The sequence below is a fragment of the Scleropages formosus genome, chromosome 19 (assembly GCF_900964775.1).
Source record: "Scleropages formosus chromosome 19, fSclFor1.1, whole genome shotgun sequence".
Taxonomy (NCBI): domain Eukaryota; kingdom Metazoa; phylum Chordata; class Actinopteri; order Osteoglossiformes; family Osteoglossidae; genus Scleropages; species Scleropages formosus.
The window spans coordinates 6,170,211-6,242,299 of NC_041824.1; the positions used below are offsets into that span (position 1 = coordinate 6,170,211).

General features: G+C 42.1%; 3 protein-coding genes across 3 annotated transcripts in view; 2 read left to right on the forward strand and 1 right to left on the reverse strand.

Moving 5' to 3' along the window:
* The first annotated feature begins 5,313 nt into the window (after window positions 1-5,313).
* Window positions 5,314-7,581, forward strand: LOC108927656 (carbohydrate sulfotransferase 2-like). The gene has a single exon (XM_018741067.2). It carries the CDS (start codon window positions 5,405-5,407, stop codon window positions 6,779-6,781), a length of 1,377 nt encoding a protein of 458 aa, XP_018596583.1. The 5' UTR covers window positions 5,314-5,404; the 3' UTR covers window positions 6,782-7,581.
* A 65-nt stretch (window positions 7,582-7,646) lies between these two features.
* On the reverse strand, window positions 7,647-58,141 carry LOC108927778 (sodium/hydrogen exchanger 9-like). The gene is made up of 16 exons (XM_029246296.1): window positions 57,896-58,141; window positions 56,487-56,689; window positions 52,122-52,199; window positions 51,886-51,962; window positions 48,889-49,004; window positions 44,648-44,753; window positions 42,347-42,473; window positions 40,986-41,091; window positions 38,247-38,335; window positions 36,114-36,227; window positions 34,082-34,193; window positions 33,239-33,392; window positions 16,929-16,983; window positions 15,670-15,758; window positions 9,183-9,288; window positions 7,647-8,730 (listed from the first exon to the last, which is right to left on the reverse strand). Exons 1-16 carry the CDS (start codon window positions 58,071-58,073, stop codon window positions 8,554-8,556), a joined length of 1,887 nt encoding a protein of 628 aa, XP_029102129.1. The 5' UTR covers window positions 58,074-58,141; the 3' UTR covers window positions 7,647-8,553.
* Window positions 58,142-65,672: 7,531 nt separating this feature from the next.
* Window positions 65,673-72,089, forward strand: part of dipk2ab (divergent protein kinase domain 2Ab) — a 20,091-nt gene continuing 13,674 nt past the window's right edge. Inside the window, exons 1-2 of the mRNA XM_018740981.2 lie at window positions 65,673-66,122; window positions 70,682-71,583. Coding sequence (XP_018596497.1) covers window positions 70,930-71,583 — 654 coding nt within the window. The 5' untranslated portion in view covers window positions 65,673-66,122; window positions 70,682-70,929. The remainder of the gene's footprint in view (window positions 66,123-70,681; window positions 71,584-72,089) is intronic.

Consider the following 72,089-nt stretch of genomic DNA (forward strand, 5'->3'; position numbering starts at 1 on the left):
TAAAAAATAACTGTTTTTGAACATCAAAGCTGATAACACACACACACATTTTCAGAACCGCTTGTCCCAGGGAACCGGAGCCAGACCCGGCAACACAGGGCATAAGGCCAGAGAGGGAGGGGACACACCCAGGACGGGACGCCAGTCCATTGCAAGGCACCCCAAGCAGGACTCGAACCCCAGACCAACCCACTGCGCCACCGCACCCCCCTGCAAGCTGATAACAAAAAAGTGCAAAAGGATTCATGTTTGAAAAGGTGTTTTATTTTAGCCTCGCGGTCATTGCAATTTCAGAGTGGTGTAGAGTTTGGAAATGTGAGAAGTGGGAAGACGTTCTGTGTCGTAAGAAAAGTTGCTCTAAAAGCAGTTTCTATGATTACACAACTCTGTACGTGTGTGAGCACTTTGGTGAGGGTGTGAAACTTTCTGAGAAGAGTGCAGTTGTAGTTTTGGCCCTTAATTTTTTGCTTGGCTGCATCTTTTTTACTTTAGTGATATCTATGTTGTCACACAAGCAATTGCAGAAAAACAATAACTAGTAGGCGCCACTGTGCTGGATCATAACCAGTAAGGAAATGATGCAATTTCTTAATTGAATACTTTGAAGTATTTGTGGCATTAGGATGGATTCTGCTGGAGGGCTCACAGCTGCTCTCAGGTGAGGTTTTGGAGCTCTGCCCACAGAGACATCAGGGGAAAGACGAAAGGAGGCAATGGGAGGAGGTGCTAGTGGAGCTCTGAGCTGCACATGGAAAACCAGGTAGGATTGTGGGAGCTTGTGGCCAGGCGGCTGCTGCGGCAAGAACACAGATTAATAATAGTTTCACAGTGAAATTATATTTTAAACTTACAAAACGTGAATGAGAACATCCACGGTAGGACTGGTTTACTGTACGCAAGCACCAGCACTGGTTTTACACTGTTAGTATAACTGGTTTACTATACACTGGAAGTAAGACTGGTTTACTCTAGACTAGTATTAGGACTGGTTTGCTGTATATTAACCCTTAAATATTTCTCAAAGCAGAAACACGGTGTTTCTCTACAGTTTCTTTACAGTCCCACCAGATGTCATCTCTAGAAACTGCTAATGTGTCCAATAACCAGAAAATGGCTAAATACATGCACGAAAAGTCACCCGAACAGGAAAGTGCCAACAGTTTTGTCTGCGTAGGTCCAACGGAGGAGGACATTAGGTTATTTACTATAATTTTGTGAGCAAAATCAAAAGAAGTGACTCATGCCCATGTGGGGACAGTAAGCCTTGAGGGGAATATAGGAGCATTTGGAAAATAGCAGCTTTATCATGCTACAAGCTCCATCTGATGCAGCCCAGAGCGGTGAGTGTAAACAAGGGAGTAAGAGGTAAGAAAACCAGGGAGAAGTGTCCCTCATCGGCCTCTCAGGGGGGACAAAGCAGGACAGTGGTTCACGCAGAGCTCTATGACGAAATACTACCTCACGATCTAGTTTTCTTTGTTACTGCACATTTTCATTTGAAATTTGGACAGATGTTCAACCAGAACCTAGGAGAAGATGAAAAGGACCTTGAAAGGACGAATAACATGAAACTGTAAGACTTATGTCATTACATTTTAAAGAAAGTAAAGAAAAGACGCACACCATCTATGAAAAACTAATCAGTCCTTCGGATTTATTGAGGGAAACCAGGGGGTTTATGGTGTTTTGGTCTGGAGTTCCTTATTTTACATTTCCTTCTCTGCACACAGTCTCCTGTAGATTTTCTTGCATTTTTCAGATCATTGCTACATTGCTCCATTAGCTGTAGCAGATGTTGCTGCTCCTACATCAGCTTATTAGGATTTAGTGACAATGTTATAAATAGCTGCTTAAACTGACTCATTTTTTTTTTAAAATATACAATTCCCAGAAGGGGTGGGGAGACATTGGCACTTAGACCCCACAGAGATTTTTTTTTTACCTCCTTTTGGTTGGGAGTTTTTTTTGTTCCTTTCCTCTGTGGCCAGTTGGCTTACTTCATATATTTAATACCTAACATAGTTATTGTAGTAATTTAATATATAGCCAACTTTTTATTTGTTTTATGCCTCTGATCCTTTGTTCAGAACTCTATGTCACTGTGTGAGAAGAATGGTCTAGAAAAATAAATTGCTTTGAACTGAATTGATTTAACAGCAAAGTGTCCTCAGACAAGGGCACCACTATTCTTCATGGAGGGTCCTGGGAACCCTGAAAATACAAAAATATTATTTTATTTGTGGGAGGGGGTGCGGGGGTGCGGTGGGTTGGACCACAGTCCTGCTCTCCAGTGGGTCTGGGGTTCGAATCCCGCTTGGGGTGCCTTGCGGTGGTCTGGCGTCCCATCCTGGGTGTGTCCCCTTCCCCCTCCGGCCTTACGCCCTGTGTTGCCGGGTAGGCTCCGTGACCCCGTATGGGACAAGCAGTTCTGAAAATTATTTCATTTGTAACTTATAATTTATCTGCACAAGCCATGTTCAGTGTCATTGACCTGACGTAAGCATGACAGATGACTTATTTAAAGGTAAGGTTTTGTAAAAGTATTCGAGATCTCTACAATAAATAAAAAATACTTTGTAACAGTAAAATTTTTATTGGCAACCTACTGCCAGCTGTAAGAACTGTTGGTCCTTCACGTTTCGCAATCTTCTAAGCGCGTTTTGCTGCCAACTACCGGCGGGACGCGGAAATACAGGTAATTTTTGATAATTTCGGGAAACAGAATGGAATTGAAATGCATTTGAGGCTTTGGGTAAACACGTATACATGAATGCAGCTATAAGTTATTGTAAAGGTCATTAGTACAGGACCCTTAGAATTGCAGGAAGTATAGATGTTGGGCCGATGTGGAGGAAGTAACAAGCCGTACCTGCTCGAGTCCCTTAGCGCATGCAGCGTCTTACCTGCAGTAACAGGTTTAGTCCAGCAGGGGCCGCGCCAGCTCCGTTAAGAGTCATTAAAAGACAAGTTGCCACATAAAAACATGGAAACTCCGCGAGGCATTTTAGATGTTCAGTAAAGTCCTCCTCCTTGGAGAATTTCATGCACGTTTAAAACATAACAAAATAAATGAATCCCATTTTTGTTCGTCTTGGTTGGTTGACGACTGTAATTAATGCAAACTGAATTTACAGTGAGAAACACTCCCATTTGGGGATAATAAGGAATATTTAGGGCATATTAAACCTCAGCAACAAACAATGGCCTCATAAAGCATTTATTATATGCAATTAATATTATCATAACTACATTTCTTAATCAAATGTTACTGGCAATGTGTAAAACACCACGTTTATGTGTATATATACAAAAATACTTTTAAATGCCCTAATGTTAAATACCCCTTTTTTTGATCTTTTAACATTTTCTTATTATGAATTCAAAGATATGAATTACAGTGCTCTTAAAGCTTTAAACAATTACTGCAATACATTCCTTTCTGCATCTAGAAGATGATGCTCTTTTGAAAAGCGAGGATTAGATTTCCATGTTAATATAGTACAATATGTTTTGGATTTATTACAGTTTCCCTAGAGCAGAGAATGTAGTATGCATTTTGGTTATACTGGCTGTTGACTTGTAAGAAAAACCATTTTTGCTTCATCTATACATTTGTTTCAGAATGCACTTTGAATTGCAAGGTAAAAGTCAACATTCTTAACATGCCGTGATTAATTTACCTATATGGATATTTCCAGTATCATATGAAGCACTGACGGCAGTAACGCTATTGAATTGTTTAGTCTTTTCAGTGTTTTTCATAATGCGAGCTTTCATATTTTCATGTGTCATTCACTCAAAGCGCTGAAAGTGCACACCTTTATTAACGCCACTGATTCTGAACAGTTTTCACTTCACCCAACAGGTGGTTAGTGCGACAGGTGTGCAGTACAGCAGTGTCCCTTCCGCATACACACTGCGCAAGCACATAACAAAGTAATATTTTTTGAGGAGGACAATATAGGTTTTCCCTTAGGAGCACAGTAAAAAAATGTTTACTATTGACTAGAGGCTTAGCAGATAATACAATATCCATATAAAGGGTAGGTTCTACATCAAAGCAAAGGGAGCAGCAAAGAGGAGGCAAGAGAGCATTTGCTGGGGGTAGTTCATACTGTTTGAAGTTGGGAAAAAATAGAGCCGAAAAGCCTCTCAAAAGTAATAGTGCATCGTGCCTCTGAAGTTCATGGCAGATATCAAATTTGCATAATTGACTTAATGACTGAAGACAGCAGCAGTGATTTTTCTTTTTTTAGTTATTTGGCTGCCTTGTACTCAGTCCCTTAAATTTTGATTGACTTAAATTCACATAGACAGAATATGACAACAGTTTCAAAAGCCACATTTCTGTAACACACACGTACTCAATGTAGTTTGTGTATCCACGATAGTTGGTTTATTACATCATGCATAACAGACCTTCAGGATGAGCAAACAGGTGCAGAGTGATCACATGGTAGATCAGGATTCCAGCAGATGCAACGAATGCACTGTGTACACATGGACCTTTCGTATTTAAGTAATCTTTAAAAATGAACATGCCTTCATAGGTACTACTTCTGCATCTTCATATGGGTTAAGTCGAGTTAAGACTGTGAACTTGCAATTTCAGCGGAAAGATAGAAAGAGCGAGCGAATCGCGTAAAACAGCACAGTTGCACAAACATGTGGTTCCAGCAGTTTCATATCTGATGATGAAACGTCCCTCCCCGCTCCACGAAGTCTTGTACTGGAGGCGTCGCGCACGGAGCCTTAACGCAACCGGACGTACAGCGGACTCATCCAATCAGGTGGCGGAGTGAGACAACGTTGACCAATGGCAGCAAAGCGTGGGCGGGGCTTTTCCCCTTAGACGACGGTCGAACGAGTGCCGTCTCAATTAGCTGCGTTCGGCGACAAGAAGAGCCACAGCGAGCGGTGTGGGGCGCGGACGCGCGGACGCTGCGCGTGCCGGGGAGCGCGTGCAGTGAGTGAACAGCCTCAGCTCGGTGAGCGCGGGCGCGCGGCGGGGGACTGAAATTGGCGACTCTGTGATTTCGCTCGGTGGCGATCGGCTGTGGGGGGAGCGGCAGTGCGAGCGACAGTCCGAGCGACACACAGGGCGCAGACATGTGCGCGCTGGGTGCGCGTGAAAGGGGCGCGAGCCGCGCCGACGGACGGCGCGTCCGTGCGTTTTCACGCCGGTGAGGGAGCTCCGTCTGCGCTGGATGGATGGGCGGACGGACGGATGCCTCCTTCTCCTCCTCCTCGTCCGACTGAAGAGCGTTGCGCACTGCAGCAAACCGGCCGGACTCACGCCCTCCGCGTCTGAACCGCGCTCTCTGTGGACGTAGCCCCCCGACTCGAGCCGAGCGGGCGGGATTGGGGTCGAATCCCGGCGTGCCAGCCTGGCCTTGGCGCCCCCATGAAAAGCAAGCAGCTCGCGCTCACTCTGCCCTGGGACAAGGATGCCAGGAAGTTCAAAACGTACAGGAGCCACACCAAGATAATGGCCCAGCCCGGCATCGTGATGAAGGTGCTGCGCAGGAAGAGGATGGTCCTGTTCGCCGCCTACGTGCTGCTGCTGGTGCTGACCATGCTCAACCTGGCCAACTACAGGTGGGCCAAGGAGCCGCAGCAGTGCAACCACCAGATGCGCAGCGCCGTGTACCAGAGCCGGTCCGACATCCGCTTCCTGTACAAAGCGCCCGTGGCCAAGAAGAGGCAGCTGGTCTACGTCCTCACCACGTGGAGGTCCGGCTCCTCTTTCTTCGGGGAGCTCTTCAACCAGAACCCGGACGTGTTCTTCCTCTACGAGCCCATGTGGCACATCTGGCAGAAGCTGTACCCCGGGGACGCCGTCTCCCTCCAGGGGGCGGCCCGGGACATGCTGAGCTCGCTGTACCGCTGCGACTTCTCCGTGTTCCAGCTGTACAACAGCCCCGGGGGCAAGAACTTCACCTCGTTGGGGCTCTTCGGGGCCACGCTGAACAAGGTGATCTGCTCGTATCCCCTGTGCTCCGCCTACAGGAAGGACGTGGTGGGAATGGTGGACGACAAGGTGTGCAAAAAGTGTCCCCCGCAGAGCCTGCGGCTGCTCGAGGACGAGTGCCTCAAGTATGGCACGGTGGTCATCAAAGGCGTGCGCATCCTGGACGTCAACGTCTTGGCTCCTCTGATGGAGGACCCTTCGCTGGACCTGAAGGTGATCCACCTTGTGAGAGACCCCCGGGCTGTCGCCAATTCCAGGATAAAGTCCCGACACGGCTTGATACGGGAGAATCTGCAGGTGGTGAGAAGCCGGGACCCCAAGCTGCGGCGCATACCCTTTGTAGACCCCAACCATAAGGCGAATAAAAAGGACAGTTCGGACTACCACTCTATCGGGGCCATGGAGGTGATCTGCGACAGGACCTCCAAGACCCTGAGGACGGCCCTCAACCCACCCAGCTGGCTCAAGGGAAAGTACTTGGCGGTGCGGTACGAAGACCTGGTGGAGAACCCCATCAGGACTTTGCGGCACGTTTACAAGTTCGTCAACCTGACCGCGAACCACGACATCGAATCTTTCGCCTTGAACATGACCAGCGGGACGGGGTCCTCGTCGAAGCCCTTCATCGTTTCGTCCAGGAACGCCACGCAGGCCGCCAGCGCATGGAGGACCGTACTGAGCATCCAACAGATCAAGCAGGTGGAGGACTACTGCCACCATGCCATGTCTCTACTCGGCTACGAACGGGTCCGAACCCCAGCGGAGGCCAAAGACCTCAGCAAGTCCCTGCTGTCGGCCCCCAAACTCTGACCACGTGTTTCCATTCTGCATCAATTACAGTTAATTTGTCCCATTTTCAGCATTAAAACATTATTTAAGTCAGTGCTTTGGGAAATAAAATTCCAGTGTCATGTTGGAATGTATGAGATATTATTTTAATTTCTTTTAAAACGCGACGGTGGCGCTCAGCAGGACCGCTGGCTGTATTGCACAGCGCAGTGCCTATAAACAATAACTTGAATAACAAAAGGTGAAAAAATTTAGATGTCTTGTGTAGTTTACATAATTTAGAGGTGTAGTGTTACTGTTGGGTTCTGTTGACGAGTCACCCGAGTTACGATTCGGTGTCGGATAGACAGTACCGGCAGTACCAGTACCAGTAGACGGTGCCAGAATGGACAGTACCATTGTGTGAAAGTCAGGAGGAGGAAGTTGCGTGGGTTTGTATTAGAGGAAAACTGTGACTGTGGAAGTGAGACAGTGGGGAAGCACCTTCTGATGAGGAAGCCTTTTGCTGTTTGTTAATACTGGAGAAATTCTCTGAGAGACAATCAATTAAACTCGTTTGCATCGATTACGCTGTGTGGTGACTGCGCTCAGTGCAATATTTGCCCCAGGGGTGGCTGCTTCTGCAGCCAGAGGCTTCACACTGAAATCGGTATGTTCTCCCTTTCATCTGAGGCCATTCTTTTATTTTTCTCTAGGTTGTTATATGGAGTAAAAATGCGTTTTTTTCCCCCCCAGTGAAGAGTGTGTCTCAAAGCGCAGGTCATGAAATGAGTATCGCAGATATTTTTATAGATCAAATGGCTTTTGTCATAAAATTTAAGAACTGGCTTTCATATATCCCAATAGAGAATTGTTTTTTAAAAAAATAAAAATACTGTCATATTTTCAGAATTTAAAATGTTCTATAAATAAATCAATGGAAATGTGTACCAGCATAGAAAAGGGAAGTATAACTACGATATTCATGAAGTCAAGTATTTTTTGGCCTTGCAATATCCAGAAAGCTGTGAACTGAAAATGTACTTTGCTGATACAGCAAATTATATATTTGCATAGAGGCAGTTTATTGTTATGCTTCAATTACCAACTTAGCTTAAAATGTCTGGTGTTCCCATTTAGTAGTGCAAGATACACTGTATGAGAAAACTGTACACTGTGTTGCTTATGCCAACAGGCAGGGAATGGAAAAATAAAGTTATTTTAACAAATATATAAGAGAGTTTGCACAGAGCGGGAAGTCCAGTGACTTGCCAGTGGAGAAGCTGTCTACAGCTGGTCAAAGTGCTTTAGGAAGTAATTAGGTGTGATTCAAACCTGGGTCCTTCAAGTGCAAGGCAGCAGTTCTTAATCACCAGGCCACCTGCTGCTTCTTCAGAATTGTGAATGACAAGTACAGTTTTGTTCTTGTCTGGCGTGACCAGTTATGTATTTTATATACACATGTACTGTATATGTATCGTAACTGTACCTGGTGTCTGGTGGGGTGTACTGCAACGATTAAGACCCATCAGTAGTGTGTTAAGAAATCTGCTTTTCACTGAGAACCTTCATAGTAAAAGACCTGAGTTGTTTATTTGTACTTAATGAAAGAATATAAGTAAATTCATTTTAAAATGGAGTTAAATTGGAAGAAAGGGCAACACAAGTAGAATAAAACTCTTTCTCAGTAAAAAATATTCAGTGTACAGTATCTGACATTTTAAAACAAAAAAATACAGCACTTTGTGACACTGTGCTCAGCAGCAGGCTTCTCGTGAAAAAGATTCTGGAAACTTCTCACGTGGACAAAGTGGTCACTCTGTCCAGGCAGGAGGTGCACACTGTCCAAGACCCAGGTCTCCTTCCAGAAGATCGTCCTGCTGCTGTGTGGCCACCTCAGCTTTGTCTCCTGTAGACCCCTGTTTATCCTCCGTCACGTCCGTCTTCAATGAGCTGCAGTTGTCTTCCGTGTCCTTCAGCTGTTCCTGATTCTGAAGGCAGACAGCAGTTGGGTTTTGTGTCATGTTTATATATCGATAAAAGCGCCCCTTTTAATATTTACATCTATTCATATAGCGGATTCTTTACTCCAAAGCAACTTCCATTGATTTACCCATTTATACAGCTGGGTAATTTTTACTATATCAGAGTAAGTAGCATGGTCAGGACTACTGCAGCAGGAGGTGAGATTTGAACCTGAGTCCAAAGGTGGCAACTCTAATCACTACGCCACCTGCAGGTATGTAAACCTCACACATATCTAGTATAACTCATTAACAGGCCGTTTCCCTGCTTGTCATGTGAAATCTGTTGTCCACATTCCCTTAGTTTTCTCAGATGTTACTGTCAGTCATTTCTAGTGAAGCAATCCCAGTGGTGTACAGTGGTAAAGGATACAACTTCACAGCTCCTGCAGGCATGTGAAATGGCAACAGGCATGTACCTCGTACGCGTGCGGACTCGTCAGCAGTTTGGCCACAGGTGTGCACCACAGCGGCAGTGTGGACGTCAGTGGGGGCCCACTATGAGTCAGCGCTGGTCTGAGGTATCTGCTCTCCCGTCAAGGTGAATCAGAGAGGAAGATCGAGTACACACCTAGAAAGCTTCTACTGCACTCCAAGAATAAGGGGTGGAGCAATGCAGGCGTGGTGTCAAAGCTTGCCGGTATTGTAGGTGAACGAAGAGTAAACAGCTCAGCAGATCATAGGTGCAGCAGCCTGCCATCACTAAGGGATAATTTTCCTAGAAACACCAAAGGGTGCAAAAATAAATCCCTGAAGGGATTCCAGGTGTGCATGCACACACAGACACACATACTGTACATACACTCTAATGGCAATTTAGTATTGGTAATCCATGTACCTTAGATGCGTTTGCACTGCAAAAGGACACTTGAGTACCCAGGGCAAACCAATTTAAACATGGGAATAACATACAGCTGGGAGTGGAAAGATGGTACGATTCTTGTTGTATCGCCATGTCACACACTCACTCACTATCATTAACCGATTATCCCTATCAGGGTCTCGGTGGAGCCTATCCTCCTAGGCTTGGAGTGGTAAACCCTGGAAAAGATGCCAAGTCCATCACACCATGTAACCCTGCTTCTTTTAAATTGTTACTGGAGTTGTTTTCGGCAAAAAACAGATGGATTTTAAGTGGATGGTTATGGTGCAATATTCAAATGAGGGTGGCACCTCAACAGCAGGCTTTTCTAGATCTCAACCTTAGATGTGTATGACTCCGAGCTGTATATAGGACTATGAAAAAACTTAATTGTATTCAACGTGGTTTTGTGCGCATATGTGTCACCATCTGTTTAAACAATGTTTGTTTAATTTCTTCACTTAAGTCTTTTTATATCTTTGTCACTGTGCTCTTATTAGCCGCAGCACTTTAAGGGGAGAGAGAATGCACATGGTGACCTTTGAAGAATCCGGAAGAAGGTGGTGCTGATCAAGGGCAAGAGACTTACTAATCTGCATGTTGCATCATGTGACTGCATACAATGAAAGGTACAGAGAGAAGGGTCCGACCACAACTGAGGTAGAGGAAGGCATGCTAACTGCGATGATAGAAAAGAAGAAAAGTAACACTTTAGATTTTGCACATGAACATAAGCAAAGTCTGTTTCCTTAGATATGATCTTCAACGACCTCCAGGACGTTCTCCATGGAAAGTGGGGTAAATGATGTCACAAGCACAAAGGGAAGTAACACATCTTAAATATACTCCATAGCACTCTACTGAAGCAACACTTGGTGTCCTGAGAAACATCTCAGCGGCAGACGGAAAATAAATAAAGAAATAAAGCTAGCTAATTCACCAACTGTTGTAATGCCACGAGGTGAAACTTTCCTAAGGTAAGATGTGGAACAATGAACGGGGGTGGCTGAATGAAAAAGAGAAATGAAAATTTCACTGGCTGACAACCATTTTCTCAACAGCTGAAGTGTACTGAGTTTTTCCAATCATTTTGATCCATCATTAAAATTTTGTTTTTTTCTAGCATGATGAATAAAATTCCCTAGATGCTTGTTGCACAGTATAAATAATGATCTTACTTAATTTAAATAGTGTGCAGTGAGGTTAGACCTTTTTTTTTTTTAAGGATTACAAGTGATACGTTCCAAATCAGGTTGCAAAAAGAAGTGCCCTAGTAACTAATAATTTAATAATACACCAGATATCATAATTGAAACAATGGAATAAGTGTCTCACATCCATAGTGGTGAATTCAATGGGAAACAAAGAAAACAAAGAAGGCTTTTGTGTCAGGGTTTGCTAGAACATTTTTCCTGAATTTTAGCTTGTGTCAGAAAAGTGGAATTCCTCTGATCTTATGGGCTCCACATGCCAAGGAATGTGAGCTATTTTTTCATGAACTCATTTGGCTGTACGAATAGGTCTCATGTGATGGTAAAAGACAGTGCCTCGCAGCCGTGCAGATTATTTTAAATTACCAGTGCACTTTTACTTTTTAAAAATTATTTATGTTTAGGAACATGCTTTGAAACTGCACTAAAACTGTGCACTAGTGTTGGAACACTTCTAAAGAAGAGAGGGTATTGGAACAGCATGAGTCTACTATGCCACTGCGATAATAAGTGTTTACATTAAAACGGAAAACACAACTGGTGTGAGGTGTAATACAGAAATAGGGTTGCAATGGAGACTTACTAAGTCAACAGTATAAAGTACATGAAAAATGCTGTGATACCAGTATATTTTAAGATATTTAAGATATTTTAAAGTGTTGTAATCAGCACACCGACTGTTTTCCTCTTATTGTGTTGCTATTGTAGCTGTTGGTGTGTCTGCAGTTTTTGGTTTTTATTATAATCTCAAAGCAACAAGGAGAGGAGTACTGCAAAACACTAACAGGATTTACTGGTGAGGCCCAGAGGACTAAGAAGAGCCTGAGCTAAGCATATCACACCTTTTTGATGTACTGAAATTGGGGTGTAAGAGTGCAGTGGTCTGATCACCACATTAATGTCTGAAAAGGTGAGAGAGGCCGGCGTTTATTCAGATAGTCTTTCCCAGTGCTCTCTGCTCCACAAATAGCAGTGGCAGTAGGACAGAGTTAATATAAACAGTAACCCCCCTGCACTCTGGGGGGTAGGGAGTGTGCATGAACAGGAAAAGCTAAAGTCTGTAGTGTGGAGCTAATATGCTGGGCAGATAGGAATGCCCAGCACTTCTTAGAAACAGCTCCACCAACAGCACTGCTTTCAACTTGTCCCTGGGCCCTATAAAACCTTTCTAACACTCTCCCTTCATGTATACATTGATTTCACGTAAATGAAAAACCAGATTTTTTTTTTTTACTTTTTCATCTACTTGAATCCACTGTCTATTTTTGAACTATTTATTTATTCCAGTGGTATTCCAGTGTCATCTGTCACTACCTGTTGTACGAATGTTGCTGTAGCCTCATGCAATTTTGAGGTTAATAAAGTTTCTATCCATCTATCTTTATGTCTATCTGCCTGTAACACCAACTGGTAACAGGTATCTTGGCAAAGTGTATAGCTGACAGTCCTCTACTGAGTCAAGATAACATACAGTCTGAAATACCCTCCGGTATTGAGCATCCACTGCAACTGACTACAAGGTGTATTCCAAAACTGCAGTGCAACAAGACAAAGCAGTTAGAATTTTTTCATGGACTGAAAAATATAAAAGCCCCAGTGTTCTTTTAACAGGTTCACTGACCATAAAAAGCACACAATCAATATAACCTGTTGTTTCTACCCAAAACAGAAAATACCATGATAACACATTATGCTCACATCACAATGGGCAGCACTGATACATATCTAGGGTACTTGTGCAAGTTACAGAATTAGCATACATTAAGCATATTCGTTACTTTGTCCTTGAATTAAATTCAGTGTTCCAATGCTTGCCATGGTTGCCATGGTTACTGTTAGAAAAATGCCCTGGTATATGAATGGGCCTGAGCAGCAGTCAATAGGAGCAGATGGCACAAATGCAAACCTTTGGGGAGCACCATGTGAAGGAGGAGTGGGGAGAGTCAGACACCCCCGACACTGAAGAAAGATAAAGGGAAGCATAGAGCTACTCGGTCTTTGTCCACAGATCTGCCACTGCTTTCATCCTTGATGCTTTCACTTATTGTCTCCGTGACGATGCTGCTGCTCGTTCATTGGCACTAACTCTACTCGCTGCTCGGTCCTCTGACAAACACTCTGCCCATAGGTCAAGAGATTCTCACCAGCTCTGCTCTGGGAATTAAAGCAGAGGAGTCTAATTCCACAATAGAAAGTCTTTTCACACATCTGATTTAAAAAAAAAAAACAAAAAAAACTAAGGTTTACAGGACAAACTTTCCCAGATACATACAGTGATGACTTGAAAGGATGCCAACATAAAGGAAAACAAATATCAAACTCTGAATCTGCCAGACTGACAGAGGTCCGTCCACTGACCCTCCACATTTTCAGTGATTTATTTAGCACTTTCATACAAAGCAACATTTAGTCAACATGTAGCATTTAGCTAAAGCCTTTTTCCATGGTGACTTACAATGCTAGATACAGTGCAGCACACAGCTCCTTGCAATTGTTCACTCATTTTTCTACAACAAAGTGCGAGTGTGCGCGCGTGCACACACACAGACACACACCTACAGCCGAAACATGTCTTTGGACTTTGGCATCCTTACAGTAATGTCAGTGGCAAGATGGTAGCATTCACCCCACCACGACAGTGTCACCCCTTAAGAATTATAAGCAAACAGCCTGTCTTTTCTTTTTAAGAAAGGGGAAGAAAAAACAAAAAACAAAACTTATTTTGCCTTTGATCTTTCTGTACTGAAAAGGTTACAGGGTTATTAAATATGATATGTTGAACACATGCAGCCATCGGGCATTAAGACAATTCCCTCCTGTAATAATGATAAAATATGCTATTAAACATATCAACTAAGCACTTTCTTTAGCGGTGTGTACTGCTGTTACACTCATTTTGCGTGTAGCAGTTTTTCTTAGAGCCGTGTGCGCGATTGCATACGCACAGGAAACGACTTTGAGCTCAAAGTTGACCTGGGAGTGTGCGTTACTGCAACACTGACAGCGTCTGCGCTGCAAGTCATACTGCTACCCCCTTTCCGTCAAATCTGCTGTAAAAACACACACAGCTTTTCCATGTTTACTCAAACAGCTACCTCGGAGAAATAATTTTACCGTTTTACAAGCCTCACTGAGCAGTCAATGGCCAGCAAAAATGCACTAGAATTACATAAAGTGACATTTTGCTCTGCGCAACGTATAACTTTTCTAAATAAAGTACAAACTGATCTACAAGGATAAGTCAAAATGAATCCCCAGTAATCTGGTTTTGACCAGATTTTTAACACAGAGGATTTTTTTTTTGTCTTACCTTTGTAATTATCACAATACGGGAACATATTTCAACTGAATGCCATCATCAGCATGTACACAAACTACAAGAGATGTGTATACAGTTTACAGAACATGTGACAGGTTATTACATTGTAATTACTGGACACACAGATAAAAGAAAGACCAGTAATTAAATGGTGCATGTAATATAAATCAAAGACAAGGGCAGCACGTGGGTTGTAATCATGATGATAATAGTACATGGTAATGGTTTCAAAAAATAAAAAATAAAAAAAAAATATGAAACAAGTAACAAAAAACAGTTAAAAACAAGAATAATAAGAAACAGGGTGAGGATACCATCTCATCATTGAGCCCATTAGGTGATGTGGTGTTTGAAAGTAAATGTACCAAGCCTTCCACTGCAACAAACACGTGTCTGTCAGCACTGGTCCTTGTCAACTTAACTGCTTTTGGTCCCATCATGATTACAGCCCATACACTGTCCTTGTCTTCATTGATTTATGTTGTGCGCACCACTTAATTACTGGTCTCCTTTCCGTTATCTGTGCATCCAAAAATTAAAACGCTATAATCCGTTGCATGTTCTACAAACTGCATATGTGTCTCTTGAGGTACTCCACATACACAGTGAAGTTTGAGAGTGCCGTCCCCTTTTTTATTCCTAAAACGACTACATTCAGAAAGGATTTTCTCACTCAAGCTCAATCCTTAACATCACCAGCTAAGCACAGCGTGTCGTTTGACACTACTACTCAGAATACACCCATTTAAAAAACTTGCCAATCTTTCTGTCAACAGAGCTTTGCTCATATTTTTCTAATGCAGAAAAGTTACCGACAGGTTCAGCAAGATGGGGAAACTGCCATGCTGGGTTTTTGAAGACCTTTGGCATCTTTTCACTAAAGGGAAAGGGAACCCAAGCAGAGCCCACGTCTAGTAAATCCTGCAGTCCCACTGCTGCTTGCGTGGTAAGTACTGAAACACAGTTCTGTCTGATCAGCAGATGGCCTGCAACTATGATCAGAGCTCCTCTGAGGGGCAAAAACATGCCGTGATATTTCAGTGCTCGCAGACTTCAGTGCACTGAATTTTGTCTCAACTCATAAATGCAAATTAACACAGTATAAAGGCCTTTTAAAACCATAACAAATATGATAGCTTTGCAATTAATTTAGATGAGCCAGGCTTTTAGAAGCTGGAGGCTCTTACCTAGTCATTACACCGCAGCCTCATCGGACAAAAATAACTTTTTCGGTTTCAGTTTAAAATGCCAGGTCTCTGCAAGCCTGCCATGGAAAATTGGAACATGCAAAACAAAGAAACACGTACATAAAGAAATGTTAGCCACCATCTGTTTGCTAAGGAAAACCCCGATATTTGCGGAGGACATAACAGTAAGTGCAGTGAGGAACAGAGTCGATAAACCTAAGACCTTCTCGCGCGTGAGCCTGTAATGTGAGACAGTCCTCCTTCTTTCTCTCAAGTGTGGAGGGTGGTGGAAGGTGACTGCTTTATGGAACAGCGGCCAAAGGATACTTGCTGTCCAGGATATGGCACAACCGCCGGAACCAGGACACTCGAGTCTGGGGGTCTTCCAGTGGTGTATGGCTATCTGCCACTGTTACCTAAAGAAAGTACAGAAAGACAAGATCAGGGAGGTCTTCCCAAGGAAGGGGGGTTTAGGAGTGGCTGGCTGCGGAATGGGATTTAAGATTAAGCTTAAACCCCTGGGGTGAGCCTGCTGTATCCAATAGCCTTTGCTGGAAGATAACGAGGGGGGGTCTGTTTCCGTGAGAAGGAGGCTACAGTTGCCAGGTGGTCCTCCAGCCAAGAAAGATAGTGACTGTGGAGAATGTCCTGGCGAAACCCCAGCAGAGGTCATTCCAGGGCATGGCTACAATGTTCATTTCCATATAAAAAATCCACATGTGAAACTGGATTCCCTCTATGTGAAAGACCAAAACTGCAAGCTTATTCAAAATTATGCAGTTTTGCCTTACTTTTATAATTATAAGTAGTTGTTGACACTTTTATCTGAAAACTAATTTGACAGGTATGTAAGCGGGTATTTTACTGGGAGGGTATTTAAGCTGGTAGCGTGGGGGTGACAGCTGCTCCCTTTAAACCTAAAGATTACAGGTTTGAATCCCACCTCCAGCATTAGTACCCTTGAGCAAGGTACTTACTGTAAATTGCTCAAGCAAAATTACCTAGCTGCATAAATGGGGAAATAACTGTAGGTATCTCAACATTGTAAGTTACTTAGAGAAAAGAGTCAGGTCGATGAATGTTGCGCTCAAGGGTACTAAAGACTGGCCAGGAACTTTTGTCCTTAACCTCTAGGATAAACAGTTTTAAGTATCCTAAAAATAGTACTAAGGAGTACTTAACATGGCAACTCATGTATTTCATACGGCTGCAATATGTACGTGATGGGCAGTTACATGTATTGCCATCAGCAGTTTGTGAACAGAGTTAAATGGAACAATCCATGCTTGAACACATCAAGAGTTGCCATTGATAAATTTAAATAAATTTACATTTCAAATTTTATCTTATTAGCTCAGATGATAAATACGTAATTAAAAAATACTGGATGCACTGTAAAATCTAACACTCCTTCAGAAACCAATGGCAACATTACGTAACACTATTACATAACATTGTTCTCGGTTTGTACACCAGTGATGGGAACCGCAAGGTGCGAGTGGAGACAAGCTGAAGCCTACGATGTGTTCGCATTCAGGAAGACACTGGTGGAGTTGCATTTTAAACACATGTATTGGCCATGCTACCTGGTCCTGGTCACAGTGCTCTGCCCTGGGGCTTTCATCAGGATTTACTCCAATTCTGAGGAAGAAGAGAAAAGAGGCACCGGGGGGGGGTCATTTAAATACATATCACTGAGCTTTAATCAAATTGTCATTGTGCCTATTTCAACATCTTGCCTTTAAGGTTTCAGTTAGACGTGTGAACTTTAAACTGCGACTCCCTATACCTTTCAGTAGTTACTTGAAGCCAAAGCTGCAAAACAGAAGCTGCAGAGAAATGTGAAAGTAAGACTCAAATTAAATATTTAAACATAAAACCAGTTCCACAAATTAAGAGCAAGAAAAGTGATTATTTTCCTGCGAGGAGTGCACTGGTTGGTTTCCTCGTGTGCCCCTAAACTGGAACAAATGAACTGTGTGTCTGTGAAACAGTCCAGTGAACTGCCTACTTGGAGAGGGAGAAAACTGCCTTTCTGTGCCACTGTCTGACATTACTGTGTTCTGACACAAGATCAGCACGGCAGATATGCACGCAAACATTGCTGTAGGCGACACCATTAGTGAAGCAGAGAAACTATACACTTATTCAAAAACAAAACAAATATTCTGAAATAAGATCTATGTCGGCTACATTCAGAACAGAATACAAATTACATTTAAAAACCATTCATAACAACTTCAAGCCAAATGTGCAAGCTAACCTTAACCATACTATGTAATATTCAACTTTCTTCAGAAACAAAAAAGCATACATATATAGGCCATGAGCATAACGTTTCTTAGATACGTGAAGAATGTTAGGCATTCTTCACTTCTCCAAAGCAACTTACGATGCTAAGGTTACAATTATTACAAGCTTACAATTATTTACCCATCTATACAGCTAGGTAATTCCACGGGAGCAATTTAGGGTAAGAACATTGCTCGAGGGTACTACAAACAACAGTGGGGATCAAACCTGCGACCTTTGGGTCCAAAGGCAGTAGCTCTAACCACTACACTGCCAGCTCTCTCCACTACATGCAGACTGACATAGTGTGACTCGCAAAAGAGGAAATCCAGTCAAAGATTTGCAAGAAAAAACAACTCTAGGTTTACCTTGCATCAGCATAGTATCTCTTCTAAGGTAAACAAGTTTTTAACAGAGCCAATTGTGTTTAGTCTCTCAACAGAAATGTGGAGAATGGTGTTTAGCATCAAAGCCTATGTGGAGCACTCTAAAAGTCAGATCTGTCATTAGATGTCAGCACATGAAGAAACTCCAGTCTGCCTCAAAGCGTGATTCTTCCTACACCTTATACTGCGGAAAGACAATTAACAGACAGAGCTGTGGCAGCAAGCAAGTCATAGCAGGCCCTTCTCCTCATCGACAGTATTTATGACTTGGGGCATCAGCGTTGCTGCCTGCAAGCTGGGAGGAAGAAGGAAGACTGGTCGAATGGGGTGTTCCCCTGCGAAAGCTGCTGAGGAGCCACCTGGAGGCATCATGAAGGCACTATCTCCTGTTCCCTCAGAGGTACAGCAGCGTGATGTTGGCTAGCTGTCTGCGTGCATGTGTGCATGCGTGTGTGTGTATGTACATGCGTGCGGGGGAGCTGAAAATGAATGCACTCTGAGCTAGGGTTTGCTAGTGATAGGGACACGATAGGGATATGTAGGGTGGGGAGGTGTGGAGAAGAGTGGAGGAGGTGCTAAAAGATCACGGTGAGGATGGGTTCATCATTCCTCTTATTTATGCAGTCCATATGTGGGCTGGCAGAACAGCGGGAACATAATGAAGAGTTCAGAGAAGAGTGCCATTCTCAGATGCAAGTTAACATTCTTTTGAAGACTATAAGCGTGTACGCTGCAAACGGTCACTGGCACCAGTTGCATTACAGTGGAGTGGACATGACAGTCGCCCAGCTACTGATTTACTCCTATTGAGTGCTGAACGTGAAAGCCACAAACTGATATTTCATGAACACCGAAATGGGTTCATCCAGAGCTGCACCACAAATGTGGCAAACCATCTTCTCCAGAGGTGGAGATAAGCTTCATTCATTTGTTAATGTGTGTGAGCAATGTGAGATAATCTGAAGACGATGTAGTTTGCTTCACTTCAGTTACACCTGACAGGGGGGCAACTTATTCTACCTCTGCATTCAGGTTATTAAATGACCAGTTGACATTCAATCATAATCAGTCTTGGTACAATGCCTATTTGGGCTCTGTTGTCTGTAAAATTTTCCAGGCTAAATTAACACTCACGGTCAGTACTGGACTTCTGTGTTCCACCAGAATTCACCCCATTATTTTTGTACTGTAAAGTGATTTTTTTTTTTTTGTACTGGAATTGGAACACTTTTGCCCAAAACAGCCAAAGTACTTTTTTGTAAACAGACTGAGTAAGCATTGGAATAACAACAGTTTTAGCAACATATTCTAGTTTTAACAACTGATGTACTCCATCCATCCATCCATCCATCACAATCATTTTCCCTGTGCAGGGTCATGGTGGTCCAGAACCTATCCCAGAGGCATAGTGCATGAGGAAGGGTACACCCTGGATGAGATCCATCACAGGATGGATGGATGGAGGGATGAAATCCATCACAGCACAATCACACACTAATTCACTCTGTCTCTCTATCTCACTCTCTCACACACAGACACACACATACACACACTATGACTTTGGGGAACCATGAGCTCATCTCCATTCCCACTGACAGTGGAGTGACAAAGGGTTGGGAGGGGGCTACAGATCCAGAGCTGAGAATTCCTGTCCCTGAGAGTCAAGACAACATGGCCTGTACAGCAGTAGCGAATGAGAGGAAACACACACACACACACACACACACACACACACACACACACACACACACTCACTATCCTTACAGCATAACAAAAAAGATGAAGTTCAGATGACAACATTAATCAGCCAAATGCCTACAGCACAAATTTTATAAGTGAAGTCCTGAAAACACCGAAATTTATGGATGATATGTTTCAAAGGCCAGACAGTAAGAACTGTTCCAAAAGAATCCATTGTCATGTGCCTGACAGAGCTTTCAAATGTTTCGCAACAAATTCAAACAAATTCAGATGAAATACGGATTCAGTTCTGAGTCTGTGATTTTACTGACAGATGGCACTGATTCAGTGGTGCAAAAAAAATCATTCCAAAGGTAGTGATGGCTGATGTTAAGAGAAAATTTCCAGTACACACACACACACACACACACACACACACACATTTTCAGAACCGCTTGTCCCATACGGGGTCACGGGGAACCGGAGCCTACCCGGCAACACAGGGCGTAAGGCTGGAGAGAGGGAGGGGACACACCCAGGACGGGACGCCAGTCCGTCGCAAGGCACCCCAAGCGGGACTTGAACCCCAGACCCACCGGAGAGCAGGACTGCGGTCCAACCCACTGCGCCACCGCACCCCCTCCAGTACATAAAGTTTTGTTTTTTTTTTTCCCCCCCAATTGTCACGAACTGCTTGCCCAAGTCATGGTCACTATGAGCTGAAGCCCATCCTACAGACATAGACAGCGAGGGAGTACACACCCTATTCAGGGCAATGGCACACACTTTGTCACACACTAAGGGCAATTTAGAGTAACTAACCCATCTAAAGCAGTCTTTAGACTGTGGGGAGGGCGGAACTAGAGCACCTGAGGAAACACACAGAGGGAGAAAATGCAAACTCCACACAGACTGAGCTGATTCGGACCCACGTTTTTTAAAAAAAATCTTCTATGAATACCTTCATTTCCTTTTTCACAATCTTGTGGGATAAAAGATTAAGGAACCAAATTAATCACTGACCACACTGTACACAGACCAATGTGGATTCATGAGAGTAATGGTCCTTCCCTGGTTTTTATTTCATTACTCTAAACCTCCACTGGGAGATATTTAATAAGGCAACAGATGGAGAATGAAGAAGCAGAAGGTATAAAACTGTCTGAAACAAAAGAAAACGGTATGTTTAGTTATAAGTCTTTGTGTACAGATTCCTCACTTGACCAGTTCACAAACAAAACAGCTTAACAATATTTATTACCTACTGCCAAAATAAGATGCGTTTAGAATAAAGAGTATTGCGGCAAGTTCTTTTGTGTCTGTAAAGCCTGTTATTGAAGCTGCCAGTTGTGAATGAAAATAAAAGTGGTAAAAGCACTGTTATCTGCTCAGCACAGAAACGTGTGATAAGGGCTCTGTGTGCATCTGTCAGAGAATCGTTTTCTTCCTTCAGCCAACACATCCCTGACACCAGTCGATAACGTGTCCGAGGTAAACCAATTAGGGAGGATACGGATGAGTTTGATTTAGGGGACGTGTTCCGAAGGATGCTATAGGGCTGTACATTCAGATCAATTATTAACATTTTTCAAAAACAAAGCCAATACAGTAAGAGAGGAAAAGTGTTGCTTGTCTGAACCACAATCAGTTGCATGCACAGACGAGAGTGAATATGCTCTTGAGCTATTGTTATCATATGCTGCCCACAAGTGCACACCAATGATTGGACAATCTAAGTTATTATTTGAAATTACGGGGAAACTAACTGGATCTTCCCCTGAAGACATTTCTCCTGGAATTTCTTTGGCTTCTGAATTTTGGCAAATGGCCCAGAGGTACAAGGCTCTACATTATAAAAATGGTAACAGTCACCACCAATATATTTGAAGTGGACCTATAAGTGCTGCAATGCTGAAAAAAGACAGTAATATAATAGGCCAATACAATATACTGCCCAACACACTGCTCTATCTCATCTTGTTCATGGTACATGATTTGGTATGTCTCATGTTGGCATATCAGATAAACAAACATGAATCATGTTCCACGGTGTCGGTCTTTGGTAAACTTGCTCCACACTGTCCCCCTTTTCACTATGCTTTTAAACATCAAGCGTCTCTATAAATATTTAGGGGAAACTATGTCTGCACAGGCTAACAAAGCCATTTCCTCATCTTTTTACTACAAAGACATAGTTGATACCCCATCTTTGATTTCATTTTCAAAGTGATACTGGGTCAGCCAAATCTCCCCATTGGCCTCACGTCATTGCATGAAGAGACAGTTTCGCTCGCAGTGAATGGGGCTGGTGGGCGGCACCGGGTGCAACCGGGCCAGAAAGGACCCTGTGGGGAAAGATCTTTGGAGAGAAACCAGAATAAGCTCAAACTTGGACAATTATTGTTTTACTAAAGTTCCAGCTCTGTGAAAACAAGTGACATGAAAAAGGAGCCACTAGTGAGTGTTTTTCAGAACCTATTCTCTAGATCATCATCCATCTCCCACACTGATTAACTCTTTTTTACTTTGGGAATTGAATTATATTACTCTTCTTTGATTCCATTACCTTTATCACTGTGTTATGTGCACCTCCCTCCTTCTGGTTAATCATGTCACATGCCATGCATGACCCTTCGCTCCATGTCACAGCTCTTTGTAATGATGTCCATCTGTGTAGGTCTCCTCAACCACAAATCGTCTTTATTTACACAGAAAAGGCAGCTCTAGGCCTGGGGGCAGGCCGAGCATCTCTGCATTTACTGAAACATATGTGAAAGCATTGACTTACCAACTACAACTTGACTGCTCTGGTGATGTTCCTTTGTTAGAGGTTACTGGGGCTCTAAAACTTTGCAAGAGAGCTTCAATTGTTCTTTTTTAAATTGATACTCAGACTCCAATTACTTACACAAAAGACAAACACTTGAGGTGCTGTGCCACAGACTTCGTGTGAGCAAAGTGCCACAGCCAATAGAAAAATACATTTACAAAACACAAGTCCCTAATAAAATGCAGTGAATAAAATAAAAGTAATAGCAGAGCAGTACCCAAAGGTAATAATTCTAGAGATATCTGGCATTACATCTTATAGATTTGCATAAATAAATAAAAACCACACTACAGGGTGTGCTTTTGGCACAATGTTCCAAATTTTCTAGACAACTGACAGTTTAAATTGCCAAAGTATAATTTCACCTGAGTTTGATTTTAAAAATAACATTATATTGTCTTTTACCTTGGATTCAAACTGATCAAGAAAAATGGAAACATGTCATGAAACTGCAAAAATCTGAGACAAGAGCAGCAACTTGCCAGTTACTATTTGCACTATAAATTCCCATGCAGATCCTAACTATAAAGCATTACACTGCATATTAAACATATTTCCTAAAATACATATTCAAATATACATCAAAAGTAGGGAATTTATATTGCTAATGATGTCTTTAGGGAATAAGTTTGGAGCAGAAACCTGCATGCCAGAAATGGCCAGAAATAACCTGCAAGAAATGTAGTTTGACACCCCTGATATAAAACACATTTTTGGTGCTATAAATGCAAAGAAAGCAGAGTTCTTCCACAGAAATGCACTGGTGCTGAAAACAGCAAAAAAAGATAAAGACAACCTGTTCAGTCATTTTTTTTGGTAGACTGTCAATCCATCAATGCATGCCTTTATATTCTCATCATCTTCACTGTCAAGAGCCAATGGTTAATGGCCATCCACTGAAAACCCTATTTGCTGAGGATGACAAGCCAATCCTTCTCTGCTCCCATTAGACAAACAGTGTCTGGCACATTTTTGCTTCCCAGAGGTTTGGAATGAAGCTAGGCTGAGACATGGGGCATGTGTTAATCTGCATACGCCCATGGAGTGCAGTACTGCTGAAACAGCGGCTCAGACACCACTGGCCTTCAGACTCAGCTGTAAGGTGATCCCAGGCTGTATGTGAATGACTGGCCATCAAAAGCCATGGAAAACTACAGACACTACCTCAGCACTGCTGGCGAAGAGCATCAGAACTACTCGATGCTCCATTTGCACACCTTACAGCACAAGCTGCCATCTCCCAAATCCACCAATGGGGTCGTAGTGATGTATGCTGTCATGATCTCATAGAAAAAGATTCCAATGCAACCTTTGTAACTTGCCTATCTTGGCATAACTCCTCATGGCATGGCTGATGGATTTAGCTGTATCCTCCCTAATCTCACACAGATACACACACAATGCACACACAGATGGAAACACTCATGGATTATGAAGCAGGACAGTCAATGAGAGCATGCAGGATGGTCACAGAGTAAGCACAGGGACCCTGCGCTAGTAGGGCTGCCTGTACCTTTTAACCTTCACTTCTCCTTGAACCTTTAGACCCTTTACTTCTCCCTGGATTTCTGTGTCTAGCACTCCTCTCTGCTCTGTAGTGCCACTTCTCAACTCCCCTTCCAATCTCTCCCACTGATCTTTGGCTTCAAAGCACTAAAATTACCCATGGCTAAAAATAAAGCAGTTCTAAATAAAGGCATCCATGCAGCCCAGTCCGGGGGAAAGAGCAGAGCTGGAGCTGCCGAGTTAATGGGAAATGGGCCTTTTCCTCAAGCTCTCCACTGTAAAAAACCCCTCTCACTGGGAGAACACATCGGAAGAAGTCTGCCACCATCTCCCACACGTCTCTCACTTGCTGCCAATTCCTTCAACAGACGACGGTGTGAGCTTGCATCCATACAGATTTACGTAAGACAAATACATGTAGAGGGAACATGTGCATATATTTTCAAGCAAGTTGTTTTACATATAGTTGCACCTCCTGTTGCACTGCTGCTTTGGAAATGGGGGGTGCTTTGAATTCTAAACCAAAGCAATTTTTCCTCCTCTTTCTTACAACAGCACATGGGGGTGTGCAGGAAGTGCTCTGGAAATGCTCGTGAGTCCTTTCCCTGTCTTCATTGGTATGCATGCTCATGCAGGAAGCCTCTCCGAGTCCACAGACACCTGCCACCAAGCCACAGCGAACGCACAGCCGGTGACTCACTTCCGTCCACAGATACAGGAGGCGCAGGTGTCCCACGGGTTACCTGCCCACACATGAAAACAGTGGAACCTGCCCTCGATTTAGGCATAGAGGCACGACAAGTCACAGACACTGTACATGGCTCACACTCTATGTCTTGCTCAAACAGGTAGAAATCCATATGTCAGATGTGGTAAGACAAGGGTATTACATCACTCATACACACAAACACACAGGTGTTCTTCCTAATGCCCTTCTGTCAGTACAGTACATGGGACAGGGCAGGTATTAATAAACCCCATCTCTAACTGGCCTACAACTTTTGCACTGTCATTCCATTTGTATTTCTACAGAGGTTTCAGGTGAGTCACACCCTTTCACCTGGACAGTTACAAAAAAGTACTAGCAAATATGCATAATTCCAAGGAAAAATGTTAAAGAAAAATTATAATACAGTAATAATAACAAAATGTTATCACGGGGGCATTCAGTGCTGTTTGTTTTATTATCCCCTTGTGAACATACGCTGCAAACGGCACATTCGCAAACAACAGAGAGGGTGCTCTGTGGAAGAGGGAATTAATTGTATCAGCTGTAATCTGGCCATGGGCCCTGCGAAAAAGGCAAAATGGTTTTTCATCTCTCTGACTTGTTCCATGCAGGCAGGGGGTCCCCCAGGGCCGGCCTTAGTTAACAACCTCCAGAGACTGGCTAGAGCGCTGCAAAAAGGGGAGCCACTTGGAGATGCCAGCGGCGTCGCTTATTCAGCTCATAAAATTGACAGAATGTAGGGGACCGAGATTAATGCCTCTAACAGCTCTGTGTTTGGCAAAAATCAAAAATCCTAAAAGTAGAGGGGCAAATTTGGTGCATCTCTTATTGGGGCTTGCTGCTGGAAAAGACAGCCAAACTGATTTTATGGTACAGTAAATGGACATAAAAAGCACTAAAATTGCCCATCCATCCATTTTCAGCAACTGCTTATCCAATTAGTGCTGTGTAATGTGGAGCCAGTCCTGGGAAGCGTGTGGCCTAAGGCAGGGTACAACCTGGACAGAACATCAGTCACTCACATTCACTCAGATATCCAGTCACACTCCAAGGGCAGTTCACAGCCACAGCTCAGTGGACATCCACAAAACCAGCCTGCACTGGAATAAAAAAAAATAATAAAAACAGCAGTTAAGTAAGGGAAGTGCTTGTTCAACATGTTTTCACAAGAAAAATACATTTCTAAACCATAGTTATTACTGTAATAAATGGCAATAAAAGTGTTGATTGCATTGGTCTTACCCAATGCGTATTAGAAAAACTATGGCTTTTATTATAGTGAGAGAGTTTGCTGGACTCAGTGCAGCTACCTGAATTTCAAAAGACTGTGTTGGGAAGAGAAGACTGGGGAGGGGAAAAAAACAGAACTTAAATATATCCCTCCTGAGAAAATTCCTCTCAACGTTTCAGCACCAGCCACAGTGTGAATTGCTTTTCTAATGTTTCTAATGTACATTTGTCAGGGATGTCATGATTTTGTGCAGCCAGAATATCTGAGTACAGCAATATATTATCTCTCCAAGGCAGATATTCTTTTGTTGCTCTTTCTCCAGTTAGCTAGATGATGTTTTGGAAAAAAAAGCAAAACTGACATTATTTATTATTTTATTAATCTGTAATTTTCTTTCCTTCAGTCACAGATAGAGTAAGGCTTTTATGATTTTGATAATTAACTACCGTATATTGCTGGAGGGCAGCGAGATGTCTTGGAGTTCCAGAATGGTTAGTATTTACGGTTTTGGCAATGTATATAGGAGCAAGAACCACGGTTCAAATGGTACATGGAAATAGTGACAACTTCACTGTGAAAGTAGGTGTACACCAAGGATTGGTCTGGAGCCTGTTGTTTGCTACTGTGATGAAGGCAGTAACAAGGAACATAAGACAAGGCCTATCTATGGAACTATTATATGATTTAATCTTGATGGCTGATAGGGAAGATGAAGATTCCAAAGTAGAAGGATAGGAAAAGTGGAAGGATAGGACTGGTGAAATGAGATTAAAAATTAATGTAGGGAAAACAAAGGTGATGGAAGTAGGGGACAAGCTGCATGTAAAAGAGGAAGCAGGAACATGCTATGTGGAGCATGCGGTAGAGGTGTAGGTAGAAACTCCACCAAATGTACGTGATCTGAGAAATGGGTCCATAAGAAACGAAGCAGTGCAAAGGGTTCCCTCCAGACAGCTAGCTCATCATTTCTATGTAGAAGCTGTAAGACCAGCACACAACAGACTGTCAGAAACATCAGAAATTTTGATATTGGTGGAGGCTTGGAGCTGTTGACAGGTTCTCCTGCCTTGGAGACACGTGATCAACAGGACAAGCAGACATAGTGGTCACAACTGGAATAAGATTTGGGTTGCAGAAATTTTGGGATCTACTTGTACACTGTACGGTAATGAAACTTGCATGTTGAAGGCCAAAAATCTAAGGAAGTTCTGAACTTGAAGTCGCTTTGGAGAAAAGTGTCAGGTAATAAATGTAAATGTAGTCTGTAACACAACAAAAAAGGTACAAATATAAAAGGCTTTGATTATAGTTTTCCTTTCTTAGTGTTACATATCTGCAGTTTTACAGATGCAATTTTTAATTACTATGGCTGAAATGTACACAACACCTGGGTTTGGAGTCTGACAACCAGAAAGATGACACACAACTGCCAAATCAAGGCTTTAAAGGCTATATGGAACAGCACGACACGTTTAGGTATTAGACCTTTATTTAGCTGATATTTTTCTCCAAAATGACCCATATATCTTTTTTGTTTCAGCTTGATGTTTTGCAGCCACACATAAGAATGTGCTTACTTGACAAAAACCAAATTACATCTATAGTTAACAGATGACTGAGTGGTTCTTATCCTTAACCTTGTCCTTATCCATATAAAACTGTTTTGCATACATGGTCAAGTGCAAAAGTCTGGGCACCCATGGTCAAATTAAATGTTTTGTTGAGAACCAGTTCCAATCTGTTAAATTCATCAAGTAAATAGTAATTGTGAATCAAAATCTGTAGACATACAGTTTGTCATAGTTTTTTTTACCTTTAAAGGTGGTGTTCATTTCTTTTCACTTAGAAAATCATCAAAACATGCATTTGACCAGAGGTGTCCAAACTTTTGCACACAACTGTACGCTTTCATCTATCCTGAGCCATTTAAAACTGCTTATAAATCTGCCCTAAACTATAAGGCATTATTGATTCACACCGGAGACCATAATGCACCATGAGGTTTTAGTCATAGTTAGTAACCAGAAGTTGCTTACAGTAAAAAAAAAAAAAAATCCTAAAATGCAGAGAGAAATAGAGGGAGGGTGTTTCTGAACCACAGGACGTGGTTCTCTGTTGACAGACACAGATTCGGGAATTCAGTAGTCTCACACACACACACACACACACACACACACACACACACACACACACACACACAGACTGTCTGAAGCTGCCTGTCCCCAGTGGGGTGAGCCTAACCCAGCAACACAGGGCGTGGGGCTGGAGGGGGAGGAGACACACCCACGACAGGACGCCAGTCCGTCATGGGGCACCCCAGGCGGGACTCGAACCCCAGACCCACCAGAGAGCAGGACCCGGTCAAACCCGCTGTGCCACCGCACCCCCCCTTGAAGTCAGTAGTCATACAAACAAAAATACAAGAAGAGCATGGTCTACTGCGATTAAGCAGGCTGCATTAGTGAATTTAAGCTAAAGAGTTCTGGCAGACAGTGGATGGAAAAAATGAATGGCTGGTAATGTTATCAGATGTATGAAGTATCAATGCAATAAAATACAATACAAGGGGGAGGTGCATGAGGTTGATCATGACTTGGGGGCATGAGAGGGTTGAGCTTAAGAGCGAGCAGCTTTGCCATCTGTGTACCGGTGATGCTATGCTTGTTAGGTGCTGTCGAGTTTGGTGGAAAAGATTCACCAATCCAGCCAGGGGGGCACACCCACGTTGGCTGCAGAGCAGAAGGAAATCACAGCAGACGGAGGGGCTGATGAAAGCAGCGCCGGAAGAATTGCTCATTACTGCGACTTGCATTTACAGTTCTTGGCCTAAGCTTGCTCACAGGAAAGAAAAAAAAAAAAAAAAAAAACTTCAAGTGCGAAGGCTATACAGCTCAAAAAATACCACAAATAGCACTACACAGATCAGATAGACCTCATTTACTAAACAGCAATGTTTATTCAATAAATTTTGTGATTTACTGCCCAGTACTATGTAGTTATTCGGAAAAGCGGATGCCATTAATATTGCCTAGAAAGCCGCTCAAAAACCTACAAAATCCCTGACATCAGAAGAAAGGCATTTCCTCAAGTCAAAGACTATCAGAAAGATAGGGGACCTGGGTAGTCCTGCCTTCAACCTTTGCATTTACCATAACAGCACAATGGTTTTCAAAGACAAGAAAGCACACTCAGACAGAGAGAATCCTGACTTGTTTACCCAACAACCAATACGTCGAGAAACAAGGGTTGCACTCGAATGGCTCTTGGCTCAAGTACCTTCACAAACCCAAAGACACAGAACAGTTACTCTTAGATACATTTCCTTGGCCTCCAGAAATCACGTTAAATGTGAGCTAATCTCTAACAGAGCTCATTGAACATAAATAATTAACTCCAGATACTATAGATTTATAATAAACCCCATGTAGATAATAAGACAGCTCACCCTGTAATTTTGTAATTCTCAAATTTAAATATAACTTCTTGCATGGTGTGGCAGTATCTAAATTAAATTCCATTGCATACTTTCCCATTAATTGGCCACTTCTTGTCCAAGTGCATTACAAACAGTATATATCTGAACATCACATCAGCTGAAACTGCTTGTCCCATGCAGGGTCATGGGGAGCCAGAACCTAACCCGGTAACACAGGGCATAAGGCCGGAGGGGGAGGGAACACACCCAGGACGGGACGTCAGTCTGTAGCAAGGCACCCCAAGCGGGACTTGAATCCCAGACCCACTAGAGAGCAGGACCTGGTCAAACCCACTACGCCACCATGCCCTCTTGTATCTGAACATGTGGAACCAATTAAAAAAGTAAATTTTAGCATAGATCTGAACTGTAAGTGTGTTCAGGTTCAGGGCTGAAACATTAGTCATAACTGCATAGTACATGTGTACATAAGAACATGTTTATTATTTGCAATTTAGTTAGTGACATACTTTCCCCATCTCTTGTAATAAATATTTTGTTTGGGCAGCATAACTAGGAGTAATAAAATGTACTTAATGTTCTGTTCTATCCAGGGGCTTTAGGACAAAGCTTAACTGCAGGCTCTTTTTTATTGCTTCAGTAGAACAGTCTGCGGAGATCATCATTTTGCCTCAAAATCGCTTGTCGCTTAGATCCCATGGGTCACTGTTACCTAAGGGACAGTGACAGTCTGCACAGGTCCACAAAGACAACAATGGATGGAGACTAGGACGTCTGATACTTTTGGTGTTTCTGATGCACGCTAAAATATCAAAGGTATTTCAGACAGCAAGAAAAAAAAAAAATCAGCATAATTTAAATGGCGCCATTAACGCAATTGCCTTGATAATGTGATATACTTTTGAAAAGTTCTGTGAAGAGCTTTAGATATGTCTTCAGTCTGCACCTAAAAAAAATCTTGAAAAACAGTGTCAGTATGGTTGTTTGGCTTATGATTTTCTGAGTCACGCAGCAAAAGAACAATGAAGAAAGATGAGTCATCACAGCTCAATCTTCCTCCCCATGATGAGCACCTGTTTAGAATTTGTCGCTCCTTCCCAACCCAGAAGCACCGGACCCTTGAACAGCACAATAAGGCCCAACATATTCACCACAGTGACCCATTGCTGTCTGGATGCACCTGCATTGTGGGTCACCTGTCCCACACCCACCCCCCACACCTGAGAGTATTCTGCACCTCTCTCCTCATGCCTACCTACAGATCTCACAGATGCCTTTTTGAGGGAAAGCCATGCAATGATGCCTGAGGGTTTGCTGTCAGAATAATTAAATAAAAAACAGTCTGTTTTGTTGCAAAGCTAGCCTGCAGATGAAAAGCAGAAAGACAAAGACATTAAAAAACAGAAATCTGACATATGTTCCCTGTCAAATGCTGAGCAGCACTGCTTTTTTGTGGTGAAATGGATGGGATGGAGCCTCCTCAGTGGATATGTGCCGTGACTGTCGATGCGAGCAGACTTTGGGACTCTCATTTCTAGGCACTATGGCTCAGTTCTCGCTCTCCACTATGAGCCACCATGTGCAGCTCTTCCAGGCTCAGGGTAAAAATGGTGTGTGTCAGGATGCAGCACCCCAGTTGGTCATGTGAACACAGGGCTTTGAGACTTTGCAGCATCTGCCAGCATAGTTTATTGATGCAGGCAGGCTCTTGCTTCTCCTCCAAAGCCCAGCAGCCAACGCAAACCTCTCTCCACCCACAGAGAGGCAGCCACTGATGCCCGCTTTCCCCACATCATATTTCCAAACTGGTTATACATTCTTTTTATTCCACACTTCCGTTTCAGTCTGTCTTCTGGTGCCTACAGAAGCATGTGAAATTCCCTTCCTCTTATCCCATATAATGCCAGTGTAATGACAACAAAACTTTTAGCAAAGTGTCATAAAAAAGATAAGTTAACTGTGGTCTACACCAGGAAAAAAGAATACCTAAGCTTTATTTCAACTACAATGGGGGGAAAAATCTCGCAAAGCTATTAACTGTTCCCACTTGTCACCACTGGCAGCTGAAAAGCAATTCTGAGCTTTTAGTGAGAAAACCAAAAGCAAAAAATAAACCTTAGAACTACAATGCTGCAACTTCTTAAAAGGATGGTGTAACATGAAGAAAACTGCTCATAAAGACAACATGCTCGTAAAACATACACATACACACACACACACACGCACATGCACACAGTACAAACACACCAGTAATGCCTGAGAACATGCTGGTACAACAAGACAAACAAAGCCACAGTCAAGCAACAGGGGTGTTGACAGCACTCCAAAATGAAAACGCTGCCTGGGGTACTCGCAAAAACCATGCTAGCATCTATAATCCCGGCATTGTGTCCATCCCACTGTGAAACAATATGGAATGATGAAAAGAAAAAAATCAAATAAAGCAAAAAAATCAAAGATGGCTTTATAAATATACATATATCCATGCACACATATATATTCTGTATACACACACACATTTAAATCCATTTAAATATAGACAAAAACTCACATACATCAGTACTGAATGGAAAAAGGTAACCTAAAAATAATAACCATTCAAAAATAAGTCAAGTAGAAGAAGGTAGGGATTACCTGCAGACTCAATCAGCACAGGATCAGATATCTAATAACAGCCAACACACTGTTCTGTGCAACATAGTCACAGGTATCCATATAGTTTAGCTGATATTTTACATGCGTATATACACTTGGCCCTGTAATGAAATTTAGTCAGAAGGAACAGCACAAAGACCAAATTATTACTGATTTTTACTCTTCAATAGCCATAATGCTGCAGACCACATTTCATAAAAAAACACATTTACTATAGTTCAAGAATACCTGTCTATGATAATACATCTCATACTATTATTACTATTACTACTTCATGCTAAAGTACTGATCTTAGTACTTTCACAATTAGACAAAATATGAGTCTGCAGACCAACGGTGACCTTCCCCTCATAGCAGTACTAGTCACGAGCACCTGTCTAAGTCAACGGAAACTGTCTTGATGAAAATACAATAACTGCTGTTAAGCAACCTAGATAAACTAGGTATTGGATATGCTGTTGGCGAGTAATGCTACAGTGGTCCTCGTGTCCTATAAAATCCATTATGACCAATTCTGTAAAATGATTTGTTATTCTAGCTGTTCCCAAATGCTACTGAACTGGTGCAATGCCAAAACAACACCCTGGCTCCTTCAAGTCACCGGCTCCTCAAAACACATCAACCCTGTATTTCATATAGCATCTATGATGCATTTGACATCTGCTGAATACATATTTACAATATGTGCTCTACTCATGAAACACTAAATTACATGTTTTTGCAAAACTCTACTTCAATGTTTATGTTTTTTTCCTAGTATTAGACTTATGCTGACGAAATTCTCCCCACAACGTGTTACATATCATTACTAAATCAGCACTTTAAAGTAAGTGGCACCTTAGATTGTCCTGGTTCTGACGCTCAACAGCTCTTTTAAGTATATGTCTGTGCACCATTGCCATGACTCACACCATAAGGGTGTATGGTGTGCGGACATCATTCATTAACAAGGGGCCTCGGAAATAAAATTGTGGTGAACAAGACGACTGCAGCTGTATATCTGGGGTCCCGCAATTAATTTTGCATCTGTAGCAGTCTACTTACAATGACACAAAGCTTCAGGGCGAGTTTGCCCTGGGGACACAGGGCAGAATGGCAGAACATCTCTATCAGAACTGACTGTGAAAGGACAGAATGCAGCAGGACCCACCGGATATCCAGGCATGTCAGCATCGGGATGGTGGTGCTACCCAGTACCCAGACAGTGAGGAGGACCACCAGCAGTGTGGTGCTGAATATGACTCGACGGGCCTCTGTGGTGGTGTCCTGGGCTGCCAGGGCGAATGCCACAGCTCCGCGTAGACCTGTAAAGCAAGGTCACTTGGTGAAAAAGACCAAAATATTCAAATTAAAGGATGAGTGCTGCATAAAATTTTTTAAAAAAGAAATGATATCATAGGGAGATTTGTTCTGACTTGTTCTGACTTTTGAGGAAGGGCTGATGAGAAGATAAAATTCTGTCCCTCAAGAAACTGTAAATGTTAGGAAGCTGGAGGTTTGACCAGAGAGCTGGCGTCAGTTCCACCAATGCATGCAAGCCATCAAAACACTTGCCCAGATAAACACTCTTGTTGTGGTGACCTCATCTCCTCTAATCAGCCCCGTTCTCTTGCTGGACCTCCTCCCCCAGCCGTTTATGACATTTCAGCCTCCAAGATGTATCAGGTGAATCCGTGTGCTTTTTTAAACAAGCCTGCCATTTGAGCCTCGTCCTGTTTAAAGCACTATTATTGCATCCTTTAAAATATTTTTGCACCTTTTTCCTTGTTCACATTGTATAATTTTTTGTTTAATGTAATCCAACAATATAGTTTTTTTAGTAGCCCACATTTTCTACAGCAATTAATACAATATGAAAGTAGAATATTCATTTCATGCACACAAATTATCTTTTAATGCTTGTTTTTCATTTTTTTAAATTTACGTTTTAAGCTGTTTTTTTCTTAAAAACAGCACACCTGTACATTGTAGTGTGTGAGTGCACAGGATGTACCTGAGAACATCATCATGTGCTGAATGCTGAAGGGAATTTTGTTTCTTTGACCAAGATTGAGCAGGAAAGATAGAGGGTATACATTACACACCCTTGCCACCAAGATGGAGATCTGCAAGAGCAAACAGTTAAAGAACAATGCCCAGAAATAACTGACATTCAGCTGAACACACACTCGTCCCTTTGGAACTGGTCTCTAAGGTGCGTTGTCAAATAACATCACCATGTCTCCACTGGCCTATGAGTTTGACAGAATAAACCTGGTTGTGTCACCTATACCAACACTTTAACAGCAAAAATTATCAGTGTCTTTCATGACAGAAATCTACAACAGGCATTTATGTTATATCAGACACTAAAGGAATCTACAATGATGGGTTTTTTAGGCCCTTTACTGTGCACTTCCAGCTCCCACGTGTTGCTAGGGGGCTAAGAAGTGTGGGACAGGCTAAGCGCCAATATTTTGAGGGATCTGTAGGTCTGCACACAGAATCACACCTGCACTCCGATAACACTCTCTGCTGCTCCACAGAAATCAAATATTCTGCCATTGTTTTTCTGGAGATGTGCTGAATGAGCTTGTTTTAAAAAAAAAAAAAAAAAAAAACTACACAACCCTGTGATGATAAATGTAAAGTAATTCCTTTAATGGAAAGTAGTGACACTTAAGAGTTTGTGCAGCTAAAGGTATACAAGATCATTTGTTCTGTACAGCATCACCAGAAGTGATTCACAGGACTTCACATCATGGGCGAAGGGCTAATGTTCATTTTAGGGTGGGTAGCAGGGCGGGAACTGGCTACCCTAACAATAAGGTAAAAAAACCTTCACCTACTCCCTGTATCCCAGAAATCTATACCTGTGCTTGATGCTATACCCACCCCATTGTTATGGGATCAAAATTTGGGTTAATTTTAGGAAGTTGTTTTGTCAAACTTTTTTGAAAGATGACTTTCGTCAAAGTCAGGTGCAGCACGCAGTGTTGCCTGATTTAAAAAAAAAAAAAAAATCAAAACTGCATCAGCATCTTATCAGACCAGACCAGTTCCCATTTGATGCAGTAAAGTGTGTGACCTTTGACTGGCAATCATTTGTGCATTTCTACTGATATAGAATAATGCTGGTCCTCGACTTACAACGGAGTTCATTCAGGCAAACTTATGTGAGTTTTTTTTGTCCACATGTACAGTCTGAGGTGACTTCTTTCCTTTCATCCACTGCTTTTTCCCTACATTTCTTTTTAACTTGCCTATATGTAGTGCTGTTTGTTTCAAATTTCCTAGCAATTTTGCGCAAACTTTCGCAACCTTCCGTTAAATGCTGTGTGGCTAATGCATTGGAAAGTCCCCGACTTAAAAATAAATAAAACAAAAAATTAAATATGTAACCGCCCATTAAACTAATTTATTGCCAAACTAGAAATATAACATCTTCAGTGCTTATTAACATTAATACACTGTGGTCTAGTAAATATTGTGTTCATACTGTATTATAAAAGCCATGAGTGCGTAACTCCTTGCCACAAAAATTTGAATTATTGCTGAATGGAACAACAGACCAGAAAAGACAGGCTGAGGGCAGCAAATACCACAATTTCACACGCAGTGGAGGCATTGTGAGGAGCTACAATTACATGCTGTACCACCCTGCTGCTCACCACAGTTTAGTACCAATTAATAACCTGAAGGTTCCAGAAGGGAGTAACTTTGAGAAAAGGGTTTTACATCAGTTGCACCAGTAAAATAGTGATATGTACATAAAGGTAAAGGTATAAATTGCTTTTGGAAAATGCATCAGATTATCATTTTATTACTAATTAGTAAAAAAATAGCTACAAAGGATATGTAAGATTTCTATTCAGGAAACAAAGAACCCCATACTTTAAAAAAAAAAAAAAAAAAAAAAAAAAAAAAAAAAAAACTATTTTTGTTATCAGTAAAAGATTATGAAGGCATTCAAGGGCTGATTGTTAATAGAAACTGATAAGTCATGTCTTTGCAATGATAGATTCAGAACTGAGCTGCAAGGATACAAAGGCGCCGCATATGAAGACGACTTGAAAGATGTGCTTCTGAAATGTGAAGAGGGCCAGTCCAATGTAACAGAAGATAAAGTTCTCTGCCAGGAAATTCAGACACTCAAATAGCTGTGGACAAAAGAGACAGGAAGGAACTGGATGATTATCAATAAATACAAAACATCAGTGTTCCCTTCCTTACAATTTAGTTGAAAATAAATATTCCTGGTTTCAAAGTGCTTTTAATATGATAACTAGCAGTGTAAAAACACAACAAAGAACACGGTCACAAGCTTTCTGCCTTTATGTTAAGGACATATAAGATGGGCAATGTCACCTGTATAAACAAATTACAAAATTAAGGATTTGCCCTCTACAAGGCAATAGGGCTGCTGCAGCAAAATCCAAGCATGCAGCATGTTCAGTCCCCAAGTGACAGATCAGTGGAGTTGTGGCCTTGAAATCTGAAGTTTTCAGGTTTTATTTCCAATCTTACTGTAGTACCATTCACCAGAATACTTTCCCTGTATATATTCTCTTAACTGAGTTAAAATTTCCCAGCTGTATAAATGGGAAAATACAGTAGCTGTAGGTAGCTTAACACTGTAAGTCACTTTGGAGGAGAGTGTCAGCTAAATGAATACATGTAAATGTGCGTTAGACTAGCTAAAGGTGTCAGCTTAATGAACAAATAAATCTTTGGGCAACCATGTCATTTCTGGAACCTGATTAAAGGGTCTTCCCTTTTTTTTTTCAGTGGGCAGTCTCTCCAACTCTGATACAAATTCACTTTCTCTTGTGATACAGAGTGTGTCCATATCCTGCGATAAAAGTGCATCCCAATTTCCACACTTCTCATGGAAAAGTAGGCCACTGTTAAAGTCACGATATCGTAGCCTCTTATCCGAATGACACACGTTGACAGAAATTGGTGCAACAAATATGTGAAAGCAGCAATAATGTTCTACCCTATGGGCCTATGCTTAGAAAAAAATCATGTTGAATCAACCTGGAGGAAAATGAACTGTCATTTTTCGAGACAAACAGAGGTACAGAAAAAAAATGATAAAAACATAAAAAAAATATATAAACAGAAGCACAGCCTGCCCTATTCTAAAGTAATCAAGCTAATCTAACCAATTTGGATACTTCATGAAAATATAGAACAGCACATTAAGAGAACAAAAAGAACAGCAAATTCATGTTTGGGAACATGAAGACAACACAACGATGACAGACTCAGCTTTGTTTGCAACACAAAAGAGGTGTTTAGCCAGTACATGCATAAAACAATGCATCAAATCAAAATGTATCAGCTTCATACTGGTCATAGAATTTCACTCACCAAACTGCCTTTTCATTTACAAAATTGAAATTCAGGGTAATTAACAGATTTAGGACCTAACCTGCACTAGAGAAATGGGGTCCAATAAACAAACAAAAAATAAAAAAAAAACAAAAAGCTTACACCACACAGTAAACAGAGAGAACACAATGTGCTCATTTACTAGTCACGTTAATAATGCAAATGCAAAAGAAAACACTTTGCGTAAAATTGCTTGTGCCCGAGAACCCATTTCTTCAGGCTGGCAAACCTGCTAGTAAACAACAAAGGTCCAAAGCAATTTCAGATCTCAATTGTGATATTCCTCTTCAACATCATTCCTTTCAAAACTGAATGATTAACATGTCAGGAGTGTGTGTTAAAATTGCACTGGTTTTCAGATGTACATCTTGAAACCAACTAAGGGCATACCATCTTTTACGCTGTGTGTACACTGGCTCCTCCTGTTATGAAAATTTGAACATAAGCACTTTCCCAGGTTATTTTCAGGTAAAAATGTTCAAATAAAAATGTTGAAATTATAAAGTGAAAGTTTTACATACAGTATACAATGGCTTTATCTCAGACTATTACAGAATCTAACCAGTGAATAGATCAAAGAACTTGGTGGTAAAAGAGACTTTGGAATTACGAATAAATCAATCTAGAAACATACTTTGCAACGTTGAAGAGCTAGTATAGCCATTTTTATCTGGGCATTTGGAAGTGAGTGAGAGTGTAATTGCATAATTAAGAAAAGAACAAGAAACATTTTGCTCAGTGAATATATGGTCCATTGACGATGGGACATTTAATACTCTTACCTGTTTGGTTCTAACTTTGGCTTCAGCAGATAAGTTGTGAAAGGTGTAGTGAGCCTGCATGATTCCGCAGAACATCACTGCCACGATACCTGAGGAAACACAGATGCTGTGGCCCATTTAGTAAAAACAAATCGTCACAGTTGTGACAAAGGCAGTGGGTCCAAACCTGAATGACAAAATTGTTTTAAAACACCTTGGGATCTTTGGATCCTTATAGGATCCTTGGGTAAAACACACAAAAAGAAGTTCCATTTAAATCCTGGAAAAACTAAGGATGCAATAATGAAAACAGGCATTGAAGGGTTACACTGTCTATAATGGAAATCTCATGTGACTTCACAAACCATCCTTGAGAGTGCTTTTAAGACAAAAACGTTCCAAAGATTAATGCTCCCATTCAAAAAAGAAAAAGTAACTGGGAAAGAATCAGATACTTAATAGCAGGAAGTAAAAGGGAAGAGTTACAGCAATGATCAATCACCAAATGACTATTTCTCACAGGGCTCTACCAGAGAAATTAATAAAACAATCCTTCCACTTCACAAATTAACTGATTAAAAGAAGGGCGTAATTAGGTGGAGTTCTGCAGGGTCTTGTATAAAAGGATATATGTGAACTCAGAAAAGTCAGCTAGTTACAGTTAAAGGTGGGTACTGTTTATTAACATTTCATTCATGTAATGTCAGCATAGTAGTTTAGAGACTGAGCTTATGTGTGCAAGAAACAAAGATCAGGTGAGTTCATGTTATTGCATAGAGTCTCTTTCTTTCAAGGAGAGAAGATTTTTGAAAAAAAAGGCAGCTCTGACTGACTATATTATACAGTGCAGTGAAAAACTATTTGCCCCTATCCTGGTTTCTTATGTTTTTGTATATATCTCATACTAAACAGTTTCAGATCTTCAAATGAAACACAAGATAAACAAAGGCAACATGAGTAAACATAGAATAAAGTTCTGAATTTTTATGTTTTTAATGAAGCAAAAAAAAGTTATCCAACATCTATAACCCATGTGAAAAACTAATTGCCCCCTTAAACTTCAGGTTGTGTCTTCAGCAGCAATAACTGCAACCAGATGTTTCTGATAACTAGAGATCAGTCTTTCACAGCGCTGTGGTGGAATTTTGGCCCACTCTTTTGCGGAACTGCTTTAGTCCAGCCACATTAGAGGGTTTTTGAGCATGAACTGCCTGTTTAACATCCTGCCACACCATCTCAATTGGGTTCAAGTCAGGACTTTGACTAGGTCACTCCAAAACTTTCTTAGCTTTTTATGAGCCATTCAGAGGTGGACTTACTCCAATACTTCGGATCATTGTCTTACTACATAATCCATTTGCGCTTGAGTTTCAACTTACGGACTGAAGACTGGATATTCTCTTTCAGGATTTTCTGGTAGAGAGCAGAATTCATATTTCCCTTAATTATTGCAAGTTTCTCAGTCACTGAAGCAGCAAAACATCCCCACAGCATCACACTTCCACCACCATGCTTGACCGTAGGTATGATGTTCTTTTTGTGGAATTAGGTGTTTGGTTTACGCCAGATGTAACAGGACCCCTGTCTTCTAGATGGTGCCACTTTTGACTCATCAGTCCACCAAACATTCTCCCAAAAGTTTTGATGATCATCAAGGTGTGTTTTGGCAAAATTCAGACGAGCCTTAATGTTCTTTTGGGTTAGCAGTGGTTTTCACCTCGCCACTCCTTCATGGATGCCATTTTTACCCAGTGTCTTTCTGATTGTGGAGTCATGAACAGTGATCTTTATTGATGCAAGAGAGGCCTGTAGTTTCTTCAGTGTTGTCCTTTGCTCTTTTGCAACTTCCTGGATGAGTCGTTGCTGTGCTCTTGGTGGAATTTTGGAAGGTCGGCCAGTACTGGAAGGTTCACTACTGTGCCAAGTTTTTTCCATTTTGAGATAATGGCTCTCACTATGGTTCTTTGGAGTCCCGGAGCCTTTGAAATAGCTTTGTAACCCTTCTCAGACTGATGTATTTCAATCACCTTCTTCCTCATCATTTCTGGAATTTCTTTCAACTTCGGCATAGTGTGTTACTGGGTAAGACCTTTTAACCAACTTCATGCTGTTGAAAGAGTTCTATTTAAGAGTTGACTTGATTGAACAGGGCTGGCAATAATCGGGCTTGGTTGCATCTAGTCCAGCTGAATCCCATTATGAATGCAGTTTCATAGATTTGAGGAAATCACTATATGGGCAAAAATATTTTCACACAGCCTCAGTTGCTATTGGATAACTGTTTTGCTTCAGTAAATTACATTATTTAAAAACTGTATTTTGTGTTTGCTCAGATTGCCTTTGTTTTATGTTAGATTTTAATTTCCGAAACAATTTAGTAAGAGATATACAGAAAAACAGAAGAAATCAGGATGGGGGCAAATACTTTTTCACAACACTATATAATATAATGATTAAAATTTTTTTTTTCATATGTCTACAACATATTTTTTGAAAACTATAGCATAACATATAAAACCTTCTTGAGCATTCTGTCAGTTGATATATATACTCTGAAAGATGAGATGGAAAGTACAGTATTTAGATTGGTAATTTACTGATGTTGTGCAAAGACTGCTACTAGAAAGCAGTCTTGACCTTAGTGGGCGTAGTATATTTTGGGTTTGTTCCCACTGTCTCCTAAGCTCAGTGGAAACAACTATGGAGGTATGGTATGTGAGCCAGGTCTGAACATGGGGGGCTGTGCCAGGCAGGACTCACCGCTCAGACTGCAGGCCTCTGCTGACAGGAAGGTGCTCCAGGAGAGCAGGAAGAAGAGCCCAGTCTCCAGGAGAGGGTGACTGTTCAGCTGCATGAACTTGGTCAGGTGCTGGCCACAAGGCATTAAAAAAAAAAAGCAGCCAGCAGACATGACCCCTACCCTCATATCCCTCTGTACCGCACAACATAGCAACTTCAAATAACTGTACAAAGGTAACAGAAACAGGTATAGAATTACCTCTTCTGCATTATCCATATGGATAAGGTGCATTTTAAAAACTGTTTTACTTATACTACTTAATGTTAAACTATTCAGTGCTTAGTCTATTTGAGTTGTAGTCTCTGTGGGCATAACTATGCTGCCTCTCATTTTACTTTACCACTTTACCATTTAACAATACTTTACATGTGAGGTGAAGTAGTAAATTGGTTGAAAAATGTGGATGACCATTCAGCTTTAAATGGGGGAGAACTTTCATCGTGACCTGTTATGCTTTTTTGAGCCAAAGCCGCACATTATCAGAGGTTTCGTTCCTGAATGTTTTTTTTAAACTGTTATTCACAATCAGCTCCACATACAAACAGGCTGACTGACCATGGCTTAAGGCAGACAGATGCAGAGACAAATAAAGATGCTGCATTCAGACTGCACTGCACCACTGTTTTTATTTTTACGGCTTGTTTGTTCATTCTTGCTATTTTTGCTTTCCTGGGAAACCACTCTTGCTTAAACGACGGGAACGTAAACAGTGTCAGAGGTCATGTTTTTATGGTCAGAAGTAGCAAGAAGGTTTATGTTGTTTGAGGAAGCGGGGTGATTGGGAGCTTAAGCAGGAATCGACCAAGTCCTCGAACCAGAGCGCGAGTGAAATGTTGGAACGCCTGACAGACTACAGAGCATTACGGAACTTAAGAGTGTGATTACAGGAGAGTAGAACTCCAGTTTTATCCTTTCTACATTTACATTCATTTATTTAGCAGACGCTTTTCTCCAAAAAGACTTCCAGTGAATTCTATGTAGTGTTATCAGCCCACACACCTTATTCACCAAGGTGACTTGCGCTGCTAGATACGCTACTTACAATGGGTCACACTCTCTAAGGACTGTGCTCAATTTCTACTAGATTCTAATTACTTTGAGATTAGAGAGACACAAAAACAACAGTTGGTCCACACTGCATCCTAAACAAGCTATTGATTAATGATCTTTTTATGCAGACATAATTCTTTCACACTGTGGTAATGCCTCTTGTTCTGTAAGTGTACACACTGATTAGCAAGTGGTGTTTACTGTTGTTGCTAATGAGAGCGAAGATACGGGGGAGTGAGGTAAAAACTCTGCCATGGTGTGGAAAGGATATCAGCGCAGTAACGATGGTGTACGCGAGTCCAATGCCAAAGGATCCTGCGAACACCGCAATAAAGTGCCCGATGGAGAGGAAGAAAGAGCTCGCTTCAAAGGTGGATGTACTGTAGGTGGATATAGCACTGAAAAAAGAGATGAAAAGAAAGAAAGTGGTAAACTATATGAAAAGTTGGTAAAGAAGACACACATGTAAGCAGGTGACACGACCTTGTGTTTGTTATCCCCGATCTAGGCATTTCACCACAACTGTTTCATCTGAAACATCCGACATGCCCTAAGTGAAAGGCCGTCATCTCAAAGTATTACCTAAGCAATGTAACAACAAATGATATACTCTCAGAAAATCGTAAGCTTAAAAGATTTTCAGCTGAAAGATGAAATTGATTGGCGAGAAGGCAGTTAAACTCGAAGTCCGAGTAAAGTGCCAAAATGCAAAGGGGGGAAGCTCTTCAACGCACTGTAATTTATTGACTTTCATTTTGAAAAAGGGCTTTGGTTTTAAAGTGCTTTCCTGGGTCTTTCTTTGGCACTCAGTGATTTATCCTGTGCATTGCAAGCCTCTCAGAGCTGAGTGTGAGCAGAACTTGGCTTGAGTGTGTGTGAGACCATGAGGGGGTGAAATGGCTGAGTTTTATTTGCAAACTCATAAATATTTGCTGCTCTGAAATGAGAGACTGGCGCATGGAAGGCCTAACTTCAACACAAAAAGAAAGAGGGCGCGATGTAACGAGAACAACGCCACAAGCACAGTTTATGCAAGGGATCTGTTACACTTGCAATTCATCTTTCGCGTTTCAACTTCTGTAAACCGACGTCAGGCGCCAGAATCAGAACAACAAGTACTGTACGTGTTATTTTATCTGGTAAGACAAGATGACAAAGGGTTTACAGAGCGCTGGATATTACAGAATGTTGCAAAACACATTCAATCCGAAGAAAAAAAATCTGAATAAGGGAAAGTATGAACACCACAGCAAATAAAACACAGTTTGCGGCTAAAAGTTTTGATGTCTCTAACCACGGGTGGACTTAAATATTTACTTGTTTTTTTGCTTATGAAGTAACAGTAGTGATCCCCTGAGAAATGTATCCTTGGCTGGTGGTAAAAGCATGATGAGTCTGCAGAACTGTTGGGCCAGAGGAGGGACAGGGCTTTGGAGTCCATGCTATGATACATCTTTCCTTGAGTAGGGGGTAGAGGGTTGTTTGGACAACTCTTTACAATGTTTATTGCTTTTGCTTTGAAAACATGCGCGCGCATGCGCGCGCGCGCACACACACACACACACACACACACACACACACACACACACACAGGTTATAAACAGTGTTGCCTGTTTACTTATGGACTCTGTGCAGATGGGAGCTATTTTTGGGTGCTTTTCATAACTGATCATTTATAGTGTGGCAGTCACCTTGTAAGTGTGCCTGTGCCCTCGCGTGTGAACAACAAAGAAGGAATCCCTAAAAAGAGAGCTGCTGAAATAGAACGTAGCATGAAAAATTGATCACTTAAGTCTTCTTTAATATTGCGAAAGGTTTTCAAATGGAGAGAAGCTGCGGTGATGCAGCGGGTTTGGCCGGTGCCTGCTGTGTGGCAGGGCTGGGGTTCGAGCACTGCTTGGTGTACTCTGCAGCAGGTTGGCATCCTGTCCTGGGTGTCTCCCCTCCCCTTTCAGCCTGGCACCCCGTGTTGCCGGGTGGGCTCCAGCTCGCTGCGACCCCGCTCAGGACAAGTGGTTGTTGACGTTGATTGGTTGGGCTATAGGCACAGGTGGTGCTGTAGGTCCCTGAGACAGAATATGTCCTCGCAAGGTTTACAGTTGTTAATATATGCTAATGAAGCATCCCACTGTGCGCAGCATGCCTCCCAGCTCTCCTTCCTCTTCATGTCCTCCTCTTCCAGTTTGTCAGTCCTCCATACGAGGGGCAGTATCGGGTGTGTGCAGTTCCTTTGAATTTATTTGTCTGTTTTTGTGTGTCTTTCAGTGTCTCTAAGTGAGTTTCTGTGTGTGGGTGTGTTTATGTGTTTGTGAGCGAGTGAGTGTGTGTGTGCGCGCTTCTGCCTGAACTGCTTCTGGCTCCGCCTCTGCTTTCTTACCAAGGTCGGTCCCGGCGGACAGGGCTGACTACCCGATAGGGGTTTGTCCGCCAAAATGCACGAAGCGCTGCCACTCAACTCTCCCCAGCCTTGGGAAGCCCACCGCACAGCAGTCACAGTACAGTCAGAGACTGCTGGCCCACAAGTCACCACCAGCTCAGCAGGAGGGGCAGCATGTCCCCATACAATACTTACTACGTCAGTACAATGGCCACGGCATCATTCAGAATGCTCTCTCCGAACAGCAGGATGTAGAGGTCCGAGTCCACCTGCAGCTCGGCGAAGATAGCCAGCACCGACACTGCGGGGGAAACACAAGGATACCTCCATTAGGCCATGCTAGCAGGAGTCAGCAGGAGCCAGAAGCTGATTCCTTTGCTTTAGCTTTCAGAGAGGAAGATAAGCCGTAGCTCCATGCACTGAAAGCTCAGGACAGACCATGCCGGGAGATGCAGAAGCTGATAAAAACATCCCAGAAAAGTAATTAAGGTCTGAAAAAGTGCAGCAGAGCAACACAGTTTAAATAATGCAGGATTCAATCTTTGCTTAGCACGGAGGAGACTGCAGTGCAAGCCGCCTTTTAACAACATGAGAAAATAGATGCAACGTTTTTTGCTAGATGAAAAAAATAGAAAACTTCTTTATATCGACATTCTGCTGCGCATCTCTCATGTCAGTCTCAGAGGTTTATTTATGCTGGGATCTTCTACTACTTCACAAAACTAACAGCAGACCGCTCCTCTGTGAACAGGTCTGGGGGAGTCAATAAACACAGTAGTAGTGTAGCACCAGAAATAGCCTGCTTCTCTGTTACACAAGTGCGCACATGTGTACACTTTCATTTTCCATCATCAGCTGGTTCTGACACCATTTGCTCACGGTTATTTCACTGTGGCACTGGACCAATGTGCAGGAGGTCCTACAGGTTATTTCAGTAGATGGGTTGGTGCAAGGTATCTACAATTGTTTACCATTTTATACAGCAAGGTATTTTTACTGTATCAATTCAGGGTAAGTGCCTTGATCATGGGTACATCAGCAGGAGTGGTTTTCAAACTGGACTTTAAAATTATATGGTACTAACCCTAACCAGCTACCCAACATAACCAACTGCCTCTTCTGTTTAATCGGGACTGTAAAGAACATGCAGAACTCATATTAACTCACACTGAAAGATATTACTGCACACCAACTGCTCACATAACAAGGTTAATTCATTCTGAAAAATCATCTAGTTAGGAAAATTCCTTATATGAAGGGGCTGAATTATGTCATATGGATGAAAAAACTGTCCCTGGATGACAAATCTCACACACACACACACACAGTCCGAAGCCACTCCTCCCAAGCAGGGTCGCGGTGAACCGGAGCCCAACCTGGTAGCGCAGGGCCAGGACGGGGGGACGACGACGACGACACACACCTGGGACTGGACGCCAGTCCACCACAAGACACCCCAAGCAGGACTCGAACCCCAGACCCACCAGAGAGCAGGACCCAGCCACGCCCGCTGTGCCACTGCACCCAAGGATGACAAATGTTATCCCGAATTAACACAAAATGCATTTTTATGCATGACAACGATGAAAGCAACTCATTTCAAAATTTTTTGAACGAAAGTATTATTTCTAGTCTGTCTTTCATGTTACATTTTCAATCACCCATTCATTATCAATGACTACTTGACTAATTCAAGGTTGGTTTGAAGTCTATACAAGAAGCATCATTCAGGAGACATGATACACCTTAAAGACATTGATAATTTAGCACACCGATGTTCAAAATTCACAAAATCATGATACAAAGCTGGAAGACAGTATGCTGTTTAGAGACCCTGTGCAGGGTTCTAGAGTTGAGAGTTAAATGTTTATGATGGACAGACCCATCACCTTGCAATGAACTGACACACTTTTTGACTTTCACCTCTGGCTATGGAATCCTTAAACAAGGTACTTACTCTGAATTCCTGCACTAAAAATGTCTCAGCTGTATTGAATGAGTAAAAAAATTGCACATAACACATTTATTAAGTAGTGTAAGTAGTGTATCCACCAGTGTAAGTCATCTTGGTAAATAAGATGTGTGGGATGATAACACTACATAGAGTTCATTGGAAGTCGCTTTGGGAAAAAAAGTGTCTGCTAAATAAATAAATGTAAATTTAGAATTCTCTTGAAAGGTATCATCAAAATAAGTGACTAAATGGCTGGCTTCACAGTTCTTGGCAAACCATTCATCACCTTAGTCGTGCTCCTGCTCAGGCTGTGCTAAAGAAGGGTGGGGAAGTACTGACTACTCCTGGGGAGACTACTGAGTGATGAAAGGATAGTTGGGGGTAGCCACACATACTATGGGCAATTTTCAGTCATCAATCTCCGTGAAAGATTCCCTTGGACTGTGGGAGGAAACCACAGCACCAGAAGGAAACACACGAAAATACAGGGAGAACATCCGCACGATATAAAGTGGTATCAAACCCACACCCAGTGACACAGTCCAGAACTTGTGAGGCACTTGCAGTACCTGTTGTCACCGTGCTGCTCTAGAACAAAACCTATTTATAAATTAATAGTAGCCTTGTAATTGGATCTTTAATATGCTGCATAAATCTTGAGAGTTGATACAGTGTTTCATAGAGCCACATGGGCAAGGAAGAAATTCTCCCCACATCCTGTTGAATTTGACCTCACTCCTCATACCCGAGCAACAGTCTACATTTTACCTTTCTGAGGTAGGGCTACAAAGAGAATTCAGTCCTCCACTTATAAACAAACTTCTGTCAACCATCCCTGGGGTCTGAAAAGGAGAAAGTGCTGAAATGAAACCACGCTGAGAAGTCCTGCCACCTGCCACCTGGAACCTGCCTGAGAGCAGCATGGAGTGTGTCACCTGCTGGAGTGTTCGCAGAACCTGCCAGACCACCCGCAGAACAAAAGAGAAAACTAAAAAATCCTTCTCGTCCCCTACCAATGTTGCAGGAGGAGACTCACAGTTCACAGGTCACAAACCTACGACATACCCAACAGCTGCACGCTTCTGCCACTCCCCCCCATCTGGCACTTTGACAACTGGTTCTTTACTATTAAGAATAAGAGAGAAGAAAGATTCTTAAGTATCACAGCGGCACTCAAACATCAGCGGTGAGTATGAGGGATTTATCAGTTCCTGCCACAATTCTTTAGGAACCGAGAAGACATTCACTGTTTCAGAAACGTTAAGTCTCCACACTTGATTAATATCGATTATTATGATTCATGGACTTGACAGAATAGCTCATCGAACAAGACACTTCACAGCCCTTCTTCATAAATACTGTATTGGTCTGACAACTGCATAACTTATTCAGGAATAGCTATTTTTCAACAGAAATACAACTTGGTTAGTCATGAAATTAACAAGAAGAGTTTATATATGAAAATCAGAAACACGTATACAGACAATCTGACATTTACTTTGCTTCGAGCAGCTAGAGGGAAAATAGCTGGGTTCTCAGCTGGTGGATGTGTGTGTGTAGTGAGACACAAGCGGCTGCTCTTCCCAAGCACTAATAACAAGAAAGGAAAAGTGTGGACGAAGGGCCTGGACCTAATAATCTGCTCCATTTCCTTGTGTTACTTCTAATGAAATCATTGCAATCTCTGCAAAGGTACAATTAGAGGCTCAATAAAAAGGGGTAGCAAATGGGAGTGAGAGCTGCCCCCTTCTGGACTTGAAAGACCCAGGTTGGAATCCCTTGAGAAAAGGATTTACGTTAAGGATTTTTTTTTTCCCCAGTAGAAATTACCCAGCTGTATAAATACGTAAATTGTTACTATCTTAACGCTACAGGATGCTTTAGAGAAAAGTATTAGATAAATTAATGTGCACAGAAAGGTAATTAGCCACTTATGGAAAGGTGTGATCACTGTTGACAGGAGTGAGAGACAGGCCATGTTAGTGAGCAGACCTTGGTGTCATCACACAGGGATGGTCAGAGCGAGGGACCCAGCAGGAGGACACTGGGCTTGCTCCTTTGGACTTGGTATGACATTTTCTTGTGTCACATAACCTTATTCTAAAAGGGTTCCATGATGTTTGAAAAACTGGAAGGAGCAGTAGATTGTGCCAGTTTCACCAGAGTGGGCAAATGAGTCGAAAAGTTGGAATTCAGAGCACAAATGTGCGTGATAACTGGATAATTTGTAGAGAGGCAACCTTAAACACTTAACCGCAGTCGAACATTTGTGTAGGTGAACAATGAGAATGGTCAAAAAATGGACGCATTATGCACAATTCATGAAAATTCAGCATGCATCCAAATGAATATCAGCCCATGTGTGGAAATGCGCATCAGGCTGCCCTGCTTGTACCTGAGAGATGGGTGAATGCCTCGGGTTGCTGTGCGGTTTTCCCACATGGAACGAAAGAGGACAAGTGGAATAAGGAGAAGGTTGTACCTGGATCCGTGGCTGACATCAGCGAGCCGAAGAAGAGGCAGTCCGTCAGATGGAAGTCCCCAGCAGCGGCATGACCCAGCTGCACCATCAGCTTCACAAAGCCATACATACATGCCCTAGGAGAGAAACGGAGATGTGGTTAGCGTACAATGGCCAGCACATGCTCCCCAGTGAGTCACTCACTGGAGCAGTCTGGGTAAAGGGTTGGAGCGACAGACGCCTTACAGCTAGGAGGAATTTTTAAAAACAAGCCAAGGCAGTAGTGTGAAAATGTTATTACTGCTGCCTTTTCTGTTCAATCTCGGGTCAAGCAGACAGACGTTTTACTTCATTGAAAGGTGCTGGTTCAGACAGACCCACGTCTGCTGTGACCATGAAAGCAGTTTAGACCTAGAACGACCATTAAAAAGGTCAGTGCTGGGATGTCTTATGCAAGGAAACACTAGACCAAAGAGAAAAAGGAAGAGAAACAGGACAAATGATATGGGTTAAGGATGGTAACATTACCTTAATTCTACACATCCTGTTTTCCATGCCATGCTTTTATTAGTGCCAGAAAGTCCCCACCCCTTTGGTAAACTGCTGGCTGTACAATGGTGCTCAGTGCTGGTCACTTACTGAGGATTCTTTTGTGTGCTCTTACAGGCAAAGAATATATAGCTATTACTGGCAACATGAAACAACCCTCCATCAGCCAAAATTAAAAAATACAACAGTGCATGTTGGTTAAGCCTGGCAGTGGGGGGGTGGGAGCAAGTAACATCTGGGCACCTCCAAGGGAATGCCTACCACATCTGTCAAAATAAGGGCAGCAACAAACCCTTGGCAGACTTAAGATTTATCTGACAGAAGTTTCATTTGCACTCAAACCTGGCAGCAAATGCACAGAACCAAAGGAAAAGCCCTTATGCATCTGTTTTTAATGATGACATGCTCTGCAATGGCCCAGAGTCCCAAACACAGGCTCAGAATGCAGAATATGACCTTAATTTCATTAAAAAAAGTTTCAAAATCTGTCGATCACTGGGAAGTTGTAAGGTTACTGCTTTAAGTAGGGCACATTCAAATATCAGGAAGGTAAGGATCCCCAAAAGGGTGAATGACTGGATATGGAGGCTGAAAACTTAATGAAAAAAAACCTGAACTTTCAGGTTTCCTTCAGACATTAGCCATGTCAGTATAACCAGTGTAACATCTGGGTTTTATAGGATTGGTGGCAACAGCAAGGATTCTAACAGAGCGCAAACACATCGTGATTGCCTTACATTGCTTTAGAATGCAAAAAATGTTAGACAAAATCGCCACCTTGTGTCCATAAAATAGAATACTGCCAGAGTCTACTGCTGCAGCCATTCGCAACATGATGCAAAGTCATTTTACAGATAATCCCAGTGAAATTATATATTGGGTCTCATCTGTTGAGAAAGGTCAAAAAATTAACAGAAAGACAAACAGAGTGCAGACAGTACTGGGGCAAGCAGGAAGTTTTGCAGTTTTGGCTGTGGCTTTTGCAATCTGAAGGTTTCTGGTTTGAACCCTAGTCCTGCTGTAGCACCCTTGATTAAAGAATTTACCCTGGATTGATACGGTAAGAATACCCTGCGGCATATGAGCTGAACTATTGCCTAAGGTAGATGACCTTTAACTTGGACTTGTTTTGGAAGCTACAAGCTAGCACCGCCACCTTCTACTAAGACGACTTATAGAGAAAAGATAATAGTAATGAAACATTCAAGTTTTACAAAGATGACACACACCAGGTGAAAAAAAACATTATGAGCAAGCAATGTTTTTTTTTTTTTTTTTTTCCCTTTTTCTTGTTAAAAATTGTGCAGTTTGGGGGAGGGATCCTAGTCACAGAACAGGTTGTCACGGAATTCATTTCTCAACAACGCACAGATAACACTCCAGTTTGCGCAGTTTTCTCCCTAAACTTTCTCTTCCTGTGTTTTACTGCTTTCTCTTCCAATTGACCCTTGCTTCCTGGTTGCTCCTCTCAATCATACTTGTTTACTTTTTTGCCTGGGCAAGGCTTAATGTTTGCCTACATCATAGTGACATTTTGGGGGAAAAAAAAAAACAGGATCTGAAATGTTATGAGACACATGAAACAACCATTTTTCTTCACTTAGCAACTTAGTGTTGAAATTAACATTACATTCCTTTTTTGTTGTGCACAGTCACATGTAACATTTTCTATTTCTGTCACATAAAATTGTCACATCATAAACCTAAACAGAACCGCTGACATGAGATTATGAAACACTGTACATTCTACATATCAGCTGGATGGAGGTATAAACTTTAGAAATAGGCAGTGAAAACAAAAACAAAAAGTGTTTATTACTCTGATGGTGGTGAAGGACAGTCAATCCAAAAAACCTGCACTGAACTGGAGTCCTTAGGCAGTCCGACACACAGATCCACTCTGTGGTCATTAAGGGACACGGCTGAAAACAAGAACTGGGAGAGAGGAGAAACGTGGGGTGGCCTGCTTGACATTTCGCACAAACTGAAACCAGCTGCAGCTGCTTTCGACAATTCCCTTGTCATGTTCTTCAATGACATACAGATGTGGTGACAAGTGCATAGTCTGTGTGGGCCAGAATGCTAGAAGCTCTTTCTTTTAGTGCACTGCTTGCCTGACACTTTCTCCAACATAGCGTACGGTTTTACCCATTTACACAGTAAACTGGATATTTAATCAGAGCACTTTGCTGTGCAGAGCACTGTTACAAACAGCACAACACCAAGGACACTCGTGAGTCTTGAACCAACAACCTTCAAATTCCAAGCCCAAGTTCCCAAAAATTTTGCCATTTACTGATTGTCACAGTAAGTTCCCAGAGCATGGAGAGCTGATCTTCACAACATTCCTGACAGAATGAAACAGTGTTCCTGCCTTTCGCACCCAGGTAATATCAGAAGAGTCCAAATTAATTTATTTGGATTTGCATTTCCACACAAAGGTAAATCTCGGGACACTGCCATACTCACCCTATAATCCCACAGGAAATAAGTGTCCCCAGGAATGCAAATGTCAAAACAGAGCCAATTTTGTTGAAGAACAGCCTCTGGGTCAGAAGTAGCAGAGCAGAAAAGAACAAAGACAGTAGTTAGCAGAGAGTAAAATAATGTGGTTGATAATTTTTTTCAGTTAGATGGGACTTTAGAAAAGATGCACCTAAATGTCCAAAGTCTTTTATCATGCCCATGAGGAGAAACAGTCTCACCTGATTTAAACTGTACGCTCCATGGAATATGATAGGGGGCAGAAACAGATTGAAGAAGATTTCTGGGTTAAAACTCAGCTGCAACAAAGAAAAAAAAGTTATGAACACAGCAATGAATCACATGGCTGTAAATGTTAACCTTTAAACATTTCATTTATGGTCAATTCTGCATCAAACCCACAAAACAGTTCTCTTGACCTGATCTGTCCCTCAGGTTCTCTTGACTTTCAATATTTATTTTACTTTTTAATTTGCATTTCAAGGGTATTTTGTCAATGTTTTTGAGGAGCTGCCTAGGAACTTTTCCTACCTCATTTCAAGTTATGTATGAAAATAGCACCTGTTATTAACATTAATGATGTTAAGAGTAAACTATTCAAAAGCTCTGGATATATGTTCACAAAAAAGAAAAAAATAATAAAAAAAAAAAAATTGTGTTTTACTTGTATGTGGGAACCATCACATATCACTCTGTGTGTACCTTCCCCTTTTTGAGTCTGCAGAACCTCAACAGTATTACCAAGACTACTCGTGCTCCATGATGCCTCCCTGCAACTATGAAGATGCTATCATCTTTAAGTAATAATAATATCTATTTTCCAAAACAATATATCAGGGTGTTTGTCAAAATGTGATATTACAATCCTTATATTTTGCAGGCAAACAAAAAAAGAGTTTGCTATTAATTTTGTAAGGTTGCATATAATTTCCCTACCCCAAAAGTTGGATGTCCATCCCCAGGACTTTTTGGATTAACATTTTCATATGTCCTTAATTCAGAAATGTGGATATCTGACATTTTGCAGTCAAATTTTATTTATAATAATAGTTCTAGCCTTCTCCCATTTCTGGGTTTCAATGAATAAGATGCATTTAACAAGCCTGCTGCTACAGAGAATTTAAAAAAAAAACTACCATGAAATATGTATGATGGTTACATAACATTTTATCACTAACACTGCAGAGGAACATGACACCTTCTAGCAGCACATGTGTCTGTGATTTTCCACTTTCTCCAAACTGTGCTGTGTGTATACGCTGAGTAATGAGTGGCAGTCCAGCTGCAACTGTAACTGCAGGTGTTCCTTCCTTCTTCCCTGGGCCTTTCAGCGCACTTCAACTGTCCCTTAGGCTGGTTTCCATGGAAACTGTACAGTAACATGCATCACACTGTGCAGGAATATTCATCTGAGGATTCGAAGCTGAATACAACACACCTGCTGAAAGCTATATAGACCCCAGAGCATAACCATTTCCAGCTAAGAACAAAAAAAAGACTAAATACTGTTCTCATATGATGTTTTGCATGTATGTACACATAAACCTGCACACACATGCATGCAAACTCACACACATTTTCTGAACCGCTCGCCCCATAGGGGGTTGCGGGGAACTGGAGCCTACCCAGCAACACAGGGCGTAAGGCCGGAGGGGGAGGGGACATACCCAGGACGGGACGCTAGTCCGTCGCAAGGCACCCCAAGTGGGACTCGAACCCCAGACCCGCTGCAGAGCAGGACCCGGTCCAACCCACTGCACCACCGCGCCCCCGCATGCAAACTCAAGAGCACATTAATCCCAAATCCACAGAGACATGTGATGGACTTATTTATGCCCTAGTGATTTGCTGATGCATCTTTCACTGAAGGCAGGAAGGGCTATACACTAATATGTAAGCAACAGGCCAGATTACATATTACTATCACAGAGATAAGAGTTAGGTAGTATCTGCTAAATATATGATGTCCCCTGCCATTTAACTTAAAAAACAAGATTGGCATAAAACGAAAACTCAAACAGGAAGTTGTGCATTCAAAATGCAATGTATGTGCCACAGGTTTCACCTCTGACAAGAAGCTAACACAATGCAAGTCACAGTAGATGTGTAACATGTTCTGCTCAGCTTTACTTCCTAAAACTAGCATAATCTGATGTGAACAATCAAAACAACTGGCAGTACTCCCAAGCCAGTGATATTCTTGGCAATGCAAATTAAACACTGTCAAAATATAAAGTCAAATATGTGGTATAAGACATTATATTTGTCTATTGGCTACAAGTAAAAAGGAAAAAAAAAACAAACATTGAGAAAAGCAAAATTACTGTATTCATATTGCAGTGGTTTTGTTCACAAACCACTTAAGAATGTGTTTAAGGTCAGGATTTCCTGTATAGTAAAAATGCCTCTTTAATGGGACACAACTGAATTCAATCAGCCTACAAATTTGACTGTGCTACTCCCAAACAGCCATGTCTACTGGAGCAGTTAATGCTGCAAAACAAGAATCTTTCCACAGAATTTTGGTCCATCTGTATCCAGACTCAACAATTTGAAGATAAATTCCATTGCATTGAAACTTCCAGTCATTCTGCAATTTTTCAGTCTTGCCACCCTTGCCAAAGTCTGATGTCACTACTGTATACAGTATACTTACCATTGGTAGTCCTCAAGTTACAATATGACTTACAGCCTTCAGACACAAAAGCCATCCCATTTACCTTATTATCTTATTTTCTAGTCCTGATGTTTTGTCATATTGTGTAATGGTACCTGCTTAATCAGCTGTACAATAACATCAGCTGGCCATGCTGCTGCAACACAGCTACATTTGTTATTGTTTTGGTCTCCGTCAGTGTTTTGGTACCTTAAAAAACCTGCTTGTGATTCTCTTCAGGTTACTTTTTATTTAAAACAATCAACAAGAGAAAACGGTTCTAGTGGAAAGAAAAAGTGAAAGACAATAGAATTAAAAATGAAAGTGAATATAACAGTTCAGTGCCAAAACATACTGTACTATATATCGTCTTAAAGTTCATAAAATATAGTGCAAGGAGAGACTCAACAAACAGCTAAGAGGAAGGTTATGTATACAGATGTCTACCTTTGTTATTTCACCAGGTCCTCAACTTACAAACAACTGAGAGCAAATAGATCCAATGCTGTCACACTTAGGAAAAGGTTAATCATACAAATGACCCTTGATTCATTAGCTCATTAGGTTCTGTATAAAAAAAATCTCTGATATTACAATAACAAAAATCTGCAGAAATTTTTTTTAAACATATTGCAATATTAAAATTAAAACAAGTTTAAAATTACTGAAAAATCCCAATTATTAACCATCTCACAGCATAAACATGTAGACCAATTATCTTATGCTTATCTTATGAGCTCAAAGCTTATTATCAAACTGTTTTGTCTCAATAATAATCTTAGTAAGAGGAGAAAAAAAAATCTCAAAATCTAGGAAAACACTGGAATTGGGTTCAATTAACAAGTCATACACTTATTCTACTTGGGTGGGCTTTACTGCCATCTAATGGCCAGACAGGGAAACATAGGTCGGGTTCTCCTATAAATTTCAGGAAATACAAAGAAAAAAACACTATTAAAAAAGAATATTTTTGGAGAACCTTTGAAAAAGCCAAGGAGCAAGTGCAAACCCAATTATATATATATGCAATATGTTTACATACATTATCATTAACAATATAGTATACATTGATGCATTGTTTTATGCTACACAGCCTGGATACTGTGAGCTTATTAAACGATGCGGTTTCAAGAAGAAAGGAGATAAAGGGTACCGGAAGCATGGGCCAGCCTGTTTGTGAGGCAGCCAAATTTTCAATAAAAGCCTAATGAATCATCCACAGAGAGAAACTGAGGAAAGATGAAAATAACCGCCTCTTAACAGCTCGCCAGTGACAAACAGGAAATGCATGGCTTCTTAGCAAAGCCATCCTGTCACTTCCGTTTTTGTTGCAACTTCAGCTCCACTACAAGTAACACAATAACCACACATACAAAAAGGCTATATGAAAGCCATGTACATTTATTCATTTAGCAGATGTTTTTTCTCCAAAGCAACGCACATCTCATAGAAAATACAATGTGCATTACATTAGCAGAAAATTATTGTTGTGTTCTATGTTGTATCTATGTCTTAACGCAAACTGAAATAAAAGGTAGCATTGAAATAAAAAGGTTGAATAAAAGTTCACACAGAACCATGCAGGTCCAGAGACTGGAAAGTGCAAGATTGCAGAATTTCTGGTCTGTTTCTAGGAACATCTAGTACTACTTCACTGTAGCTCACAACTTTAACTGACTGGCACAAGAAGACATTTTTCTTAAGGAATTCAGGTTAAATAACTTTCTGAAGGGTACCACAGTTACAAGCACTTGTCCAGACAAGTTGTGAAATCTATGCATATGATTCACCATAGGCTGATGCAAAATTCTCATGTGTTTTTTCACCAGATACAGATGACACACTGTACTTAGTTTCCCAATGGGAGACCAAAGTAAGAAGGATTAAACTATACAGCTTTTGCCCCAAAATATGCCACAACCTGTATTACCTTATGAAGAACTGAGTTCAAGGGTTCAGTTCGGTCATTTGGACCTCTGACTTCTCTCAGGTGCTGGTACTGGTGAACATGGCCGGTGATGTTGAGCAGCACGGAGAGGGGCGTTGCATTCAGACTCGCGCAGTTATGCACATTCCTGGTGCCGCTTGTCCACGGAGAGGCGGCACACTTCAAAACCAGACCCAAAACCGACCCTGGACATCAGAGAAGGCAGCCTGACTGCTTCTATCAAGTAACATATCAAAACACTTCACCACGGTAAGCCAACAGGAATACACTGCACATTCACAAAATTGCTTATGTCGCATGGGTCGGTCTCTCAGTAAGCATGCGGTTTCATATTAACGATCAAAGATATTTAATATATTGCTTTGCGTTGTTACTATATGCAAAAGTACTCATGTGGAACACATCTGGCCTGCAAGACCACCGCAGGACAGAATTTCAACATCACAACAGCGGTGTCTACGAAAATACAGCAAATATTCAAGAATTTCAGCCTCACGGAGCACAAAAATATACTTCTCTTGAACCTGGTACTGTGAATGAACCACTTCATTATTACATTGTCTTTTGCACAAAGGTTTTTCAAGGTTTTCTAAGAGTCAGTTTTCAGGTACCACCCACACTGCCAGTGGGAGGACATACGATCGTTGCACAGTTTTTAAAATTATTAAATTATTATCGAAGTCTTTCATAAATTCTGATCCTCTTTGCTGGCCGAACATTCGTACCCACTGAAGTTTCCTGCACCTGTACCTGGGATTCGAACCACTAAATGTTTGAAACTGCTGCCAAAAATTAGTCATTATTGTGTTGTTATTTTCCATCATTTCCATCCTTCCAGTCCGGTTGGGAGAAAGTGATGAAACACAATGCAACCATCTTGTATGCAATGGAAAAAAAGACTGGGAAAGTTTTCTTTTTTTTAATGAAAAGGGTTTTCTGCAGAATATTAGTCAGATGTACTTCATGAACTGGGAAGCATCTTGACTAAGGAAGTTTTGAGTACCTTCTCTGAGTTAAATAATTCCCCGGAATTAAGCAACTTTAAAAAAACTGTTTCAACCAGGGTGGGATAATGATTGTGGAGGATTTCCTTATGCAAATATGCTTCACATTAAACTTCGTTTTCAAAAAAAATATATATATACACAATTAATTCGTAAGGACAGAGAGAGAGAGCACTACTGACACTGTGACAGGTGCACGACGGTAAGTTTAGTTATGCATGATAGCAGAATCTGAGGTGAATTATACTGTAGCAATTGTGCCAAAAATTACCCAGCAGCTAGAAATAAGTGAATTACTGCAAGTCGTTTTAGTGAAAAATGTCGAATTTAAAATAAAATTTAAAAAAAAAAGAAAAAATGTACGCGGCTCCCACCACCACCACTCACCGTAGAGCAGCGCCGCGCCGCTCTCGTGCAGCAGCGGCAGCCACCGCCTCAGCCCCGACTCGCGCTTGGCGCGCGCCGCCCGCACGAGCCGCGCCGTGAGCACGCTCGCGCTCAGAGTCACGGTGAGCAGCAGCAGCTCGGCGCTTTGGTGCCGCTGCCTCTCGAGCCCGCTCGCCATATCTGCGCGCACCTGCAGAACCACCGGAACACGTGCCACGGTGTGGCGCGAGCACTGCGCTCCCTGGTCCTGCCGTCCTCAGCCTTTTTTTTTTTTTTTGGGGGGGGGGTTTCCGCGTTTTTTTTTTTTTTTTTTTTTTTGCACTTAGTTTTGTGCAATTTTGCAGCTGCAAAGGCTCTCGGGAGTTGAAGGCCGTCCGACAGAACACTTCCTCGTCACACAGCCCCTTCTCACCTGCCCTTCTGCCCTTTCTCTCACGTCCTTCTCAGTCCGTGTGTCTGATATTTGGAGTAAATCGTTACATTATATGTATTTTCGCTCACCGCTGAGTGGAAAAAAAAACGGAGCTTTCAGTGCAATATATTGTTATACATCAGGCAACTTTTGTTCTCACATAATACATAATCGGTTTACCCCTCCTTGTTTATACAGCAGGGTATTTTTTACTCTGTAAATACACTGAGCAGGTGCATTTAGTAGTTCAGGGAGCTCATGCTTTTCTCTGATAGTGTTAAGGTGCTTGCGATTATTTAACTATTTTCTAACCTTCTTTGGGAAGTAGCTTAGAGTAAATACCTTATACCAAGGTACGAGGTGGGACTCGAACCTGCGACCTTTGGGGTCAAAGAGGGTTTTTCTCACTACGCTACCGCTTGTACAACCGCTAGACACCACTACACCACATGCTGCCCTAAAAATTACCAACATTACACAAGACATCAAATATTCTCAGTTTTTCAAAGCATAATCCCTTAACGCAACAGTAATGCATTAGTAAACAATCCCATTGTTACATCTTGTTTTAATATCGTGTTTTTCCCCCACAGCCTATTAAAATTCTCACCACTAGATGTCGCGAAAGAACCGTGACTTTTAAAATCCGACTAAAAGTTTTTCTGCGGTATTGTACCTGTCATATATTTGTTTGACTTTAATGTCATTATAGGTAGAAGAAGTCACATAGAAGAAAATCATCAGTAGGGGAGAAACGGAGCAGATTTAGGTATACAGTTGTAGACATAGTGAGGGGGCACGGTGGTGCAGCAAGCGGATCCTGCTGTCCAGTGGGTCTGGGGTTCGAGCCCTGCTCGGGCTGCCCTGTGACAGACTGGCATTCCGCGCTAGGCACGTCCCCTGCCAGGCCCCAGCCCGCTGCCACCCCACATGGGACAAACAGCTTGTGTGTGTGTAGATATAGTTTATATACTTACATAATAAGTGTGTAAGTGGACACATAGCAGTGTCTGTGCATCTAACTCTGATTGTTGACTAACTTCTTCAAACCTACACCAATCTCTTCCCATCCCTCCCAAACTATCAACATTAATTGGGTTACACGGACCTTCCATCTGGGGCACAGTGGTGCAGTCGGTTGGACCGGGTCCTGCTCTCCAGTGGGTCTGGGGTTTGAGTCCTGCTTGGGGTGCCTTGCAGCAGACTGGCGTCCCGTCCTGGGTGTGTCCCCTCCCCCTGCAGCCTTACGCCCTGAGTTGCCGGGTTAGGCTCCGGCTCCCCGCGACCCTGTATGGGACAAGCGGTTCAGTCAGTGTGAGTGAGTGTGTGTGTGTGAGTGTATGACCTTCCATTCAGTGGGATGTGATGGCACAGTGGGTTTAGCCAGGGCCCAGTCTGGGGTTCAAGTCCCGCAGGGGTTCCTTGAGGCAGACTGGTGTCCTGCCTAGGGTGTGTCCCCTTGGCCCTGTACCCTGCACTGCTGGGCTAGACTCCAGCTTACTGCAACCCTGCTTAGAACAAGTGATTGTAGACTGTAAAGAGTGTGTGTGACCTTTCATTCTGGTGTCCCCTCTGTCCTTGGCCTTGTGCCCTGTGTTGCCAGGCAAGACTCTGGCTCACCATGGCCCCACTCAGGACAAGCAGTTGTAGATAATAGATGACCTTTCATTGATTATTTCGTTTATGGTTTTCCTGAGCAATCCTACCAAGCACATCTGTCATTTCCACACCTTTATTAAAATCCATTTGATCTACTGCAATATTTGCTTTGCTGTATTACTTTTTCCACTTCACATCTGGGCATTTCAGTACTACTCATACTTACCATATCACTAGTATTCATGACTGAGATGGTGAAAGTAAGGTTCTTTATGAACTTTGTAAACATTTTTTTCAGTACAGCTGCAAAAAGTAATTAAAATATTATCTATGGCTTCCAAAGCCATTATACCAGAGAGGTTCTACAGACACTATTAGCAGGACTCGTTAGATTTATATGCCAGTGTCATAACATCTTTATCAATCTAAACCTATTTTTTAGGGATTTTCAGAATAAATTTAGGAAAGGAACAAGTGAATAATCTTAATCATATAATTATAGTGTAAGGCTCTTCTTTTCATTAAAAGTAATTTGTTCACTTACTAATTATGACCATTAAGGTTAAATAACCTTTATGATTTATATGCTGATATTATGACATCTTTATTCATCCAGACAAGTTTTAAGGAGATTTGAGTCATGTTTTTCAAAAGGAGATCTAGTGAGCAACCTCTATTAATGGACCTTGTATAATGTCTAAGATTTAGTTTAAAAACAATTTGCTAAATTACAAAATACGACGGTTTCTGATTTATATCTCCAAGTCATGACATGTTTATTAATCCAAACGCACTTTTATGAATTTTCAGAATCATGAGGAACAAGAGTACATTCTCATACATGTCATCCACGTGTTGAGGTCATGTTTTATTTTAAGATCAACTAGTTAATTACTAGCTGAACCACAGCTAGAATCTTGGATAATTATAAAGAACTGTGTTTCTCCAAAGGTCCTGAAAACATAAAATGATGACTGAATCCATCAGTTTCATCATTTCTACTGAAAGAAATTAATGATGTTCCCTTTTCTTTAGTCCTATGGCAATTACTGTGTTAGAAATTCTCTACTTTTTCATAACTATATGAGGATGTTTTACTACCTGAAAGCATGTGAACACCAAATGTCACTTTTACACCTCAAAAGAGTTTTGAAATCACAGCCAGTCTTCACTATGGTTAAGAATACCATAGTATATTTGAATAGCCAAGAGGGGAAATTATTGTCATATGAATACAGAAGGACTAGTAAGTTCACCAACTAAAGATCCACAAGGCATAGTGTTGACAGCAGTCTTGTGTTTAAAGATAATAATCTTGGTCAATTTAGTCTGATCAGTTCCCATATCAATACCCACCAGTTCACATATCAATGCCTATCAGTACACTTATCTATATCCATCAGCACCTATATCAATACCCACCAATTGCCATATCAATACTCATCAGTTCCCACATCAATACCACTCAGGTCCCATATCAGTGCATGTCAATACTCGTATCAATAATCATCAATACCCATATCAATATCCATTAGTTTCCATATCGATTTCCAGCAGTTTCCATATTAATACCTGTCAGTTGGCGGATCAGTACCCTACAGCTTCCATAACAATTTCCTTCAATACCAATATCAATACCACTCAGGCCCCATATCAGTGCTTATCAGTACTCGTATCAGTAATCATTGGTATCCTTCTCAATACCCATCGGTATCCTTCTCAATACCCATCAGTACCCATAACAATCCCCATCAGCACCTATGTCAATACCCGTCAGTTATCACATCAATATTCTACAGTTCCCATTACAATTCCCTTAATTATCAGTGCCTATCAGTACTCGTATCGATAATCATCAGTATCCTTATCACACACACACACACACACACACACACACACACACACACACACACATTTTCAGAACCGCTTGTCCCATACGGGGTCACGGGGAACCGGAGCCTACCCGGTAACACAGGGCGTAAGGCCGGAGGGGGAGGGGACACACCCAGGACGGGACGCCAGTCCGTCGCAAGGCACCCCAAGCGGGACTCGAACCCCAGACCCACTGAAGAGCAGGACCGGGTCCAACCCACTGCGCCACTGCGCCCCCCTGTATCCTTATCAATACCCATCAATACCTATATCAATACCCACCAATACCCATATCAGTAGACATTGTTTCTGTCCTTGAAACCAATAATCTGTTGCACCATTAACTCAGTACAATTAATGCTTTCTGTCAACTCACTTCTTTAGATTTCATTGCCATCATTTATTCTTGATCAGTGGAGTTTACTGCTCAATTTTGTCAGCCCTTCCCTGACAAGATAGTTTGTTCAAGTTCACAAGAACACGAAAGTGTAATGGGTTTTGAAAAAAATAGCTTTCCCCCATATTTTACATTTTGAATTTGTCTAAATTGCACTTGAAAGAACTTACTGAGTAATTCACTCTAGCTTTATTGATTTAAGGCAAGCAGATGGAGCGTGGTAACAGAGGCGGCACTTTGTGTTTTACTGATCTGCAATTCGCAGGTGTTTTAAAACAAATGTGAAAACTTATACTGCTTAAAACACTTATTTATATATTGTCAAAATTACCCTTCAGTTGTATTTGCATGTGCTTCTAATGCCTCCTGGAAAATTGTGATTAAATATTAATTTAAGAACTCATTCCCTTGGGGTCACAGTGATCTGGAGTCAATCCCTGAAGCACATGGTGCAAAGCTAAGCAGCATACACCCTGGATGGGATGCTAGTCCATTGTTGGGTGGTCACTCACTCCATTGGCAACTGGGAAATACCAATTACCCTGAAACAACTGCCTATGGACTGCAGGAGGAAACCAGAGCACCCACTGCATTGTTCACTCTTAGAATTGAGTTCTAGAAAGCTTGCAAAGGTTCTCACTGGAGAGGGGGTGCGGTGGCGCAGTGGTGCAGTGGGTTGGACCGGGTCCTCCTCTTTGGTGGGTCTGGGGTTCGAGTCATGCTGGGGGTGCCTTGCCACGGACTGGCGTCCCGTCCTGGGTGTGTCCCCTCTCACTCTGGCCTTACGCGCTGAGTTGCTGGGTAGGCTCTGGTTCCCTGTGACCCTGTTTGGGACAAGTGGTTCCAAAAATGTGTGTGTGTGTGTGTGTGTGTGTGTGTGTGTGGGTTCTCACTGGAAATAGTAAAGTCTATGTACAGTAAATGTGAGTAATTAATCCTGAACAGTACAATGGCTACACATCCATGTAGACTTTACACTTTGTCTGCCAAAAGGTGTCTATCTGTGTACATGAACTACACATTCAGTGTAAAAAACCATGTTATAGTAAGGTGTGGCTGTTCTGCCAAACAGCTTGTTTGCTAGGGACACAGTAATTAGTAAACAGGGTTTCTGTGTTTAACCAGCAAGTCAAAATCTCAATTGATTTATTTTATTAATGTTATTTGCACAAAATAAAACTACACGCACTTTCAGAACCGCTTGTCCCATACGTAGTCGCGGGGAACCAGATCCTACCTGGCAACAGGGCATAAGGCTGGAGGGGGAGGAGACACACCCAGGACAGGACGCCAGTCCGTCGCAAGGCACCCCAAGCGGGACTCGAACCCCAGACCCACTGGAGAGCAGGACCCTGGTCCAACCCACTGCGCCACTGTGCCCCCCTAAAATAAAACTACATGAGAATTAAATAACAGAAGTAGAAAGAATGTGCAGTGAAGGTCAAAAAACTAACTGGGTCAAATCTGGACCTCCCCTGGAAACAAAACAAGACTCTGATGATGAAGATGAGGACAGAAATTACATGATAAATTCATAAACTGTGAGAATATCATTCTGTTTGAATATTATTTTATATAATTCTGAATAACAGACATAAACATATGTCCATTATGTTATCACAGCCTTGAAATTAATTATGTTGCTGGATGAACTATATTTAAAGTAAATTCTAGAATAATATAATAGATTAACATAATTTGAAGTAGATGGGTCAGCATTAGCTTTTTGACATTTAATAGCAAAATGAGGCAGTGTTCAACTACTTGTAGCACAGTAGCTGTATAATTTCACTGAAACCAGCATGATTTATTGACAAGATGCACATATATATTTTATACATACATCTTATAACTACCGCAGTTATTAACCCTGCTAGTGGTTCAGAACATTAAAAAGTTTCATTTGAATCAAACCAACTTCAATAGTTGACAATTTTTTTTTAATATATTTACTGAAATAAGTTTCTGGATGAGTGATTATAATAATAAGACATAAGATTATGATACTAAGATTAAACACGACTACAACAGTAATAACTGTTTTTGATTAGTGAAGGATTTCAAAAAATAAATGTGATATTTATAGAATCAGGTACTTTGACTTAAGTAACATTCAGTGGAGTCAATGTTCCCTGAAGAGCCCCTTTGTGAGATTAAGAAGATGTTGCATTTAATCTTGTTCACAATATGTGTACAGTTGTTCTATAATTACATAAATGTTTTGACTGGTGCTGTGATTAAATCCTCAGAGGAAAAAACTTACTAACAGTTTTTGTCTTGAACACCATGCATCCTTCCATCCTAGGAAGAATATGGTACAGACACACACACACACACACACACACACACACACACACACAGGCATTTTACTGTCTTTATTGTAATTTATTTTACATCAACAACCACTTTAAAGTAACAAATTATTCCTCACTTATCCACAACTGATCTCGCAGATGTATTAAAATATGTACCTAACAAAAGTGTCAGTGGTGTGTGTTTTTAACCTTGACTAAGCTTTTAAAAAGCCCTTTTGTTATTTAGCAATACCACCCCCCCCCCACACGCACCCACCCACCCACCCTTTCACTTCACTGTCCAATGTTTTGGTTACCAAATACTGTATAAGATGCCAAGAGCATAACATTTCTGTTGCAATCACTGACATTTTGTAACATCTGGAATTGTCTGAAAACTGATTTAGATGTTTGGAAATAATTACAAATTCCTATCTTGGGAATATACTGATGAGAAAAACAGAAGTTATTCACAACCACACGCTCATGGTATCTGTTATTTTGTATGAAGATCAACCCTACGGCTGTGTGCGAAGAGAAATAAAAATCCATTGGACAAATGTTCTTATCTAAAGCCAGTTAATTTAGTAGGTATTTCCCAAGACGCCTGGAGGATATTAATTAATTAATGTCACCAAGTCAATTTTGTGACTAAAAACTGATTGTACTATTTGCATTACAGTCAGGTGCAATAAACCATTCAGAGTCTGTCTCATGTTTCTATACAGACTCAGAGCAACACTTTTTTGGCTGTCGAAACTGCGCACTTTATCAATAGTCATTCTTAGATACGTTTCCGCAGCAAGGGTTAACGGACGAGGGGGGAATTGATAGAAATATTATTTATTAAATACTATAAGTTAAGCAGAATGGAAGCGAAATTAAGATGAGTTTTTCACCACAGTGATCAGAGGCGCAACGCCGGCGCCACAAACGCACAGCACGTTATATTAACATGTCAGACGCGCAAGATCGAAACGCGAGTCAATTAGGAGCGGTAACACAAAGGGCTGACAATCTGACGCCGGAACTCCGACGCGAGGCGGTGATTGGTCAATCCCGCAGCTTTCTGGGCGGGGTTAAGGCCATGACAACCACACAACGGCGCCTTGGAGATGAGTACCGTAAAGTGTGTGAGAGTGTCGCAAACAGTGGCGGTCCCCCCCCATGCCGGAGCGGGGGCAGGACGCGCTGTAGCTCCAGGGGGAGGTGAGCTCCTGAGAGGAGGGCGGACGGGCTGAGCGCCGTGCGGGAGTAAACAGCCAGCGAAGGCGGCAGACAACGGGGCAGCGCAGCCGCGGCGGGCGGAGACTCGCAGATCGGCTTTTTTCCAGCGAACAGGCGGCTGATGGTCGCGAGCTGCCGAGTTTTTTTTTTTTTTTTTTTTTTTTTTATTCGTCTTCTCCGCCGTGATCGATCTGCTTTTCCGAGGATAATAGTAGAACCGCTGAAGCCCGATCGCACCTTATTTCGCGTTTTAACGGCACCCCGTGACGGGCTTGTCAGATGCGCTCGCCAGAGTAACGCGCCGAAGACGGAGATATAAAGGGAGGAAAAAAAAAAGCAACAACAACAAAAAAGAAAAAACTCCAAAATATAAAGAGAGAGCGCTGGAGCGCGAGCGCGAGCGCGGCTCACTTAAGTGCATCGCAGGTTTGTGGGATACTTGTGTCTTATGACTCTGTCCTTCCCTGCAGAGTTTCTGAGCGCCGCCACTAAAAAGAAATAATTGCTGTTCACGTGTAATTGTGTCGATCAGCGGGATGTTCTTTATCAACCAGTTGCTGGAGGAAATCGGGGTTCGACTGTCCGGGTCGCCGCGCGCTCACATTCATTGTCACTTCGTTTGTTAAACACATGATGTGTGACTATGACATTTGCAAGTAGGGTTCAGTGCACTGCGATTAATCAATGCCTGAGATGGTAATTCGCACGTAGTGTCGGCTTCCACAACACAGCAGAGTGTACATTTCATTTGTGCGTCAGTTATAATTTGCTGAAAGTTGGCGCTCCGGCGAGGAAGTCGTCGGTCGGGGCGCGGTGTTTACTGCGGTCCTCTTACTTTTCTGTTGTTGCCGTTTTACTGATTGCGGGCGAGAACAAAAGATGCGCGCGCCGCACGTGCGCTTCCACTGCGTTTCCACCACGGCGAAACGCCTCCTTTTTTTTTTTTTTTAATTTTACTTGGGTCAGGTTTCCTCGAGTCGGTTTGAGCAGTGCGATCCTCCTGTGTTGTCCAGTGTGGGTAAAGTGTGTGTTTACCATAGTGATCATGGTTACAGGTTAGTGATGGCTGCTTACAGGTCAGTTTGACACATTGCTCTCTGTGTGTGTGTGTGTGTGTGTGTGTGTGTGTGTGCGCGCGCGCGGCACCAGTGGTCCGAAACACGCCTGTTAACAATGTAAGAATATGTAACATTGATTGTAACAAAACCGGCTTTTTTTTTTTTTTACTTCTACCTCCCATGCGCATCCTTTAGTACATGATCAGTGATGTGCATTGTTTCAGAGTATCTTCTCAAAATCATGATTTAAAAAAATTTTTTTTTTTTTTTTAAACCAGCTTTGCCTCGACCTTCCCAAAAGGATCATCTTTTACCAGCTTTTAAATGTTCTTCTTATAAAGAACCAGTCCCCGTTGAACTGTCAGTGCTGCTTTTTGTCTGCACACTTTTTTTTTTTTTTGTATTGTATGTGGATCAATAAAGTCCTTCCCCCATCTATAGGCTAAACCGGAGTGCCCAGCGGCGGACGGTTATGTCTAATCTATGCTTTATAACCTCATTAAAATGGTTCAGAACTAAGCAGGACATTAAGTTATTCTGCAGTGGCAGTCCTGAGAGTTTGTATCTGTCTGCGGGTTCATTTACATTTTATTTCTAGCTGAGCTTTGTTGTACTTTTGTCTCCTGTTCTTGTGCTTTATATCTCTTAAAAGTTTTTAAAACATTTATTAAGTTTTATGTGATGTGAGTACATGATGAGTTGTGAATATGGTGAAGCAGTTCCTAATGATGATTTTAGTGTTTTGTACGTTTTTGTACCAACCGAGGTATTTTATTTATCATATGGAGTCTGTCTGTACTCCCAGGGTAGAAAGTGTATATGGACATAATTTCATTTAATCATATAAATGATACTTTTTGCCTAAGCAACTTGCAGTGTTAAGGTACTTACAATTATTTGCCCATTTATAAACCTGGGTAATTTACTGGCTCAATTGAGGGTAAGTACCTTGCTCTACGCTACTACCTGCAGCCTTCGGTCTAAGGGTAGCAGCTCCAATCACTACAATACCAACTGCCTCCTGGAATTGGGCAGAGTTGGTTTGCACTCATGCTTTAAATACTGTCCTCTCTTTATGGCTGCACATCTAATTCCAGATGGATTATTTCTGCACTGAAAAGCGCGCACACACACACACACACACATATATATATATATATATATATATATATATATATATATATATATATATATATATATATATATATATAATTTTTTTTCTTTGTGTGTGGTCTGACATTCAGTCTTTTACATGATAACCTTGACAGTTCTAATTTCCTTCCGGAATCTGAAGCTTAATCACCTAACAGTGCATCAATCTGGATTGGCTCTCAGATTCTGCTTTTTAATTAAGAGTAGAATATAATGAAGTGTTTGACTTCTAAGGGTGTATCAATATGTAATCTGCTCTGGTCATTGGGGTGATGTTTCAAGGGAAAGGAGGGTGAGGCACCCCCAGCGTGGCTCCAATCCTCCTTAGACGGAGTTCTCTGATGGATGCTGCGTCTTTCAGCGTAAATGAGGAACTTCGTAATGCTTTTCTGTTTCCCGTGGGTCTTTACAGTAAATCTGTCCCTTTGACCATCTGGCTTATGGTTTGACTTTTGTGGCAAAGACATCTTATGTCTTCCTTCAGTTCAAACGGGCCTCTTTAGTTCCTTCCCTGCGGAGGAAGTTCTGCTGTCTCATGTATACCGTCTGAGCATGTGTGGAGGCCGCATGCTTCAGCAAGGCTTTATTCCTCTTTTGACAGCTGCTCTGATCATGAAAATTAATTGGACACCTTTGTCAACCGCCATCTTCGCTTGTCCGTGTCTCCCAGCGTTGACTGGTTGTGGTCTAACACCCGGGTGACACGGACGAGCGTGTAACTGAAAATGCAACACAACAGCCAGGAGAGGATGCTGCTAATGAGACGACAATCTCGCTGTCAGCGCTGTGCAGTTGGATTTACTGTGATTTGACGCTGGGTGCTTTGAGCTGGTGTGGTCACAATAACGGTCAATTTAAACAGACACTTTAGGAATTTTAAAAAAAAAAAAAAAAGACACCCTCAAGGTGTTTTGAAAACTGCTTCTTAGTTAAAATTCTTACATGAAGCACAGCAGCCATGGTTTGCCGACGCGCTTTGGGCAATTACAAGAATACATCAATGTATACCTCGGGTAAATCCTCCTAAATACTTTGTTATTGCGGCATTCGGCGCCTGTCGTTTGCTTCTGCACCTTGCCTTGTCGGATTTGAGAAAATCGCAACCCAAGGGCTTTTCCAAGGCCGCACCACCGTTCCTCAACTTTGCGTGCCTGGTTTTCCCCAAGTAGCAGTTTCACACCCCTGTGCCAGGTACCCATGGGATGCGCTAGTTCAGACACGTATACAAACCATAAAATGCTCTGGGTCACAAGTTTCTTCCGTGATACAAGAGATCTCTTGACTCGAACAAATAAAGGGCTGAACCTACAAGCCTCCTCTTAAACAATCTTGGCATCCTTCACAGTTCTGCCTGAGCCCATCTGCAGCACTTCCCCAAATTATGCTTGCTTTTTAACTCTTTACTATAAATGACTCGTTTCCCCTTTTGGTTCAGTTGGATGCGTCTGGGTTATAAATCAGAATATGGCAGTTGTATTATCAGTTAATTGCGTTCATAAAACCAGTGCTCGTTGTGAATAATTGCATCCAGGTTTTTTTTTTTTTTTAAAAATTTAATTTAAAATGAAAGTGGGGGGGGAGGGGTAAAAGGTGTTTAGTTCAAGTCTTTAGACTGAGGATGTTATGTTCCTTTCTGAGCTTTGCGAAATGTTTGTAGGGCTAAAGGTTTTGTGCGGCCCACAAGCTCTCGAGTGGAGGTGAGAACCAGTGACTGGCCAGTGCTCTTACTGTCACATCGCGTAGCCGCTCTACTTTGACAGGCTGCTCCGACTTCTCAAGGTTCAAAGCCGTGTCACTGCACATTTAATGGGAGTTAATGGTGGACGGGATCTCGGCCTACGAGCGGCGCTTTTGTTTGCTTGTCCATACTCTACTCTGGAGCTGCCTTTTGTTACCTGTCGCCTTGTCATTTGTACAGCAGTCCGTTGTTTCCGAGTCTGGAGGAAACGCTCCATCGCGGCCGACGCTCACGAGCCTTGGCAAAGCGCTCTGCTCTAATTCTTTCCTTCTTCCCAAAAATCTTGTCAAGACAGAAGCAGCAGAGCAGTTAACTCCTTACGCAGGCTTTTTTTTTTCTTCTTTTCTCTCCCTGTTTAAATAACTTTTCTCCAATTTTCAAACATTACTGCTTCAGAGATGTCCCCAGAGCATGATTTAAATGGATCAACCTCTTGTCAGAGCTGAAATAATGCCACATAGGACATCTAAATAATAAAAAAAAAAAGTGTGGGTTTTTTTTAAGAGAACATGAAGTCCTTCTTTAAAGGGAGAAACAGGTCAACTAGTACCCATTGTAACTAGGATCTAGTCTTAGACAGGTTTTATTAATCTCCCTCCAGCTGTGGCTCTCTGTGACTGGTCTGATTTTTAGCCTCTTATTTACAGAAATGAACCGAAAACCTTCTAAAGCAAGCGAGGTCTGTCATGGCATTTTGTGAAAGTTAAGTTTTATTGTGTGGGAGCTCAGCTTCATCTTGTTCCGACTCATTAAAATAGTGAGAATTAGTGAATTCTCTCAAATGGCCCAAGCTGTCCCATTTTTGTAAAATTATTTGAAAATGCATAAACGAAATCTGGTTTATAGGTGTCCAGATTTGTGCAGCATAAGTTGGAGTGAAGCTGATGAGCAAATGAACAAGGTGGTCATTGTGGCTCTTGCTTAGCCCTGAATGGGAAGCGTCATGGCCCTCTAGCATTGATTTTCATGAATGCAGCTGCTGATTTAACCCCCTGGTGAAGTGAGTTCCTGTCTTTCTTCCTCCTCTTTGATTGCAGGCTCAATTGCGGAGGCTTCACGTTGTGACCGCTGAAGACATGGGTCTTGGGGTTCGAGAGCGTCGCTTTGCCAGAACTTCCTCCTTGCCGGTGCTGTGATGAGCTGTGGGTGACGACCCCAACCCCCCCAGTGTGTGGCGATGGTGGAACTGTGAAGCTCGGCCAGGCATCGGTCAAGCTCCCCTCTTCCCCTTTCCTGTCCTCCCCCCCTCCCCCCAACCCCTCAACGTGACCTGTTATGTGAGAATATGCTGCGCTTCCTTCCCCTCAAACTGGGTCGCCTATATCGATGCCTGAAACTGTTCCTCGCCGTGGGCCTCTTCATCATCCTGCTGATGAACACACACAACCTTCTGGCGTCCTTTCAGAAGAATGAGCTCACCGACCGCCGCTTCATCAACCTCAACAAGTGCCCGGCGTGTTTCGGCACCAGTTGGTGCCGCAAGTTCATGAACGGCCAGGTGACCTTCGAGACGTGGGGACGCCTGCGCTTCTTGGACGTCTTTAACGTTAAGAATGTGTTCTTTGCCCAGTACGGGGAGCCCAGGGAGGGCACGCGCCGCATCGTCCTTAAGCGCCTGGGCTCAAGCCAGGAGCTGGCCGACATCGACCAGAAGATCTGCAAGCGGGCGACAGGCCGCCCGCGCTGCGACATCGTACAGGCCATGTACAAGACCGAGTTTGCCCGGCTCAACGGCGACGTGCGGCTGTTGACCCCCGACGTGGTGGAGGGCTGGTCTGACATGGTGCACTGCCCATCCCAAAGACTCCTGGACAGGGTAGTTAGGAGGTATGCCGAAACCAAGGACTCGGGGAGCTTCCTTCTGAAAAACTTGAAGGACACAGAACGCATGCAGCTGTTGATGACCTTGGCCTTCAATCCGGAGCCTCTAGTGCTACAGGTACGAACAGCCCAGTCTCCTTCTTGCTACTCTAGTTTGGCAGAAGCCCAATGAATGTGATCTATGGCTAGTAGCTATAGAACTAGATCATGGTTTTTGCTTTGAGTTTTCCTGTATGAAACAACAAGAAAGGAACCGGTGAGGTTCGGTCTTGGCAGACACACTTAAGCTGCCTGTGTATTTATCGGCTTTATCCCCATATGTTTATCTTCTGTTGACTTCTAGCTTGGGTTCACCAAACTTTTGGAAAAAGCTGTGAAATGTTTTGGATCTCATAAGGACTCCCTTTTTTTTGTAAAACTTTGAGCTCCTGTTTCCGTATGGGTGCATGTTTATCTTTTTATTCTAGCGTTTTCATAGATTTTTCAACTTCTCAACCTTTCTGCACATCTTCATGGTTGCACAAGATGTTTCACTTCCTTCGTACTGAGCTCTGGAAGGTGTAGCAGCCCTTGGTCATCAGCTAGTTAAGACTCTGGTTGACTTCTGGAAAATGCTGGACTGGT

What these genes read in the sequence shown, in the direction of transcription:
- LOC108927656 (XM_018741067.2), top strand. Translation starts at nt 5,405, where the DNA reads ATGAAAAGCAAGCAGCTCGCGCTCACTCTGCCCTGGGACAAGGATGCC.
- LOC108927778 (XM_029246296.1), bottom strand. Translation starts at nt 58,073, where the DNA reads ATGGCGAGCGGGCTCGAGAGGCAGCGGCACCAAAGCGCCGAGCTGCTG. An exon ending in ACACCATCGTTACTGCGCTG is followed by an intron (nt 41,092 to 42,346) that starts ATATCCTTTCCA and finishes TGTGGCCAGCAC; the next exon opens with CTGACCAAGTTCATGCAGCT. An exon ending in CGAGTCCGCACGCGTACGAG is followed by an intron (nt 8,731 to 9,182) that starts GTACATGCCTGT and finishes GTCTGCCTTCAG; the next exon opens with AATCAGGAACAGCTGAAGGA.